At 35.3% G+C, this 60,948-nt stretch overlaps 2 protein-coding genes and 2 long non-coding RNA genes across 4 annotated transcripts in view; 1 reads left to right on the forward strand and 3 right to left on the reverse strand.

Annotated features, from left to right (window-relative positions):
- The window catches only part of LOC126979374 (protein draper), a 71,428-nt gene extending 62,498 nt beyond the window's left edge, over nucleotides 1-8,930 (reverse strand). Inside the window, exon 1 of the mRNA XM_050828628.1 lies at nucleotides 8,823-8,930. The gene's annotated coding sequence lies outside the window, so the exon portion shown is untranslated. The remainder of the gene's footprint in view (nucleotides 1-8,822) is intronic.
- A 17,405-nt stretch (nucleotides 8,931-26,335) lies between these two features.
- On the reverse strand, nucleotides 26,336-27,538 carry LOC126980077 (uncharacterized). The gene is made up of 2 exons (XR_007732954.1): nucleotides 27,023-27,538; nucleotides 26,336-26,726 (listed from the first exon to the last, which is right to left on the reverse strand). It is a non-coding gene; the product is annotated as an uncharacterized LOC126980077 (long non-coding RNA).
- Nucleotides 27,539-37,157: 9,619 nt separating this feature from the next.
- On the forward strand, nucleotides 37,158-38,821 carry LOC126980047 (uncharacterized). The gene is made up of 2 exons (XR_007732948.1): nucleotides 37,158-37,594; nucleotides 38,247-38,821. It is a non-coding gene; the product is annotated as an uncharacterized LOC126980047 (long non-coding RNA).
- A 14,182-nt stretch (nucleotides 38,822-53,003) lies between these two features.
- Nucleotides 53,004-57,277, reverse strand: LOC126980026 (complex III assembly factor LYRM7). The gene is made up of 4 exons (XM_050829659.1): nucleotides 57,075-57,277; nucleotides 56,009-56,152; nucleotides 53,458-53,539; nucleotides 53,004-53,279 (listed from the first exon to the last, which is right to left on the reverse strand). The coding sequence occupies exons 1-4, from the start codon at nucleotides 57,093-57,095 to the stop codon at nucleotides 53,158-53,160; spliced, it is 369 nt and encodes a 122-aa protein (XP_050685616.1). The 5' UTR covers nucleotides 57,096-57,277; the 3' UTR covers nucleotides 53,004-53,157.
- Nucleotides 57,278-60,948: the final 3,671 nt, after the last annotated feature.

A 60,948-nucleotide genomic window follows, 5' to 3' on the forward strand; every position in this document is an offset into this window, starting at 1 on the left:
CTGTTGTCCTTTTGAATTTCCCGGGTTTCGGCACCAAATTTTTGTAGAATACACTATCTACGTTCACAATGAAACACACACAAACACTTCTATTTATTTATTATCCACCGCCGTGGCACTAAGCCTTACACCCAATACACAAAGCACAATCATAGTCCGTTTTAATCTATAGCTAGCGCCATCTAGGCATCTAGGACGTAAACTTTATTGACAGACTCACAGAGTCTGTGAACTGTGTGGAGGTTTACCTGACATGAATTTCAACAATAGTTAATAAGCACGTGCAATACTCGAAATATGATGATTGGCAAAACAATCTAGAACGGGCTCGTCATGCGCAATGAAGTGAGCCACGTCAAAACATGATATTTAATTATTACTGAGCAGGCATTGAGTAATAAGTATTCAATAGTAGATTTTACAACGAGTGCACAAAATGAAACATTTTCATCCGAGACTTTTAGCAGGTTGATAGTTATGTCGAGGAAAGGTTTTGTGGACGAGTTATAAACTCTGCTTTTCATTTCGATTGCGAGGAAATAAAACAGCAGCATAACATGGACATTTTTAACAATTTTAGAAATAAATAAACGCACCAAAAAAAACTAGACCTGTTTCCCGCGCTTTTTTTTTAAATCTTACGACATTGATAATAGGCTTGGGCTCCAGACCCATACAGACTACTATTAAATCAATTTTGTCTCTTTTTATTGCTGTATGGCTCATTTTCTTTGCCTTAATATAGATACATTTATGAGTAGATACGTTAATGCACTTGTGCACAAAAATCGTGCAGCCTATACCGTGCACAAATAAGCAATTTCAGAGCATGAGAAGTGAAAAAAATATTGTTATACAAATGTAATTGCTGTATGTTTGTATAAAAATATTTTCTCAAAAAGCAAGGCTCGGCTACAGCTTGTGGTTCCTCTTATGTTGCAGGAGATTATGGGCATCGGTGATCACTTAACATTAGGTGACACCTACGTTCGTTTCTGGTCCTCTACAATAAAAAAATGGGTAAAAGCGGTTTATATCTTAATAATATATATAAATTACGTGACATGTTGTTTGTCCGCGATGGACTCCTAAACTAATGAACGGATTTTAATGGGGATTACTTCATGGAGTGCAGTTTGGTCCAACTTGAGAGATACAATAGTTTTTATTTCGATTTGGGACCTATAATTATTTTTATTTTCAATATTTGTTTTGTATAGACATTTTCTATGAGAGAATTTAGTGACGTACGGTTTAACAGTTACGCAGTGAAACAACTTCATCATAACAACAGGGAGCATTTTGTACGAAATAATTCTTGATGTTTAGAAATATTATTGGCAAATTCTTATAAAACAGTATATATTTTATTATCTACAGAACAACGTCTGTCGGGTCAGTTAGTAATATATATAAATTACGTGACACGTTGTTTGTCCGCGATGGACTCCTAAACTAATGAACTGATTTTAATGTGGATTACTTCATGGAGTGCAGTTTGGTCCAACTTGAGAGATAGGATAGTTTTTATTTCGATTTGGGACCTAAAATTATTTTTATTTTCAATATTTGTTTTGTATAGAACAATTTTAAAATAAACTTAAATAACTTATTGCCTTTATCTTATATCACTCGGAGATATTGGTCGTTTATAAATAAAACATTCTAGAACTACTACTAACTACGATTATGATTTAATTATTAGTACATAACCTAATATTATATGTATGTTTATCGTGAAAGCAGTTCAAACATGTCCAATATCCAATACAATTGCAGGGTTTCGTTGAAACAATACAGAATCATAATATTATAACTAAACAGTAAACACCATACTGTGATATACCTAGGTGCTGAATACGAGTTTATTTAAATAACGAACAATATCTGTGTCATAAACATTGGGCCAATTTCGCATTGTGAATGATACACAGCCATTTCAACGAACAATAAGAACATCTATATAATAGTGTAGGTATCTAAGACATTTCATTATGTTACATATTTATTTATGATTTTGGGCGGCGGTGATCACTTAACAACAGGTGACCCGTACGCTCGTTTGTTCTCCTATTCCGTAAATCGGCTTTACCGGAAGTCCTTCATCAGGGTGAGTGTAGTTAGCGGTCGCGCCCTGTCTAGCACTGGTTTCAAGGACCTCCGATGTTAGCTTACTAATACCTATCAATAGATGTTCGAGTCCCCCACATTACGTTATTAAAGTAAATGGTGCTATACCTCCCTCGCTAGCTTCTCGAAAAAGTGTCTGGGTGTAAAAACCAAGGGAATGTACTAAGACCACACGACTAGAAATTAAAACTTCAAGGTCCGTTTATTTGGATCATGAGAACGTTACCTGCCAGTAAAGTGGATTAAATTGTTTTAAAGGTAACTAAGATTGCACTTTATAGCAATAAATTTAACAACAGTTTTTAGTTACTGGATATTGCCAACATGATGCCAGACGTGAGCAAACTTAAAATTGTCAGTTGAAGGGAAAAGTTGCAAATTTTGTTTTTTAATGCAAAGGTTGTAACTTTTAGTGCAAAAACTAAAGAAAGGTGGATTTCGCGTGGATGGCAGCGCAACTCTAACTAGTCCATAAAACATACAAACTAAAACTAACTACGTCTTTAAGCTTTGCGAGTTTACTCAAAAGCTAGACATCCATTTAATGGATGGTAATAGACTTCTAAATTGTACCGCAATGAATTCAGTGGCATCAATCAGGTCAAATAGCTATTCGGAACACTCTACAATATGAGACTCGACGAGGCGACGACGACCACGCGATTGAATCTTTCACGGGGTCCTGACATTACTGGCAGCTCTAAATATGACTCATTCATATGATGCTAATGAGCAAACCAAGCCGAAATGTGATAATTATCTTTGACCTCACCAAAGAACCTAGACCTAATCTAACGCAACCAAAAATCAGAAAGTCTTTCCCACAGACTGTGTTTATTAAACAACTTGAACTGGCAAACATGCGACTGTACCAGGCACGCCGTATCCCGGATGTTTGCTGATAATGCATCATATTACACGGAATAAAGAAATGTAGGGGTCAGCTGAATTTGCGATACCGCTTTGTTTGTGTCATGGACATAGGTATATTGAATTGTTTTGGTATGTACAGCCTAATCCTTAATTAAATGCTGAGATTCGCACGTGGCAGATTTCTACAGCAGAGCTACTGTACATGAACTAAGCAATATTAACATTACATCATATCATTTGTATTGGACGGTACTTTTTTTTATAAAAATAAGGGACGAGATGAGCAGGACGATCAGCTTATTACATGGCTTTGAGGAAACTAAGTGTCAAGTAATAAGAGCTCGGCCGTAGTTCAAGCCTCCCCACTATGTAGGTATATGTAGTATTGTTGATATCCCACCAACTGGATGTGTGGCATTCGTCCTCACTGCAATTTTCATGGAACTTTCTTCTAAGTACAACCAAGCTATGGAATTTTCTTCCTTGTGCAGTTTTCCAAGGACGATCGGACATAGGTACCTTCAAAAACAGCGCGTACAACTTTCTAAGCTGCGGTATTGCAATAGAATGTGGATGGCGGTGCTCACTTAACATCAGGTGACCCGTACGCCCGTCAGTCCTCCCATTCCATAACAAAAAATAAACTAAATTTTAATAAGTTCCTAATTCCAGAACCAGATAGGAAACAACCTCGTCCTTCACTCTTGTACCACTAACCTAACACAGAACACTAATTATATTATATTACTAGTGGAAGGCTTTATTGCACATGATGCCGGCTAGATCACGGCGCATATTTATTGTCTTTCAGTCTGAAGGTCACTGTAGCTAGTGAAATTACTGGGCAAATGACCCTTAACACCTTCTGTATCAAGGTGACGAACGCAATTGATGCGCCGCTGAGAATTTTTGGATTTTTCAAGAATCCTGAGTGGCACTGCATTGTAATGGGCAGGATGTATCAATTACCATCAGCTGAACGTCCTGCTCATCTCGTCCCTTATTGTCATTTAAAAAAATTATATTGGTTCAATCTAAGCATTGCTGTTCCATGCGAAAACCTCAAGCATTTAATTGGAGAACCATCTCGGCAGGAGCCAAATATTCTAGACACATTATTTAAAGATTTACAGCTAGCACATGTTAACAAAAGACATCTTAGTCACATTCCAAGAAAGCATAGTATGTTACGTTATAATAATACAGCAAATGTTACTAGTTGATACTGTCTCAGTATATTCACACATGGGTATAACATGACTCATATATGTGTCCTACTAAGCAAAGTCCAGTTACTTATTATAAAGAGACTGATATGTTTATTTATGATATTTTTAGGGCTATATTTCATCGGGGCAACCACAGTGGCGCGACTGATTGCGGTAAGCTACCAAACTAGACACCAGAGTCATGACGCGTCCGAACGGACCGTGGTCGCGCCACCAAACGGGCACCAGGTGAGTAACTCGCAACAGGGCTGTATACATTTCGTTGGTAGCGGCGACTGGTTGCGCCGCCGTGGTGTCCTGTCCTATAGCCCTGTCAAACTCCCGTTATGTTGTTAGATAAATGTTTCACCTTCAATTACTTAGCTGTGAATTCCTTGGACTGCGTTTCGGACCGATGTTTCGATATTGGAAGAACTCAAGGTGAAGGAGAGATTATTGTCGGCTCTGCAAATACGAATCCTCAACTACTTTGGGCACGTTCCACGAAACCAAAACTCGATGGAACGACTCGTTGTCCAAGGACGAGCGGAAGGCAAGCGGTCACGAGGTTGGTCACCTTCGCATTGGACAGACCTGATAAAGGCTGCGACACAAACCACCATAGTCCAATGTTCCCAGATCGTGGCAAGTGGAGGCGCATTGCGAGGGCTGCATTATCCACCATAGATACATCTTGTGTGTACCTACAGTCTCATTATGCAACCACGACCACTCGACGCAATGACTAAGGAGGATGAGGAAGGATCTAACTAAAATATGGATGCAGTCAAAGTAATTGTGTACTGTTCGTCTAAATTTAAAACAATGGTCAAGGTTGGTGATAATATAACCATATTGCAGACACAGACATCCGCTAAAGCCACACTGATTCATTCCTGCATATTATGATCATTAAATATACTAAGTATTTGGATTTATCTTTATTTATACTGAGATATGATACCATTTTGAGGAAATAAATAGTTTAACCCATAGGTCCTGACAGTTTTATATGTGAGTGGGTGGGTATTTTAGCCTTTTTTGGTGATATTTCAATGAACAATAAATATAATTTTATGTTTTTTTACAGTATATAATCTAATGAAAATAGGATTTTTTTTATTTTTACTCTGTATACTCATTTACTGAGACATAACAAAACCGAACCGTTTTTCAAGAGATCAATCATGCTTCACAGGTATAAAAAGGTGATGCTGTGTGTAGGGTGGGATTGAAAGGGACGGCAACACTACTTCAATTTGTCTGGTGTTGCTAGAGAATATGGGGGAGGTGATCACATAACATGAGGAGACCTGTACACTCATTTGTACTCTCTTCCATACAAAAGGATAATTAATATAACCATATTACTAAAACTAACACCAAAGAAATGGACACAAAAACTAGAAAACAGCTCAGCAAAACAAAGACAAGTTTTATCCAACCAACAATGAAATTTTATAGAGAACTAGCAGAAAAGAAAATGACAAACTTTGGAATGAATATAATAACAAAATAATAGATCCACCACAGTTAATTCAAAGTCAAAGTCATATAAACTTTATTCAAATAAGGTTAAACTAAGCGCTTTTGAATCATCTCTATATATATATATATATATATTTTAAATTAAGTACTGAATTTACCATATGTTCACAAAAAGTTGAGCCTGTGTGAAGAACATACATGAAACTCAACCGCCACTCTTTTCAATGAAATAGAGTATTTTACAATGGCTGTAATATAAATAACAAATTAGTTTGTAAGGTGCTGGCATCTAATATATATGAGTCATGTATAACTAATACAAATGATTTCATGAAAAGTAATAAAGAATTAACTGTATAAATATAAATTATCCTATATTGAATGCATCAACCTTTAGAGCTTGAACTGACTCTTGGTTGGATGGTTGTGATTACTGTGACAGTTAGTACTTACATCCAAAAATACAACAGGTCGACTTGTCATACAGACAAGCACCACCCATTCACAAGTTGTCCAGCCATCATTCCCTTCACATATTTGAGGGAAAGAAATGATTAACAGAAGAAAAAGAAGTGTACTGACACATATATGATATAGAATGAAAAAAGTCCAGGACTCGTTGGCTTAAAGGCATAAATTTTCTCAAAATTGATTCCTTTAGAATTCTTATTGATGTCATTTCTAATAACTACTAGATACTACTACCGCTTCGGAAACAAATGGCGCTCTGAGAGAGAAGAAGCGGCGCAAGAAACTCTCCCAGCATTCTATTTTGCGCTCTTTTCAATAAAAATATACAATATTGTACAGTCATTGCTATCGCTATAAAGAAATCATAATCTAGTCCCAGGCTGTCCGATCATTTAGATATTCAGCAGTGGAGTAATAGGATTTACGACAGAGCCATTTTTTTATAAAACATTTAAATTTATTTATAGATAATGCCTGAACAGTGTCTGGGATTTTATTATAGAAGTGTATACATTTACCCTTAAAGCTATTATGTATCTTATGAAGCCTACTAGAATTAGTTACAAGCAATCCCTTATATCTTTGACACTAGAGTGTTATAATAATAATATAATATATATAAATAGCTTAACAAATAAATCTCATAAACAATGCAAACTTAATAATACCCTAATATTGTAAAACACACACTTAAACAGCTCCAGCACTTAGTTGAAAGAAAGAGATTAAACTTGAGAGAGGGCAAGCTGATTAAAATAGAAATGAGAGTTAGTGAGGGAATGGCAGATTAAAGAAAGTAAAAGCAACTAATCTTATTAGGACAGTTAGTATTTTCTTTAATTAATGTGAGTGTCATACATTTAAATTAAACACTTATTAAAGGATTAAAATGTGTGTAATTGTATATTTACATTAGATTTTGCATTGAAGTTACACAATATTTGATAATAATAAAAATGTAAGTTTTACATAAAATCAAATGTAAAAACACAGTTACAATTACATATGTTTTATAAAATGAAATGAAATGAAATTTTATTTGCAGGAAACATTGTACTTAAGATGTTAACAATATAATGGATAATCCAATGTTTTGTCAATTGACATGCAAAATATGTTACAAAATTGACTAAACACTACTTTACTGTTGTACCGAAATATGTCAGATTTCACAATGATATCACTAATATTTATAAAATAAAATTTGAAGATATTATAATATGTGATGTAAATAACTTAATAATTCATTTAGCACCTATGTATAATATTAAAAGTATATTAATTTACATATATTATTATCAAATAGACTAATTCATTTTGTATTGAAAAATTCATTTAAACTATAGAAGCACTTATTTGTTAACCACTGATACAGTGCATTTAATCAGTAGCATACTAAAATATAATAATATAAAGCAAACAAGATGGTATTTGGATTTGTTATATTATTTATATAACTTGTTCACCATAGTTTTCACAAAAAAAAATACTAGTAATAATATATTGTATTAAAATGACAGATCTATATTATTCTATTGTGGCGTTTATGGAACGGTTGACTTAGCCAATGTCAGGTTGAGGTAGGTCAATCAGTTTTAATGGTAATAGCTGGTGATTACACACATTAATTCTGAAAAATATACTTATTTTTTCTAATATAAATAATATATTATATGGGAAAAACACAAAATATTTACAAGTGGAGTATAAAACATGGGAGAGGAGACACATATGAGGTATAGTAAATCAAAAGAAAAGTGATCCATTATTCCTATATAAGAGGCCACTGAACTGAAATTTTAATGTTTCTGAATTTAAGGAAGGAACTTATTGAAAAAAAGAAAGAATTTGAAGAACCATGGTATTAAAATAAAATTTTATGAACAATGCGGGACTCAAACCCACAATCTCTGGCGTTCCGTGCCAGTACTGTGCCAACTGAGCTAACCATTCAAGTGACGTCATAAAATCTTGTATGCTTTTTCAACTCTCAAGTTCGAGTCCCCCATAGTTCATAAAATTTTGTTTTCAAATTTTATTTGTGTATTGATCCTAGAAGGGAGGGTTATCACTTTAAGAACATAACAAATTAACCATGGTATTATGAGAGATTTCAGGTTGGAAATTTACATAAAAATTTCCATTCCAAAACTTTCGATATTTGGACAGTTGAAAAACATACATCATGGGTTTCAGAGCAGTGTGCAAGTTGTGAGAGAATATTTGGGAATGTGGGATGTATCCTGTTATTAATATGTACAAGTTAAATGGCACTGCTTGGTAAATTACAAGATGATTTCTTACAGTTAATATTACCTAACTCTAATACAACCAATTGAGGTCGACCCGAATCTGCAGTGAAATTCAAATATTGTTGGACTTATGCTAAATATTTTATTTTATATTTAATATATAAAATTAAAGAAACAGGGTTACTTACAGCTTGTAAGTTATATCCACGGTAAATTTGCAAGCACATAAGAATTTTATCACGAAACTTGTAGGTCAACAAAATCACAATATTGCGTAGGAAGAAAACTGCACCAACTGACGAGTTATAGCGGTTTAGCAATTTTATGGAAGATCGTCATCAATTAATTCACACTTAACGTAATAATTTAATGAATGTAAACTCAAAAGTAAAGTACTTACGAATAATTGTCTGATCTTACGCACTACAATGATACAAATTAATAATTACAATCACCACTTCTTAGTTCTCACTTCTCACTTCAAGCTTCACAGACACAACCAAGACAGTATACACAACTGACTACTGAGTACTGACCACAGATGTAAAAATACACCGTAAGGACAACTGACATTGACAACTCAATACTTAGATTGTAAACTCTCAACCACCCACAGACCATTCTCCATATTAGACGTATAATATCTCTTTGGTCAATAAGTTGGACTTGATAGCTTTACGCTTGCAGGCAATGACGTTCTTATTTATATAGAATCGATTAATAAAATGGTCGTCAAAAATTTCCAATCTGCGTTGTATATATGTATACATTAACTTATACAGATAACATTAAAACATTCATTTAAATTAGTACCTTACTTGGTGGCAGTAATGTTCAAAGTATATTTATTGTTTACCCTTATAAGAAGCTCATTGTTACTGAACACTTAATCATTGAGTGGCGTTGTATTCCAAGGGCTGTCAAAACAACAGAACGAAAACTCTGCCTGATGGACGCGTAGGCTGAGTTTTGCTTCAGACAATTATTAGCGTAATTGTTGTTTGTTGTAAGTTAATGATAAAATATTATTAAAACTTAAACGTAGAGTACCGCCGGCAGCGATGGCAGGGCTGCAGATAAAGCTATCACTGTGTGTCTTTGAGCCAACCGCCTAGCGAGAACCGCTTCATATATTGATCGAGGCAAAGGCCTCGCCTTTCAGACCGTTCGCCGTAAAGCCTATCCGGACTATGCTCGTCGAGTCAACGTCTCTTACTCGTATGTCGGTTATTTCGTTAAGCAAGTCATTTTAGATGTCGTTTGGTGATACACATCATTGAAGGCTTGTGCCTTCTGATGTTGATGAAAGTATCTAAAAATAAAATATGAAATAAGTGCTGCAACAGGAACTTATAAAATGTAAATCAATAATGCCACCAAAAACATGACTTGCAAAACAATTAACCAAGTCTCGCAACTCAGTTCTTCCACTGTAGAAAGTTGCGAGATCCATGTAATGTCAAGTCGGTAAATTTATTCAGTCCTTATATACACTCCTTCTGTTCTAAGAGGCTGTCCGTCTTAAGTTCTCCATAAAAATCCATATTAATAAAAATATGTTAAAAATAATAAAATTAACTTGGCAATCGCATGAAAACACAATATTTCATGGGTACCTTCAAAAAAAGCACGTAAACCTTTCTTAAAGGCCGGCAACGCTCCTGTGATCCCTCTGGTGTTGCAAGAGAATGTGGGTGGCGGTGATCAATTAACACCAGGTACGTACGCTCGTTTTTCCTCCTTTTCCATAAAAAAAATATCAAACTTGGAGTGCCGCCGGCAGCGAAGTCATGCCCAAGGGCTGAGCTATCGGTGGCAGGGCCGCAGACGGAGAGGCATCTGTATTTGAACTTTGAGGCAACCGCCTAGTTTGAACCTTTCGATATATTGATCGAAGCTCTTCGCTATAAGACTTATAAGGACTATTCAGGCTATGATAATCGAGTCTACGTCTCGTCAGTTATCTCGTTAACCAAGTCAGAGTGCTTGCTGAACTTGTCCTTTTCAGTTTTCATGAGGTAGTCTTCATATGGGATAGTGAACACGACGAGGACAGCCTACCACCAGGATCATTTAAATACCACATTACCATGCTTATACAGGCGACAATAATCCTGCCCGTGATGATAGACCATTCCCAAGAACCGAATGCGATTAGTAAGAATTATTGGTATTACTAACCGCATTTTTAAGTCACTTCAGAAAAAAAGGATGTTCTCAATTCGACGGTATTTCTTTTTATGTTTGTTACCTCAGAACTTACGTCTGGGTGAAGCAATTTTGATGATACAACTAAGGCTGAGATAGAACGGGACAAAGCTATTGATCTTTCATCTCTATCGCGTAACCCATTTTTTTATTTGACCAGACGTCAACTTTTGGGACAAATCTGTCATTTCATCAAGCTTGCCAATAGTAGTTTTGTGATTTTATTGTTTTGAAATATATTTGGTTTGTTTTTGTATTTCTATAAAGTTATAAAGCTTAACAATATGGTTGGGTGTATTGTGTATTGCTGCCAAAGCCGCAGTTAATTTAAAAATCCAGGAATTCACCGCTGCCTACATTTGCAACACCAGAGGAATCACAGGAGCGTTGCCGGCCTTTAAGGAAGGTGAACGCGCTTCTTTTGAAGGTACCCATGTCGTATCGTCCTGGAAACACCGCACAAGGATATTTATACTGTACGGACGTTATCTTTATTACCCACTTCTAAAACTTGTTTGATTATTCTAATATTAATGTGAATAATTGTGCTAAACCTACAAATAAACAAAGTATCAATCATCGTATAATAATTAATTCCTACTTATTGGAGTGTACTTTAAAGTTTAAATTGTTTTTCAGTAAAGTGATTTTCAAATTATAATAAATCGTAACTTGTCTGTGAATTAGTAACTCGTGTCAGTGCATAGTGAAAAAACTCGTATTTGTGGAAACCAGTTCTTCAATTTGAGAGAATTACAGTACTGCCGCCTGAGTTACACCAACTACAACGTATTTTCAATTCAAACCACAATATCTCAATAGCACCACAGCTTTAACACTTAGAATTACTGCACACACTTATCGAGGACTACGGTTCGCATCTGGGAAAAAGTTGTTGATTTTAGTTTTGTAATTCTTTTTTTTTCTCTTAGATATTTTTTATTATATCTATTTTATAAAAATAATTTTTTCTTCAATAATTTGTTCTAATAGTGTATCAAAATCTGAATTTTTAAAATGCACTAATTGCTTGGTACCTTATGATTTGTTATGTGCAAATGTTTCATTAAAAACATTTCAATTTATAAAACAACAGAAGGAATCTTGGATTTGTCAATGCTGTCGAAGTAAACAGCCAAAAAGTATCAATGTAGATACACCGGTGCGATGTAACATCGACACCTATGCAACTTCATCGTCATCGTGTAATGTTACAATACGGCCAAAAAATAGAAAAGACAACAATACAACTAGGAAACATGGCCATCCCCAGGAAAATATACGTACTACTTACTATTATTCGTGAAGAATTAAACATAATTTTTAAAGAATTTCAGACATCCATGTTAAAAACGATAGATAATTATAACAAAGACCTATTGAACGAGATAGATTCCATAAAAACCTCAATACATTTTATGGAACAAAAATACGAGGAAGTCGTAAAGGAAGTTCAGGAAAAGTTTGATATAGTGAAAAAGATTGAACATGTAAATAAAGAGTTGAGTAATACTGTATCTGATCTTAAAACAAGGTTGGCTTCGATGGAACAATACTCACGCCCTAATAATTTAGAGCTTCACTGTATACCGGAACACAAGGCACAAGAAAATCTTTTAAAGATGGTCTTACACCTGGCTAAAACGGCGGGGTTTCAGTTAGTAGAGACAGATATACATATATGTACGAGAATATCAAAAATTGACAAAACTAACACACGTCCTCGTACTTTTCCAGTAAAATTTAGCTTTCTAGCTGCTATTATTAAATTTAATAAAAATAAAGCCAATAAATGTGATAGACTAAACACTAGTCATTTAGGCATTTCAGGTAATACTTCGTAATGGAACATCTTTCGCCATCTTTAAAAGCCCTTCACGCTGCCACTCGCCAGACAGCGAAACAAAAAAATTATAAATTTGTATGGGTAAAATCTGGAAGAATAAGTCCGTAAATCAGAAACATCGGAATATAAATAGTTAGTTACTGAGTTATTTGATGATCGCTACGTAGTTTATCGAAGAGATCGGTTAGGTAATAGGAATGGAGATGGAGTTTTAATAGCCGTTAAGAAAAAAATACATTCACTGCCGATGCCAGAATGGGAGTCTGAGTGTGAAGACTTGTGGGTGAAGGTAAAATTGAAAAATTCAGATAACCAATTTGAAGTAATTCATATCTGCGCCGTTTATTTACCACCTCCACTAAACATGACGGATCTTAAAAAAAATATTGAATGTACTAACAAAGTCAGTACTTTTAAAAGCAAATATACACTCATAGCAGGCGACTTCAATCTCAGAAATATAAACTGGCAAAAAAATCATGACATCAAATATCTATCTCATATTTTTAATATTAACAGTAGTATCCATAACCAGTTTTCGGATTTTCTTGCATTTAATGACTAAAAACAGTTTAATTACATTGTTAACTGTAAAACACGTGCTCTAGACCTTATTTTGTGTAATTCGGATATAATTACCCTCACAGAGTGTCATCAACCGATTCGAAACGTGGACGCCTATCATCCGCCTCTTGAAATAATGATCATGTTACCACCTTATTTGGTATCTACACAATATGTAATTTATCGGTTTAATTTCCACAAGACTGATTACTCACTAATCACCAAAGCATTGAATGAAGTACCATGGTTTGACGAACTGCTTATTTATGATGACGTGAATGATATGGTAAGAAAATATTATACAATACTTGACAAAATTTTAAAACAACATGTTCCGAAATGCAAGAAATTTAATAATAAATATCCTAATTGGTACACCACACAAATAAAAAAGTTATTGAAATTAAAATTAAAAAAACGGAAAAAATATAAAAACCCTCTTGACAAGATTGAATTTGACTATTTAAGACGTGACTGCAATGAACTAATTAAAAAAACGTATTCAAATTATATAATCAGCATTGAAAATGATATTTCAAAAAACCCTAAATATTTTTGGACTTATATTAAAAATACTCGTAAAAGCTATTCAAATTACACTGACACTTTAATTTATAAAGAGGTACAAGCAGATTCAAAAAGCAGTATTTGCAATTTGTTCGCTAAGCATTTCTGTAGCGTATTTGATAAACAAAACTTAGCGGCACCTACAGGCAGCTATGATAACAATTACAGTTACTTAAATGATATGCCCAACATTTACATATCTCAAAGAAGTATCATTCAAAAATTAAAAAGACTTGATATCAAACAAAGTGCTAGCCCTGATAACATTCCAGCAATATTTCTTAAGCATTGTGCATACTCACTAACAACACCACTGCACATCACCTACAATGCTTCTCTGGAAAAGGGCATATTTCCTGATAAGTGGAAAGAGGCAAGAAGAGTTGTGTGAGAGTTCCAATATATAAAAACGGCAACAAGAAATTGGCTTATAATTACCGTCCTATTTCTATTCTATCAACATGCTCTAAAGTCTTTGAAAGTCTAGTTCATGAGTCGATATTCCACCATGTTCGTGGCTCTTTATCCTCTTTCCAACATGGTTTTATAGATAAAAGATCTACCAATACTAACCTTCTAAGTTATTTGACTGGTCTAATTGATGCTGTGGACAAAACCCAACAAGTTGATGTTATCTACACGGATTTCTCAAAGGCGTTTGACAAGGTAGATCACCACATTCTTATTAATAAATTAAATAAATTTGGAATCTCAAATCCACACTTGGCATGGTGTCAGTCCTATTTGTACAATAGACCAGCAAAAGTTGTTTTGGATAGTTGTTGGATGGATGGCAGTCTGACCCTTACATTGCAACATCTGGCGTTCCTCAAGGCTCAAACCTAGGTCCGTTGTTTTTCAATTTATTTATTAATGATATTCCTAATGTTATCCAGAACTGCAAGATATTTCTATTTGCCGGTGATTTAAAAATATGCCGAACGATAGTTAGTGAAAATGATTGTAATTTACTACAAGATGACATTAATAACTTTACGAAATGGTGTAAGTATAATAAAATGTCTCTTAATACTGACAAATGCTTCTCAATAACATTTTCAAGAAAAAAAAATATCAACGGGCTTACCAATATAAGATTGACAATATAACTTTAAAAACTACTGATGAAATCAGAGATTTAGGTATCACAATTGACAAAGATTTACGGTTTGTCAGTCACATAGATAAAATTGCAAATTCTGCACTCAATACACTAGGGTTTGTGATGCGACAAGGAAAGCAATTCAAGAAACCAGCTACTCTTATCACACAATTTAATAGCCTTGTACGAAGCAAGCTCGAGTATTGTTGTCAAGTCTGGTCCCCGTGCTACAATATCCACATCAAAAGAATAGAAAGTATCCAAAAAAAAATCTTACGATATTTAACTTATAAATTTCATACACCCAGAATACTGGACAGCTACTGTAGCCGGCTTGAGTTCTCTAAAATACAGAGTTTGGAAGAGAGGTGTAAATTGTTAGACTTAAAGTTCTTACATAAACTGTTTCACAACTTAATTGATAGCCCAGACTTGCTGACGAAATTCTGTATTTATGTACCTCGAAGTGCCCCTCGAAGCCAACATCCTTTTTGCACTAATGAAAGTAAATACAAACCTGGGTAAAAATTCTCCAATCGAGCGAATGGCAAGAGAATATAATGAGTACCTAAAAAAAATACCAGACTTGGACATTGGTGCAGATGGGTTTACAACATTTATAAATAAATGTACTAGAATTTATAAGATTTAAATGCTGTTGTTTTGTATTAGACTTAATTTTAATTTTAACATAATATTTAGATAAACTGTAATTTTACTAACATAATATTTAACTTTAAACAAGTTGTATAGTATGGTCGGGAAGGTAACAGATAATGAAAGATGTGTAACCCTGTAAGTTATCTGTACACTTAGATATATATATATTTAATTTTTGTATGTCATTTATGTATTAGTGTGCGATTGTTGGGTTTCCGAATAAATAAATAAATAAATAAACTTGTGGTGGCGTGTCGTGCGAAGGTGGAATTCGGCGACAGGCATCAGATGAAACAGCTCTTCGGAACACTCCCCGTGATAAATGCGTAGAGGTCACACAATGAAGCGATGTCTCTACGCAGCACCAAGTGATCGAGCCGTTCACAGAGCACTGAGTCCCCGACAATTCGAGCTGCTCTGCGTACTGTTATACATACATGATGTATGGCATATTGCTTACTCTGTACATTGGCTAGACCTATGTCAGCTGGATATAATACTCGTGGATTCTGTTAATGCAACGGAGGGCCAGTCTATTTCCAACTCCTCTGCTGCTCAGTCGTGATCAGTACAGACTCAATTATTCTAAGTTCTTATTGTATTCTAATTCAATCATTATAAGTTGTATCAATTAAAGTGTTTTTAATAAATTAAGTTTTTTTTTAAAAAGCTAAAGTCAGTGTCCCGTATAACAATGGTGGCAGCGGTGGGATTTTTAAAAATCCTGGTATCGCCTCTTGTGTAATGTGAAAGTGCATTAAGTGATTACTGAAAATTACCCATTGCTGTTTCCAGAAAATCAGACAGTTTAGGAGAGTAACTATCACTGTTTCTAGTTATTTCCAATGTCTCCACTGTCTGTAATAATCTCTTCGAAACTTTTAATACACTACATCACTGAGATTCGTCATGCTTGTGCATATTATATACGTCATACCCAAATCAAAATCACCGGGAACCCGCTGTATCCTGTGCATCCAGAAAGAGAAAACGCAGATCATCGGACCTGAACCATCTTTAAGATAAAAAGAAATGCTCGTGAATTTACTGTAAGTCGAGAACTTTTTATAAACATTGTGTCAAAGTGCTATTTTATTTCGTTATTCTTTTATTATTGTGCTATTTGTGTTATTTTACAGAGTTTTTATGTTCTAAATTTAATTTATTTTTATTTTAATTTATATAAAATTGTCATAATACATTCAGAGTTAATAATTTATAGAGTAGGTTCTCATAATTTTAGATATCAATAGTTGTTATCTTTGAGCTCGAACCGTCGCCTGACGCCCACACAAAACGTATACATTACCTTTCTTAGAACTGATAAACCCCCCAAAACCACCGACAGCACCAACACCAACCGATACACTGCATTAATTCATCCGATCCCGAAGGATCCACATTAAATGATCACCTTAATTTAATCGGACAAGCTTTCCCGTCCAGTATCGTGCGGGAAAATTAAATAAGAAAAACGATACAATTCAAAAATCGCCAACCCGTACTAAGTGTACAAAAAATATCACCATATCGCAGCCTACTTACAAACCGGGTAACCAGCCCCAAACTTACAGTAGTGCTGTTACTACATCTGGGCGTGCAAGCAACCAGGGTAATCAGCCCCAAAATCAAAGCAGCCCATTCACTGTTTCTCTGCGCACTGACAAACCGGGTAACCAGCCCCAAACTTACAGTGTCGCTTCCACTGCATCCGGGCGTGTAAACAAACAGGGTAACCAGCCCCGAAATCAAAGCAGCCCATTCACTGTTTCTCAGCGCACTGACAAACCGGGTAACCAGCCCCAAACTTACAGTGTCGCTTCCACTGCATCAGGGTGTGTAAACAGACAGGGTAACCAGCCTCAAAATCAAAACAGCCCACTCACTGTATCACATAACTTACTAAATCCTCCTTGTATTCGTGGCGCCCTAACCGCTGTTTCTCATCCCCATACTATCTCGGGCAGCCAAGAAAAGCAAAAGAAACTACTAAATTCGACTACTGTTCAATCTACTAAATCCTGTTCCTCATGCTCTGCTTCTAAAACGAAAGGAAATATCTCACAAATTTATAACATTATTACTAATCCAATCGAAGAATTCCTTCCTTTCGTAGAAACCAAAACCTCTGTCTCCAGCAAACCCTTGAAGCTTCTAGTTGATAGCGGTGCGTCCATCAGTCTCCTGAAAGAAGATGCCGTAGAAGAAATGCCTGACATTGTAAAACACATCATAAGTTTCAGTGGCGTCACTAGCAACCCAATGAATTCACTCGGACATATCGAAGTCAATTTCAATTCTTTAACCAATAGTTTCCATGTTCCAAATTTAAATTTTCCATACGATGGCATAATTGGCAACGATTTTCTTTCCAGATATTACTGTAAGATTTATTATTCTCAAGAAATCCTCACAGTAGACAAAATCCAATTCGACCTCAACTTCACAGAGCCAAACTTTGTTATTCCCTCTCGGACTAAACGATAATTGAATGTTCCGTACTAAATCCTGAAGTCAGTGAAGGTGCTATTTTTGATCAAAACCCAAACGACTATCTACTCGTAGCAAAGTAAAGGTAAAACCAAACGGTCGAGTCAACGTATCTGTCGTAAATATCTCTGAATCTCCAATTCAAATAAATTCTGATTTTAAAATTAAAATCTCTCCCATAGATAAAATTGATAATAAAATGATTTTCCACACATCATGCTCTGACGTCCATGTGAACACTTCAGCTCGCACTGAAGAAGTTCTAAACCTCCTACGAGTTTCCCACCTAATCACCGAATGCAACGCACTATATGACCTCTGTTCTAGCTACTCTGATATTTTTCATCTTCCTGACGACAAGCTGACGTATACTGACGCTGTTAAACATGACATTACTACCTCTTCCCAAATTCCAATATCTACAAAATCCTATCGTTTCCCTGAAATTCATAAGCAAGAGGTTGAATCGCAAATCAATAAAATGTTAAATGATGGAATAATAAAACCCTCAACATCACCGTGGTCGTCTCCCATCTGGATTGTTCCTAAAAAAGCTGATGCATCAAGTCAGCGTAAATGGCGTGTAGTGATAGACTACCGCAAACTTAATGACATCACAATAGGAGATTCTTACCCCAATCCCAATATCTCAGAAATATTAGACCAGCTTGTAAAATCCAAATACTTCAGCACTCTCGATTTAGCCTCAGGATTCCATCAGATCAGAATTTCCGACATAGACGCTACTAAATCTGCTTTTTCAGTTCCGCAAGGATATTTCGAATTCACCCGTATGCCATTTGGTCTAAAGAATGCTCCAGCCACATTTCAAAGGCTAATGAATACAGCTCTATCCGGCCTTGAAGGACTCCAGTGTTTCGTTTATCTTGACGATATTGTCATTTATTCATACGACCTTGACACACACATGACAAATCTATCTAATGTTTTCCAGAGACTTCATAGTTTTAACCTCAAATTACAACCCGATAAATGCGAATTCCTCCGAAAGGAGGTGTCGTATTTTGGCCATATAATTACTGACCAAAGTGTCAGACCCAATCGGGAAAAAACAACTGTTCCCAAATGCCCGAAGGACATAAAATCATTCTTAGGGCTAATATCATATTATTACCGACGCCTTATTCCAGATCTATCCAAACAAGCTAAACCTCTGACACAATTGTTAAAAAAGGATACACCCTTCATTTGGAACAACGAACAAAAATTAGCTTTCGAGAATCTTAAAAATTCCCTTATTTCAGCACTTATTTGGCATACCCAGACTTCACCAAACCGTTTGTTCTAACATGCGATGCATCGAGCTATGCCATCTCTGCCATTCTATCTCAAGGGCCTATAGAAGCTGATCGCCCCATCGCATATGCATCCCGAAAAGGAATGCTTAGCGATTATTTTCGGCACAAAAACCTTTAGACCTTATTTATATGGCCACAAATTCACGATTATAACTGATCACCGGCCCCTAATATGGCTCTTTAATTGTAAAGAACCTGGTTCAAAATTAGTCAGATGGAGTCTGAAATTAGCGGAGTATGATTACGAAGTCATGTTTAAGAAAGAAAAAGTTAACAGCAACGCTGATACTTTGTCGCGTTATCCAGTCAACCCAATCATACAAGATGACACAGATCCACAACCTTCTACATCAGGGTTATCCAATAATTTACCCACTTCTAAATCAGGTATTCCTGATAATACCATCGAAGATTTAATTCAATTAAGTGACCTGGGTATTAGTCCACTAGATGAGCAAAATATTGACTTCTCTCCACTGAATCCTCCGTCTCCAAAGCTCACTCTTACTCCATCAGCCCAAGGTCCTTCTTTAAATCCACCTCCTCCAATGAGTTCTCCTATCGACATTCAAGACAGGCAAATTGACGAAACACCTTCTAACTCTAATAAAGAATACACCGAATTTCTGAAATCCTTCACAAACAGGACAGAAACTTATAATACCTACATAAAGAACATAATGAAAACGTATTAAAGAGCAATGCAAAAGCAATACTAGTACAATAATACTACTACAAATCTCAAAATTAAACAAATGTGGGCTCATTCCTATCACCCTCAAACGCAAGGAGCATTAGAACGCAGTCATTCAACTCTTAAAGAGTACCTAAAATCTTTCGTTAATGAAAACCAATCCGACTGGCATAAGTACGTCTACACGGCTATGTTAGCCTATAATACTATCATCCATACAACAACTAAGTTTCCCCCTTACAAGCTTCTCTTTGGTCATAAGCCTTTTATACCAGATTCAGTTTTTGAAGAACGATCCGATACTACTTACCCAGAATACTTAAAGATGCTTAACCACCGACTCAGACTATCTAGAGAAAAGGCATTACAGAATATAGAAAATTCTAAATTAAAATCTAAGGAATATTATGACCAAAGAACTCGAATAATTATATAAAAGATCGGAGATTATGTCTATCTTAAGAATCATCTCAGACTACGAAAGGCTCTTTCTCCGGTTTGGAAAGGTCCATATAAGATAATTATGGTTCATGACAATAACACACTTACTCTTTTAATAAATAGACGCCACGTAAACACCATTTTGATGAGGTGAGAGTAGCGAGTGACGTTAATTAAATATATAAATAGGTACACTTATCTTTTACATAATAATATACTTTTCCATAGTTATTAATCTATTACAGTTTGGCCGGCGTTTGCTGCGTCCTAGCCGTTAGAGATGATCAATACATCAATCACATCACCAAAAGTCCTGGTTTGCTCTTCGATCCTGCTGGTCCTTTAAAAGTTGTAAATGATCATCTTCACATAGTAATCACTGTAGACGTAGCCTCTTTGAAACATCATATCAAGGAGTATAATAATATATAGGGAACATCATATTGAATATATTCAAAGCGTGTTTACGATATTAAAATCTCAATGTCAGGAGAGCGAAGAAATAGATCATTCAGTCTGTCAAAACACAATTCAGCCACTGCAATCCCTATATAAAGACTAGCTGACCCAGCAAACGTTGTATTGCCGATATTAAAATCGCGATACAAAAGTAACTCTTGATCGTAGATAGGTGAAAATTTGAAGTTGTATGTATTTTTCAATGCTGACTGAAGTGAATCAACATGTTTGTTATTTGCTGATGACCTTAAACTTTCGCTGCAAATAAAAGACGAATTGGATCATATCAATTTACAAGATGATATTAATAGAATATTAAAATGGATTCGGGATAATAAATTATATTTTAACATTGACAAACGCTCGGTGACATCATTTAGTCGGTCTCGGTATCCACAGCATTACACATACCATCTAGACAACCAGCCTTTGCAGCGTGTCAACAAAATCAAAGATCTTGGAGTTCGTTTCAATGCGGATTGTAACTTCCGTGAACACATCGTTGATATTTGTAAGAAATCTTACAGAAACCTTGGATTTGTCATGAGACAAGTGAAAAATTTCACAAATATCAACGCTATACGAGTTCTATATGAGGCTTTGGTGAGAAGTCATTTAGAATATAATGCTATCATATGGGCTCCACGTGAAGCCAAATACAAGCTCATGTTGGAACGAATACAAAATAAATTTGTTAGGTTTATATATCTAAAACTCTACAAAGTATACCCAGCATATCCACTTCTATATCCTACATTCTCGGCATGGTTGGGTATAATAAACTAGAAACTAGGAGGGACGTACTCCTGGTTTATATATTTATGGAAAATTTTGCTTGGTGAGTCATCCAGCCTTACTGGAGCGAATAGGACTGTGGGTACCGGATGGACGCGCTACAAGGCGAAGGCAACAGCAGCTGCTCGTAAAAGCGAGAACCAATCTTATGCGAGACGCGCCTTTTACTGTCGCTTTACGAAATTTAAATGAACTTTCGCATAGGATTGACTTGTTTGCTTGCTCACTGAACGAGTTTAAAATGAGAGTAGTTGTTGTATGTTCTGATAATAGTAATAAGTATAGTAATAATCTAGTAGAGTAGGTATAGATTGTTAGTAGTAGCTCTAAGATTTATGTTTATATTAATTTAAATACTTAAATTTAAGTCAAGCCTCGATCGCAATAGGTCACTCTGTAAGGATAGGGGCTTTATTGGTTAAATAAATAAATAAATGAATTTGTGAAAAGTAATATCTTGCACCCTTCCATATTGACACCTAGACAACTCTATAAAGATTTGTTAAATAGCTATAGTCGATCCCTAAGTATAGAGACTTACCTATAAGTTTAGATATAAGCAATATTCATATTCTTATGAATTCAGCAGAAATGATCTGTTATTTTATAGTTCTATAGTTAGATTTAGTATTTGTTATAAAATTGCCATTAGTTAGTATGATACCTCATAATAACGATAACCCCAATTCATATTCGTATATCATACCTACGGATTCATATTTAGCCATTAGTTCGGACAGATCTACATTCTTATACTTAAAGGAATTGACTTTATGCAAGTCAATACTTTCTAGAACATACATCTGTGATGTTCCGACTATTTATTCTGTTCCTGGTAATCCATCATGTGAAATCGAAATACTTACAAAAACTTTATCTATTGTGCCAGACTCGTGCCAACATAAGTTTATGGATGGTTATGTGGACATTTGGCACCAATTAATTAATAACAATTGGGTTTTTGTTGAATCTAACCCCAACAAACTTTCAATAAAGTGTAACGACAGTACTTTATTCGAAACCATATTATCAGGTACCTACAGGTATACTTAATCTTCCATTAAACTGTATAGCTTATTTTAGAAATATAAAACTTGTAAGGCGATCCAATCCAGAAATCAATATTCCTGTTATGACCTCTGATTTTAATATTATAAATGATCAATGTTGTAATTTAAGTTATTTCAGTAAGGTGAAAGCTACCCTACCGGCTTTAAAATTAAGAAATGTAAACTTGCAGCAGCTAAAGAATTATAAAAGTATGTATGATAATATAAATAAAGATCTATATATTACAGAGCCGCAAAGCGAATTCTTTAATCAGATTAGTTTTGCTATTATAAGTACTATTTCTTTTGTTTTAATATTAAATGTCGTTTCTTTGTATATTTTTAATAAAATTAATCTTGTAAAATGTTTAAGAAAAGCAAAGGATTTGGAAACGGAAGATATAGAAATATCCTCTCCCCCAATTGCACCTCGCTTGAGGGTCGATTAGAGAAGTAAACTTACTTTTAGCCAGTAAGTTTCCACTTAACATGGGGGCTGTTATACATACATGATGTATGGCATATTTCTTACTCTGTACATTGGCTAGACCTATGTCAGCTGGATATAATACTCGTGGATTCTGTTAATGCAATGGAGAACCAGTCGATTTCCAACTCCTCTGCTGTTCAGTCGTGATTAGTTCAGTCTCAATTATTCTAAGTTTTTTATTGTATTCTAATTCAATCATTATAAATTTTATGAATTAAAGTAAAAATAAATAAAGTTTTTTTTTTAAAAGCTAAACTCAAGTGTCCCGTATAACAGTACGCCAGACCAGAGATGACAGTAATACTCCACATGTGGCCGGACCTGCGCTTTTATCAGCGCTAGAATGTGGGCCGCCTTGAAGTATTGCTGTGCTCTATTTATGACGCCCAGTTTCTTCGAAGCCACTTTGGTTTTGCTCTCCAGATGGCCACGGAATTGGCAATCGCTCGAGATTTCGAGACCTAGAATTCCGATACTAGGCGAGGCTTTAAGGGAAGTGTTGTCGAAGAGCGGTGATACGACAAATGGTTTTTTTTAGTGGTAAACGCGCAGACTCGAGTCTTCTGGGGGTTAAATTGGACAAGGTTCAATTCACCCCATTCCGCGACCTTCTCGAGAGAGGACTCGATAGAAGACACAATTTTCTCCTGGCACTGGTCAACGATTTCCCGAGAGAGACCTGCATGGCCCGTGTATATGTGCATCACCAGTGCTGTCGTAGTTGAACACCTTCAACATAATATCATTGATATGCAGAAGAAAGAGTGTCGGAGATAGACACACAGCCTTGGGGCACTCCAGCGTTCACGGGCTTGGGATTAATAACCATCGATAACTACCTGTATGCTGCACCCAGTGAGGAAGCTGGAGGTCCACTTGCAAAAGCTCTCGGGAAGCCCAAACGATGTTTAGTTTAAAAAAAACAATAAGATTGTAAACAAAAATAAAATTTCATGTGCAAAATTTTCTAAACTACTTATACCGGGAAAGAAATCAGCTGAAATTACAGACTGAAGAACTCTGTGTAGATTTGGAAAATATTAAAAGGGATTATAAGGAAAGTGTGAGCTCTCTTCAGTCTGAGTTATTAACCTTAAATAAAAATCTGGATCATGTGTCTCAGCAAAATGAGATATCTCAAAAAGACATACCTGAACACATATTGGCTATGGATGAATTGATTGAGTGAAGTACCTATAACACATAGTGTTTTAATTCGATCTCTAAAATGTATAATAATTGCAACTGTCAGTTATCTCCAGGCCCTTCTGGCAAAAAGAGTAACAGAAAATCTATTTCTCAGTCTGTGGGAGCTCACACTTCTGCGGGTATTGTAAACCAACCTGCACAAATACATTTTTCCCAGAAGAAACTTATAAAGATCTACAGTGATGATCTGGGAAGAAATATGGGGTTGATTTTTCATAAAATAAGTAATGGGCAGTCAGTCACCAATACTTGCATGCCAGGGGCAAATTATTATCAAATTATTAAACGAATTTTAAGTGATACTCACTGCTCCAATACTTCTATTATTGTAATGATTGGGAGAAGAGATAATTTAAATAAAAAAATCTACAAAAACTATACAGTGAATTAAATAGCTTAAAAATAGCTAATCTTATAATGTACACATTGCCATATATGCCTGAATTGCCACAGGAAAACAAAATAAGATACAATTTAAACAAATTGTTAACCCTATTTCCTAATTCTCATTATTTGACATGTAATGATAATATATTATCTAATAAAATACAGATAATAGACATTAATAATATAATTAATTATAAAAAATGTAAGGTTTTGACATCTGATAGGTTACACCTATCTTATTTCTATAAAAGACAGATAGCAAAATCGCTATCATATTATTTATATCATAACACAGCCAACTATTTGGCAACCCCTGCTTCTTTTGAGCAGTTTAGTTGTAGGTCGATAAGCACTGCTTATATTGAGCAGTGTGATAACTTTGTGGACTCCGCTTCTATTGAGCAGTGTACAAATTTAAGCAAAGTTTTGGAATATTTTCCAAAAAATTAAACAATAAGACAATAGGGGACTCCTCTAGCAGTGTAAAAACACAATGTAATATAACAAGTACTAGAATAAGTAATAATTGTAAAATTGCAAACCTGATGCACCAAAACATGCAAGGATTATTAGGTAAAGAACTTGAACTGGAGTTATTTATAAATCATAAAGATATACATATTTTATGTTTAACAGAGCACTGTCTCAGAAAATATGAGCTCATCTTTAACTTCAGTGGTCATCAGGTGGCAAGTGCGTTTAGCAGAGAAAAAGCTACATGTGGCGGCTCTCTTATTCTTGTAAGTAAATTCAAAGAACGAGAAGATATTGTGGGCCTCTCTGTTGAATGTACAATTGAAATAGCCTGTGCAGAGCTCGATCGCGCCATTGTTGTTAGTATATACAGACCCCCAGATGCAGTATATGAATTATTTGAAAGTGTATTGGAGGAGGTTTTATTAAAATTATCTGAGTCTAAGAAGTATATCATGATATGTGGTGATTTTAATATTTATTTATTAGAAAAATCCACGACCAGTATTAGATTCAGATCTTTATTCAAATCAAATGATTTAACCAATATTTTCTTAGAGCCTACTAGAGTAACTGGCACCTCCAAAAGCTATATTGATAACATATTTACCAATTATAAACCCATTTCTCAGGCAATAATTAACAAACTGAGTTCAGACCACTTTGCTCAGTTAGCCTCTTTTAATATTGAGGTCAATAAATGTACTAAAATTAATTTTACGTTTGTTCCTGTGAATAATAGGCGAATGGAGAAATATAGAGGCAATGTGTCAGTTAAACTCTCTAATTTGGATTTATTCAAATATAATATTAATCCCACTGAAATGTATGATAATATGTCATTTAAAATAATTAAAAGAGAGTTTGCTTCTATATTTACTTCTAAGACAGTTAAATTAGGTGGTCTCCTGTCATTTAATGATTGGGCAACAGCTGGCATTCATAGGAGCAGACAAAGGCTATATGAACTATATAGTGAGAGATCATTGTTTAATCATGATGCATCTTTTCTCGAGTTTGTTAAAAAATACTCTAAATTATTTAAATGTTCTATTGCAAAGTCTATGCATATCAGACAAATAATTAAAAATGCACCAAATAAAATAAATATGACTTGGAATGTTATTAACTGGGAATCTGGAAGATTGAAAGACCGCAACATTGAATATAATCTATAATAAACAATACAATAATTCAATCTCAGCAGGAAGTTGCTACTGCTTTTGAGATGTTTCTTCTAAGATTCCAGTTTCTATCACAAACTATCGTAGAGGTCTTACTAATAGAAGAAATTAGTGACTTTTGGTTACTATGACTACAAAGCAGTTATTACGTTGTCATGCTTATAAAAGGTTATAATTAATTTATAAAATTGTTTTCTTATATTAAATAATGGTGAATGCACTGATTTGCTCATAGTCTACTGCTGATACTCTGCTCTATCTCATATAACACAAACACTCTTGTCTCCTCCACCAGTGTTGTTGAGTCACTTCTTCTAGAAAATGTTATAGGATGTCAACAAAGTTTCAATTTTAGTTTTGTTAGCCCTGGAGAAATAATTAAAACTTTTAAATCTCTAGACATGAAAAAAACTGCTGATATATGGGGCATTTCTGTTAAAATAATAAGTTCAATAATTGATGTCATAGCACCATATCTTGCAATAGTCTTTAATAATTGTATTAATCATGGCGTGTTTCCTGACCTTCTGAAACATAGAAAAATTACACCAATATTTAAATCGGGAGGCTCTTCTGACCCGAATGACTATCGTCCTGTGCCGGTTTTGCCGACCCTTAGTAAAATTTTTGAAAAAATAATTTAAAGTCATATGCTTACTTACTTTAACTCTCATAAGTTACTTCATTTGAAACAATTTGGCGTTACTAGGGAATGTTCAACAACGGATGCAGGTGTTGAGCTTATCAAGAATATTTTTGATGCCTGGGAGGAATCGCAGAATGCTCTTAGCATATTCTGTGATTTATCTAAGGCTTTTGATTGTGTTCAACATTCAACGCTGGTCAGGAAGCTATGTCACTATGGCATAAAGGGAACTGCGCTCGATCTTCTGATTTCATATCTAAACAATAGAATTCAGAAGGTCGACGTGAAGGTACCACAAGGGTTTATTCTCGGACCGTTCCTCTTCCTTATCTATATAAATGATCTTCCCAATCTTATAGAGAAAAAACATAAGGTAGTATTGTTTGCGGACGGCACTTCACTGATTTTCAAAGTGAAAAGAAACCAAGCTATGTATGACGAAGTGAACGATATTCTATCTGACATCGTGTACTGGTTTATCGCTAATAACCTATTGTTAAATAGCAAGAAAACGAAATATATAAAATTTACCGTACCAAATGTCAAAAATGTTGATGCAAGTGTTTTGTTAAACGGAGAGGTGATAAAATCGGTGGAATCTGCTAAATTTCTTGGCATTACTCTGGATTACAAATTACAATGGAGCCCCCATATTGAAGAATTGGCGAACAGACTTAGTTCTGCAGCATAAAAAAAAAGAGTAGACAAAGGTTAAAAAGAGTAGACAATTAACTGACTAGATACGGCGCGACTTGTATACTTTAGTTACTTCCATAGTATTATGTCCTATGGTATATTGCTGTGGGGCAGCTCTGCCGATATTAATACAATATTTGTGCTGCAGAAGAGGGCTATTCGTATTTATATATGTACCTATACAAAAAATGCCACTAGGGCCGAACTTCACACGACTTTGATCCAACATTTCAACAATTTCAACCTACCTTCCAAACTTCATGTTAACAATAATTAAAACATTCCCATACATAATTTCATCCCTTATTTAACCACCTTTAAGGGGAGATTTTCCAAAATAACGTATTGGTACAGATTTTCATTATATAAAGCGAGTAACCTAAATTTACTTTTATATAATCTTCCAACTCCCATTTCACCCCGTTTGAGATGGGGGATTAGCATAGGATCCTTTCTTCTTACACTTGCTCCCTAGAATGAACCTACATTTCAAATTTCAAGTTGAAATAACGACAACTACAACTTTTCAATACAAACTTAGCCTCCCTATTTTACCACATTCAAAAGGAATGGCAATCAAATAATATCAAAACGAAGCAAACAATTAAAACTAGATTATCACTCGGATTTACTTTATTTCGTAAACATAATTATTATGAAGATTATAAGTAACACGATTGAAATTGGTTTTATTATTTTGCAACATTCTTTGAAATAATATTATATTAAACATTTCAATTGAAGAAATTGTAGCCCGAGTAAATATTACACAGGCTAGCGAAACTAAGAAAAAAGTGATTCACTCGAATAAATGAAACGTGCAGTCACTGACAGATTGAAAGATGAGACGGCTATGTAACTGTTCGCTTTCAAATTTAGCCGGTTAGTAGGTACTTCGTGACCAATCGCGATATTGTATTACTACTATTAAAACTTATGTCAAATGACCGCACGTTTCAAAATAAAAAAAAGGATTGTGTAGTTTTAAGAAACCACGGTAAAAGTGAAACTTTTTTTCACATTATTGACATGAGACAAAAATTTTTGGAATAATATAAAAATAATAAAAAATAAAATAAAAATAAAAAAGCCTTTTATTTCTTACAGCTTATAAAACATGAAGTTATATTAGATTAAGTTAGTTTACCTACATACGATAATTAGTTTTGTTAGTAATTAACTTTGGTTCCTAAAATTTACTTGTGTTAGTTTTTCCTTAATCCTATATTATTATTCTTCATTCTGTAAGAACTCCTCTGTAGGTGAAGGCCTCCTCCAAAGATAGCCAGTCCTCTCTAGATTGGGCTACTTGAATCCAGTTGGGGCCAGCTGTTTTTGGATGTCATCTTCCCAACTAGCTACAGGTTTACCTCTCTTTCTTTTTCCCTGTCGACCCGCCCATGTGGTCACCGTTTTCGTCCATCGTCTACGTGAGACGCGCCACATGTCCGGCCCACCTCCATTTTAGTGACCGAGCGTGTTCTAATCCATCTCTTGCCTTGGTTATGTTTCTAATTTTGGTGTGCCTTATTTTTTCCATTTTCTAATATTTAGCATACTGCGTTCTATACCTACCCCGCTGACATGCAATTATTTTGTCCTTTGTTTTTTTGTTGACTTTCCATGTTTGGCAAGCATACGTGAGCCATGGTATTAGGCACGTGTTTAGTACTTTGGTTTTAATTTTGATCGGCATGCTGCTTTTGAATAAGGCCCTCAGAGCCCAGTATTTGTTCCAGCTAAGCTTTGTCCTGCGTTCAACTTCTTGATCGTTACTACTGTGGTGTAAGCTAATTTGTTTACCCAGGTATATGTAGCTATCTGTATATTTAAGAGGCTCGGTACCAACCTATACTGCTCTCTTTTCACTGTTAGTCATCAGCATTGTTTTGGACAAGTTCATTTCCAAAACTACTAGTTTACTGGCATTATTAAGTGAGTTTATCATATATTCGATTTCTTGTCCTGTTTCAGATAATAGAACTAAGTCATCTGCAAACCTTAGGTGACTTCTCTCTATCTTTAATCTTAATACCTCGGCCTTTCCAATTGAGTTGACTAACTATTGATTCCAGTGTTGCTAGAAACAGCAATGGTGGCCCTGTCTTACTCCTCTTTTTATCGGGAACCAAGGCCCAGCTGTCTCTAGTTTGATTCTGCTCTTGCTGTTATTATATAGCCTTGATTACAGAAATGTATTCTTTTTCTATCCCTTGTGTTGTTAGGCTTTCCCATATGCTTTTATATAACACGCAATCAAATGCTTTACTGTAATCAATGTATGCAATGTAGAGTGGTCTTTTTTCTCTCGATATTTCTCAATCAGAAGTTCCAATGTGTGTATGTGGTCGATCGTTGAGTATCCTTTTCTAAACCCAGCTTGCTCGACAGGTTGACGCGCTTCTAATGTTGAGTATATTCTCTTATTTACTATTGATGAGAAGAGCTTGTAGATGCTAGGTAGCAGGATTATTGGTCTGTAGTTACCTATATCAATGGGGTCACCTTTTTTGTAGATAAGGATAATGTCAGATTCTGACCACTGGATGGGTGTTTCTCCAGTTTCAAGAATGAGGTTAAACAGGTCGGTCAGGTGAATTATAAGAGTTGCTGAATCGGTTTTTAGTATCTCATTCGTGATGCCATCAGAGCCTGGGCTTTTCTCTTGTTTAAGATTTTTGTTGCTGTTAGGACTTCGCTTATTTCAATCAGAGGTATAAGTGGATTTCTATTGTTACGAATACGGTATTGATCTCTTCCAACCATGCTTGTTGTTTCTCTGGTGCTGTATAATTTTTTATAAAATTGTGTTGCTACAGTGATGATGTCTTTACGGTTGTTGTGTATACGTGTTATTTTTCCTTTTCAATATATTCCCCCTTAACACGAATACATTTTTGGGATCTGGCATATAACTTATTAATACCGTCGAAAAAATAGGTTTTGTCTTGGGCGTCAAAATACGCCGAAATCGCCGACTTGACTTCATCATCGTCTCTAAATTTTTTTCCACGCAGCTCTTTCTTCATCTTTGGGAATAAATAAAAATCGCTAGGGGCCAGGTCTGGACTGTAGGGTGGATGGCGTAGTTGTTCAAAACCGCATCGATGAATGGCAGCCGTCGCAACATGACTCGTGTGAACGGGCGCGTTGTCGTGCAAAAGGAGTACACCTTTTGTCAGTTTTCCTCTTCTTTTTTCTTTAATAGCTTCTTTTAATCGGTCCAATAGGGAAGCGTAGTACTCTCCCGTTATAGAAACACCACGTTCTTTATAATCGATCAAAAGAATACCTTCAGTATCCCAAAAAATAGTCGCCATGATCTTTCCGGCCGATTGCGACACTTTAAATTTTTTTGGGGGTGGTGTGCCTTTTTTGTGCCACTGCATCGACTCCTGCTTTGACTCAGGCTCATAGTGGTGAACCCAAGTTTCATCACCGGTTACAATTCGGGCCATAATTTCTTCCCTAACTTCTCCACAGCGGTCCAAATACTCGCGGGAACAGTTGACGCGCTCACGTTTTTGCAGCGGCGTGAGCATTCTCGGGACCCACCTTGAACACACTTTACTCATGCCAAGATGTTGATGAAGAATATTTAAAATTGTGGTTTCTGATACTCCAACTGATGCTGCAAGTTGTTTCTTCTTCAACCTTCCGTCTTCCAATACAAGTTTTTCAACTTTTTCAATGATTTCCGGCGTAGTGGCCTCAATGGGCCGTCCAGGTCGAGGATCATCTTCAATTGACTCCCTTCCTTGCTTGAAAAGGCCGTGCCATTTGTAAATCATGGTTTTACCAGGAGCAGAGTCTCCGTAAACAGCTAACATCTCTTGCAAAATAGTTTGAGGCGTTTTTCCTTGTTTGGTGAGGAACTTTACGACGGCGCGATGTTCAATTTTCTCCATAGTGGCTAGTTTGTTCCCGATTTACTTGTTCACTCGTTTGTAACTCGAAAGCTAATGACCCAATTAGGCTAGAAATTGGCATATATAGTAATTATGAGTTACTCAAGTAGCGGCTACCTGGAGGAGCGACCTCACCCCCGCCAACCCCGCCATTCCGCGAACTTTTTGACCGCCCCTCGTATTTTTGCCCTGCTTCAAACCTTCGATCCATGTTTTATGTGTTCGCAGCTCTTTATAAGCTTTCTTTGTGCCTCCGGTTTCAATTATGTGTTTTTCCATAGTGTTATATCTGTGGTTTGAGTAATCATTCCTAATATACTTATAAGCTTGGAAAGGGCAGAGATCTCATTTTTAGTTGCTTGTGATTTGGGTTTTGTCTTCTGACATTCCTTCCGTCTCTCCATAATCTGTAACGTGCGCTTTGACCGAATTTTATGTTCTTTTTTGAATTGCTTGTAGGCTTCTTTGATGATGATGATGGCTTTGACAATATAGTCATAATAGCTTTGGACTGTTTTATTTAACGGTGCTTTCAGTGTCTTATTTATGCATTCGTTGAATTTAGAGGTATCTTCTTCTCATTGTATTTTGTTCGGCTTTTCTTTGACTGTACATGTAATATCGTTACTCTGACGGGCCTATGGTCTGAGGGGAAGTTTATATTCAGTACTTCTATATTTTGAAATAACTGGGGACGGTTTGATAGAACAAGATCGATTTTATTTTTGTATTTTTTATCAGGTGAAAGCCATGTCCATCAGCGTTTTAATTTTTTCTTATAAAATGTATTTACTATTGACAGCTTGTTTTCCATAGTAAATTCTATCAATCGCTGTCCCCTTTTATTCCTCTCGCCATATCCGTTCGGTTGCGTCACTAGATATTCTTCCTTTTTTGGTTTACCAATTTTCGCGTTCCAGTCTCCCATCAGTATGAAATCTTTATCTGATATTTCAATCGCTTTGTTTAGTGTACAGTAGAAATTGTCAATCTCGTCTTTGTTAGCTTTTTCAGTAGGGGCATAAACGTGTATAATTGACAATCGCGTATCTTCGAATACCAAGTTTAAAATAGCAACTCTTTCTGATAGGCCAATGTAGCTCCCTATTTTGTTTTTGTGGCATTTTTTATTATATAGCCTACACCATACAAGCCAGGCGTTTGTCCCGTGTAGCATAATATAAAATTGTAATACTCTTCTATTCTGTCTCCCATGCGTCTAGTGTCAGACAGTCCTATTATGTCATATTTGATGTTTGATAAGGATTCATTTAATTCAATTAAGCGTTCGTATGTTGAGAGTGTTTTAACATTATATGTTAAAATGTAGAATTTTCCAGATGTTCTAGTCTTAGTTGTGGTGCTGTAGGCAGTTTAGGTATTTTGGTTGCTAATTTAATTTTGTTTTTTTTCTTTAATTTTGTTTGATCCTTTGGAGGGTTTTGGTCATAGTCTTCCACGGTGACCAGCCGGCTTGGAAGATGTGTATTATTTTTTGATATTATTTCCTTTATATTTTCCGTCTGAGAGGGGTGCTGTAGTTGCTAATATTTTTCATTGTTATTGTCCCTTTTTCCGGGTGCGCTATTTGGGGTTTTGGTAGTCAGAAAGATCAGGATCCCTGGTTTTCCGACTTCCTCTGACAGACTAGACGATCTTTTATATTTCGTCTGGGAATCGGTATTTTGAGTCTTGTTCTTCTTGCTAGTCAACGTTCTAATTTCGTTATGCCCGGTGAGGTTGGTTTCAGGAGACGTTGAAAGCATTCTTTTATTTTTGGCTGTTGAGTTATTTTTGTCTCGTATTTTTAGTTTCTCATATATATGCGTAGCGTAGCGTTTTGCTTCTTTAGTTAATTATTGGTGGCAGGAGAGGTAGAATAGTCTCTTATGCGTTTTTCACTTCCAGTCATACTTTTCTTGACTATAAGTTTGTCATAGCTTAGGTCGGCGTAGTTGCCATTATTCCTTTCCTCCTAAAGCTTTGGGTGTAATTCTCTTCTCTTATCTAAGACTTCTTTTGGATAATCTTCGGAAATATGTATGTCTTTCAACTTTTTCTTGTCTTTCAGAATATCACGTTTCTGCCAATTGTTTACAAATGAAACTAATACTGGCTTTTCCTTCTTATTTTTACTATTTGGTTTCCCTATCCTTCGTGCTAAATTAAAGTCTTTGAGGTTGGGAGAAATATCGAGATCACTACTTATTTTTTCTTTCAAATTTTTTACAGGTTCAGACAAAGATTATTCGATTTCTTTTAGACCATATCTGATTAAAGTGTTTGGTCTATTGCCTCTTTCCAATGAACAAATTTTATCTTTTAAGTATTTATAGTAGGTGTGGAATGACTGGTTTTTGAATGGTCGTGTGTAGAATCCTTAAGATAGGTTCTTTTGTCTATGATTTCTGTAAGTCAAATGTCAAGTGTCAAGCAAACTGTCGCATAAATGACAATATGCTGTGACTGTACTACAAAAAACACAATAATTGTAGTAATAATTGGCAGATTAACTTACGAGTTCAATTATTTATTTCACTAATTCAGTGTGCAGTCATTGACCGATTGAAAGATAACGGCTATGTAACTGTTCGCTTTCAAATTTAGCCGGATAGTACTTCGTGGCCTATCGTATTACTACTATTTACAACTCATGTCAAATGACCGCACGTTTGATATTAAAAAAAAGGATTGTGTAGTTTTATGAAACCACGGTAAAAGTGAAACGTTTTTTCACATTATAGACATGGGACAAAAAATTTTGGAATAATATTCCATTAAGGGTAGGTATATAAATCGCTTTATTAATCTTAATTTTATACTTGTAAAATTGGAATGAAAATAATAAAAGTAGACTATGTCTCCAACTAACATTTATATTTTATTTAGATTACTAGCAGACCCAGACTTCGTACTGCTTCAATCGATAAATAAAATACTTAAACTTTTGCATAAAATAAACTTAAAACAAACAAAAGGTTTTCTAACGAATGAAATTTTATTATTATTTTCGATTTATTACACACGATATTCCTAAGTTACATAGACACACACAGTTATGATACAGTCTGTTAATCAATTCAAAGCTTACTGATACATTGTCGCGCTGAAAAGCACGTTTTTATTAAGTATTGTTTTATTTTCCTCGCTAGAGAGCTCCGATAATAAACGTGTCCGATCTCTGCTGAATTCAAAGTACTATAGTGTATAGAGAGAACCGCGGCCTCCGACGCGCTATTTATAGGCACGCTCCCGCCACCCCGGCTGGCCGGAACCCCCGCAAACGCTACGTCCCACAATTTTTAAATCTGAAATATCTTCGAAAATATTCATTTAAATCATATGCTGTAAAGTGCCATATAGATCTATATTAAATCAACAATGTATTTAATTAAATATAATAAGATAAGGATTAATGCTGTATGGGTTAAAATCGCTTTGAAAATCAGCCATTATTTGTCGTAAGAAGTAAATGACAAAAAAATGTAATTGTGGGGATATCCTTAAGAGATAGACATATACCATAGCGGAGTTTTCTGTAGACCTTTTGTGTACAATACTTTTTATATTATTTTGATATATCTCGTAGGGTTCAGCCTGCGTTTGCAATGTAAGCGGAAACAATGTAATTATTTACGACATCACATTAGAAACCTCAAAAATAACAGTATTTCTCCACTATTTAATGGATGTTATTATACATATAAACCTTCCTCTTCAATCACTCTATCTATTTAAAAAAAACGCATCAAATTCCGTTGCGTAGTTTTAAAGATTTAAGCATACATAATATAGGGACAGAGAAAGCGACTTTGTTTTATACGATGTAGTGATATTCACATATTAAAACAATATTTGGTAAGGTAAGGTAGTCTATACACTAACGGTCAGCTGCTTTGAACTATAGGCGCCGCCCAACCGTCACGCGACATGCAACACACAGACGAAAAAGTATGAGACGATGTAATAAAAGTGTCACTTTAATAAATTTAAATTTATGCTTAGGCAGTCTCGCCTCTTATTACGTAGTATTTACATCCTCTTTGATATTATATTCTTTGAGCTGTATGGTCTATGACCTTTGCCCGGACGAAAGTCGGAACATAATATTATAAAAAAACATTAGTTCTAATTCTAGTTTCTACCTATTGTTTCAAAATTTTCTTCGACTACAAATTTTCTCGAATTTGAATTGCACAAACAAGATGATAACTCGATCTCTTGTCCAGCGAGCCATATTGTTAAAAAACCTGAGAAATGTTTCGCAAAATTTAAAACAGATACGAAATTCAGGGCATGGGTAAGAAACTACATGATCGTTATGTCACAAATAAAATTTCTTTAGTTGAAATTTCTAATTAACTATATTGCTTGCTATTTATTCATGAACCTGGTAAATTATTTATTAGGTTCTGTTGATATTTTCTTAGTTTTGAATTTTTTTCAGTGTTTGGTCCTACAGAGTGCCACCTCCTTTACCGTCAAAAAAATCTCTAGTTGTGACCGAGGTTCTAGGTGGACTTGTGTGGTTTTGGATATTTTATCATCTTGCTACTGAACCAGAGCATGTATATGTAAGTAATCATCAAACGTTTATTATTAATTCTAGAAAATTATGCTTAAAATCATAAACAAAGTGCTCAAATGCATATTAGTGCATATTCCAGAATGAGTCTTAATACGTATTACACAAGCATAATATTAAAACTTGCAGGGGATAGCATTAATTGAAAAAGGTTGACAATTTTTTTCATATAATTTAGAAATTTTATCTAAGATCATATGAAAATGTGTCTGAAGAAGGGCTATACCATCCCTGAAGAAATCTATGCCTTATTTTAAAGAAAAGTGCAGGGTTCTAAGGATTATCGAAATAAATGCACAGTAGGAAGATAAAAGGCATAACTGAATGATATTTTTATTTTAAAACATCTATTTTCACATTTTGAGAAGGGTATAAGGGAGTCGGCCAATTATATTATGATTTGTTTTTTAATACATAAAAATAAAAAAAGCTCCATCCACTTATGATATTTCTCTGATGACATAATTTAGCTAAAATATATGAATAAATCTTTAAATATTTTTTTAAATACTGGTTGTGTGCATGACACATACACAACTGTGGCGGAAGACCAAAAATAATGCTGGCCAGATTCCTGTTGAAGGACTAAAATTCCTGGCAAATCAGGTGAAAGCCTGGCATATTATAGTAAAACTAGTCTGAAGCTACAAATTCTTGCTGATTGTGTATTGCATATATGCAATATTCATATTATACTTGCAAATGTCAATTTATTGTGTAGATGTGAATGAAATTCTCTGTATACCTTATACCACATAAAATTAGTAAAACACTTTTATCACTAGAACATTATAATGATGTGGCATCAGTTATAGTCATAGAGATCTAAACCACTAGCAAGTAAGTAATGATTTATTATTAATCTTTATAAATATTAATAATTATTATATTATGTTAGTATCAGTAAAACCTTACATTTTTTTGTAACTTTATTGAGTAAGAAAAATGTGCAAAGGTTGTTTAACACATTCAATGCCACCACGATTTTCTAATACTTCCCAGCGATGCCGCCCTATAAAAAACGCAAACATGCTAGGTGTGCTCGCGGCACTGCAGGATGGAATTACGTAGCACGCTAGGCGTGTTCACCGGCACTGTTAAGAGGTAAAATCAAAGAAAGCGTTATTTCGGCTTCAACCGTGTTTATTGATCAGTCTTTCTCGAGTTACTGAAGAGATATTTTGTTTTTAGCAGTGTTTGTGCTTTTGAAAGTTAAATTATGGCAGTTAGTAGATTCCAAGGTAAGTATTTATCGTAATTTGATCAGTGAATTTCAACCTTTGGTTACTTATTTATGATTTTTTAGGGAAAACAAAATATGTGCAAGAAACAGTGGAATATGATGATGATGCGACGCAAGCAGATAGCCCACCCTCACAAAAACGCCCAAAAGTAGGAGGTGAGCCAATAACATATTTCTCTTATCTTGTCTTAAAACTTTTAGTGCACTTATTGTGACGTAGTGGATTAGTGTTAAATTGTAAATCATTCGGTCGGTACCTGGTACCTACTTTATGATATGCAGGTACCTATAGATAGCACATTATATTGTAAATATTAACGTATTTCATAAGGTTTTTGAAGCAGCACCGCAAGTAATTAACCGCATCAATTTTACACAAAAGAATTAAGGAACAAAAAGATTCTTAAAAAACCGACGATTGTGTTTGAAAACATTATTTGCACTGTTATATATTATCGCTAATAACACAATAAACAAGCCGTGCTGACTGCTGACGCATCTATTGTTTTACAAATAGGCTGATAACATTTCAACTCCAGATGTTTAAAACGTTACAGGAATCTGTCTACAATTCTAAGAAGTTTAGATTTTAATTTGGAGACAGTAAATGTTTTGAACTTATTGTTTATTAAATACTAGCTTTTGCCTGCGACTTCGTCCGCATAGAATAGTTAATGTCGTTACGTTACGTTAGTATATTTTTGGTTTTTTCGCCTAATTGTTTTTTTTTTAATAAAAATGACATTTATTAAAAGTTATAGCCACTTTATACGACTTTAAATAATTGTTGATCATTATTTGCTTTCAGAATACATCGCGAACGCATCAAGCTCACCGAACTCATCGCAAGATATATTTACAGAACTACAAGATGTACCTTACTCCCAAAAATGGACATATTCGCAACAAATGGATGAATATGACAAAAAGGATGTAAACACCATGACTGACGGAAGACCAACAATTACTAAATATAAAGAAATTGGTACCATGACTGAACCAGGGTTGACTTGTAACAACAATACTAATATTGAAATTCGATGCAATGAATATTTCGGAAGTGTTGTAGCATGCGAGCTAGCAAATAATCACGGTCGCGTTCGTTACGATAAAATGAAAGCTATCATTGATATTTTTAAAGAAAAGTGAGAAATTAGTTGCCTTGATTGTTTAAAAGGTTTCTATGATTCTCTTGAGGAAAGAAATTGAGTTCCTAAGGGTTGTGATTTCAATTGAAATAATAATAGTGATTTGAGAAATCAACGTCTTTATTAAAGCACTTATTGTGTGTACAATATTATAGTTACTACTTATGTTAAAGATAAATGTTAAAAAATCAACGTAATTAGACCAACAATATTATACAATAATTATCAATAGAAATTGTCCTTTTCTTTGATCAAATGCACATTGGAAAAATTTTTTTTTTGATAAGTGGAGTACAACTCTTACTTAATCAGTAGGTATCTATGAATAAGTTTAGTACCACTTAATATTTGTGATACGGTCTGAAACATTCCATGCACAAGCCTGGCTGTTGCGGACAGGTGTCGCAACCAAATAGCGACATTACTCTTCCTTTTTTTGTTCTCCAGCAATGTACGCATCTTTTTCGTTTGGTTTTTCCGTGATAATTTTTTTCCAATTTCATCAAGCAATGTACCTGTCTATGTAATGGGATTTGTTGTTCCCGTTCTATGTAGGGTTCCACGATGGATTTTATGACGCTTAATCGGAAATCATATAAGCTTAATTTTCGAGTTGAATACTCATTGTACAGGAAATAAGAGTTGATCATGACGATCTGCATGATGTGAATGATAACTTTTTTATACCACCGCAACCAATCACAAAAGTAACACTAGTCGGGGTCTTTGCAAGAGTAATCACAAGGTCCAATAACACAAGCGGGGGTCTATGCAAGAGAAATCACAAGGTCCAATAACACTAGCCGGGGTCTTTGCAAAAGCAATCACAGGGTCCAATAACACAAGCCGGGGTCTTCGTAAGTATAAACGTAAATCCAGTGAAAGGAAGAGATCGTAGGAAACATCCGATGTCGAACACTTCGAACACTGATGTAAGGAGCTATACTAATGTTAAAGACTTGCTGCCCGTGGTGCAATAAAACGTGGGAATAGGACGCCGCCTGTTGCGCTCTCTGTTACAGACCTTACGGCAGGCATGGTAACGTCCCAATGTGCGGCTCACCTAATCTTTTTATGACACTCGGGTTTGTTTTATTACCAAAAAAATAATTGGCAAGCAACTGAAGTAAATGGTATTCCTACTAGGGACTTTATTTATAAACGATCGCCAAACGTATCTAATATTAGCAGTGCCCCGCGGTTTTACCCACGTCTTACGGGAACCATTTACTTTTTAGGGATAAAAAGTAGCCTATAGCCTTCCTCAATAAATGTGCTATCAAACACCGAAAGATTTTTTCAAATGGGCCCAGTTATTCCTGAGATTAGCGCGTTCAACCAAACAAACAAACTCTTCAGCTTTATAACATTGGAATAGATCCTGGGCAGGGTTTTGTCTTCTTCCGATGAATGAAAAGATATTGGTGAAAGAGAGAGAAGGAAACAGATCCGAGTTACACAACAGCTGATAAGCGTTTATAATTAGGTACCTAAAGGGGTACATTATAGGTAAATATTTTATGCAATTTATTTTATCTTTTTTGTTCAACCTAAGTGCCAAGGAATAAAATAAATGATAACTTATAAAAAATATTTTATTATTGGCATTATAAATGTAGTAAATTGACCTAATAATATAAAAGATTGAGAACTGCTGGAGATGAACACGCCTGGTATGTTCGCGGCATTACATAATAGATTATTTTTGATGAACCTTAAAAAAATATCAGATCCTGGAACCACTTCAGAATACTTTAGCTTACGGCAGAAAGTTTATGCTCAGAGTCTTTCGGACAATAATATTGTCTAATCTTTGAGATATAGATGAAAAACGGTGAGCACGCCCGGCGTGCTGGCGGCATGCAGATAAGAATTAGTGTGGACACGCTAGGCGTGTCAATGGCACTGAATGTGTTAAACATAACTGTAGGAGACAGTCCTCCCGAAAGAAATAATAAGCACTTATAACATTTCTACCTTATATTATACCTTCTTGTTTAGATTTCTATAGTCATGGCAGAGAAGTTGTGCTTTATGAAACCTTTGAGCAAAGTACATAAAGATACCACTATCTGGATGTCTTCCGCAGTGCAGTTTTAAAAGGAGCTTTCTTCTGTGTACTATAAAGCTGTGGAATGAGATTTGTGCCGATTGTTGTGTACCAGCAAGATATGACATGGGTACCTTCAAAAACAGCTCATACACCTTCCTTACAGGCCAGCAACACTCCTGTGATTCCCATGATGTGATACCATGTGACCCATATAATACCCATTTGTCCTCCTTTTCCTCAAAAAAAAAAGAAGATACCTAATAATTATTAAAAGACACACATTATCGATTTGGCAATTGATATTAATTATGTTTTTAGGGTGAATGGCCATATGTAGACCCCAGCACTTGGACTGATAAAGAACTGGGTATCCCGGATGATTCTTATGGGCCTTTGAAGAAAGTTTAATGCTGTTGGTGTTATAAATTATTAATAGTTAGTAGTGTATAAATGTAATTAAATTTGCTTTGTTTCACATTTTTGTATTATAAATTTTTTACAAAAACCAATAGACCAAATTCTGTTGTAAATTGGTCAACATCTCCATTTAATAATTTAAATGAAAATCTAGTGTTGCTGTCTTCAGTGCCGACTTCAGCCACCAAAACCATGACTGATACTCCTGTATCATGATCCTTCATGACCACTTTACAACACCGAGAACTTGATCACTTGGCTACTTGTCTTATTTTGAGCTACATATTATAAGTGTACACTTTGTCGTTTTGCTTGTTTGTAGCACTCTTCAGTATCAGTGGAAGACACCGATTCACATCCAAAATACCAAGATTTTAGGAACATGGTAAGATGTTAGCATACCATCAATGTTCACTGTATGCATCAAATTAGATAAAAAATGGATCATTCATTGTTTAACCTTAGATCATTTTAATGTCTACTGTAGACTGTGATAGCTGTGAAAACATCAAAAAAAATTGAGGTTAACAGTAAACCTTTATTGTGGTATATATCACAACTTCTTCCAGTCTTCAAATGCAATATCATTCGGATGGGAATCAGGATTGATGGAGTAATTTTTCTTTATAAGCGTCTAATAATTTATGTTTATCGTTCGAATGTTATCGACTTTCATTGAATAGCTAAGAAGTTTCGGAAGAGGCAGTGGCTTTAGAGTTCAAAAATGTTTTGAACACGCTTGAATAAAACATTATATTTAGCTTCTAAGATTATCAATTCTTTTTCTTCCGAAACTTTCGGTTTCTTTTATTGCGGCATGCTAATGTAGGTATATTATTATTGAGTAGGTATAGTTAACCTACTAAGAAACGCACAGAAACTATTAAGTAGGTAACTACGTAAAAGTATTCCTACTTATGAGGGCGGGTATAATTATTTAACAGTAGGTTCTCACATATAGTGTATGACCTAATGAAATTGCGAAAAGTAGGTTAATATACATAGTCTTGCCATAAATACCTACTGAAACAAAGAAAAATAAAATTTTCTATTGCAAATAATACTTACCTAATAGGTACAGTACAATAATACTTACCTAATCGGTACGGCTTACAGTATGTTATTGTAATACATAAATATAAAACAGTTTAAAATATAAACAGCTTATTCGAAGTGGTCTCCATTGGCTGTAATATAGTCCTTTAAACGTTGAGGCCAGTAATTATCAATAGAAGCACGCAATCCTCCCATGGGAGAATTCTTCACTGCCAATCGTACGAATTGTTTTAGGGACTCCAAATTATCATGGCGTTTAGAGCAAGCCGTACTCTCTAAAACTGACCATAAATCATGATCCAGCGGATTAAGATCGGGACTAGACGACGGCCAGTCTTCAGCTCTGATGAAGGCCGAAACGTTCGTTGCCAACCAAGACTGCGTAGACCGAGCTTTATAACCCGGGCGCCGAGTCTTGCTGGAAGGACCATTCTTGGTTATCGAACATGGTGTTTATAAGGGGCTTCATTTCCTTCTCAAGAATGGTATCTAGATATACTTGTGCCGATGTTTTGATACTTTTTTTTACAAATGTATGGCTCAGTCACTTCTTCATAGCCAAAAATCACCAAACCATCACTGAAGTCGATTAGTGCCCACGTTGCACTCTGTCGACTAATTGGGAATTTTTCCGTGACCTCCCTTTGCGTACCGCTAAAGTAGTTGGTTCGATTTTACCACCCTATTCTTATTTAAATTAACAGTTATGAAATGACTAGTACGTCACTTATAGGCTGCAAGTCCTAAGTCATCTTTAAAAATACGCGACGTGGTTCTCGGTGCTTCCGAGATAAAATCTTTTGCATTCGGACAGGATTTCTTCGAATTCTTTCACTTACTGCTTTTATTTATTTATTATATAAACCTGTAAACTAACAGTTTTACCCAAAGCGTTTACAAGCTAGTCCCAAAAATACAATTAATATAATAAAATTAGATTTTAAATTAAAGATAAAATAAATAATGATAAAATAATACAAAAAATGTCAAGTTATATAAAATCAAATAATGTCCATAGCGCCAAATAATCAAATAAAATAAGTCCAAAGTTTTAAGTCAATAAATTAAATAAAAAGTTATTAATATATACTTCAAGTACTATCTAACATAATATGCATGTCATTAACAATCGCTTGAAATTTGTCCGCAAATAAATCAATGTCACACTGAGTGAGCAAGTCGCCGATCAGACGTAATGCTCGAATAGTAGGAGCGTTCTCCGCATGTCGGGTGCGCGTGACGGGCCGCTCCAGTAGACGCGGCCGACGCCGCGGAGCCATCGCCCCCGCCGTATCACGGGAGATACGATTTGGTACCAATAAACCAACTTGAGCAAGGATTTGCGGACACTCTAATTTATTTCGTATTATGGAGAGATAATGCACCACTTACAGCATCTTTCTCCTGAACGAAAGCCTCTCAAGCTCTACCATCCCATACACAAATATGGAAGGGTATATATATATGGGTAATATCCGAAGGTCCTCTTATAGAGCCAGCGGGCAAATTTACGCTGCGTTTTCTCAATCATGAGGGTGTATTTATCCTCATAGGGATCCCAGATAGTAGCGCAATACTCAAGTTTGCTCCGCACGTAAGCATTATAATATCTTCGCTACCTTGATATCGCTAAATTGAGAAGCATTCCTCGTAATGCATCCTAGTACTCTATTCAGTTTTACAGGTCGTTATAATATGCAGATGAAAATTTAATTTATTATCTAATGTCAGTCCTAGATCGCAAATGTCATAAACTCTTTCCATAGGGGCGTCAAATAAATTATAAGCTACTGTGATCGGCAGTCGTTTCCTTGAAAATGTTAAAACCAAATAAATAAAATTACACTTATCAGAGTTGAAAGGGAGGCGATTAGCCTGGCTCCACAGAGATACGGCATCGATATCCGCTTGTAGAGCTTGGGTATCACTGTTATCTGCAATACTCTGAAATAGTTTCAGGTCGTCAGCAAACAATAAGCACTTGAAGGTTTGGACCGTTTCCGGAAGGTCATTTATCATCATTAAAAATAACGTTGGTCCAAGGGTACTTCCCTGACTTACGCCAGACCTCGTGTAAAAATATTCAGATTCGTATCCATTCACCTTTACAAATTGCCGCCTATTGCTAAGATATGATGCAAATAATCTGAGTAGATTGTCAGTAAACCCCATCACAGCTAGTTTACGTAGTAAGATGTCATTGTCAACAAGATCGAAAGTCAAAATAGACAGCATCTACTTGTCGACCTGCATCCATTTCCGCATAAACATAGTCTACTAGTGCGGTGAGATTTGTACTCATTGACCGAGCTTTCCGAAACCCATGCTGAGCATTGCTAAGTTCCCTACCAACCTGGCTGATAATTTTATTGTTAAGAATAATTTCAAAATATTTTGCGAAAACTGATAATACTGCTATCGGTCTATATGACGCAACATCTTCTGTTGGTTTGCTCTTTGGAACCGGCGTCACCCTAGATATCTTCCAGCAATCTGGATATTTGGATTGTTTTAATGAAAGATTGTAGAGGTACAAGAGCGGGTGACTGAAAACAGACATACAATCCTTGGCAAGGAACACGGGTATACCATCCGGACCAGCAGAAGATCGCGCCTTCAAGCGTTTTGTAGCCAGTTCAAGGTCTGTATCTCAAATCACATTGACAACAACAGAAGAACCTGAACGGACACCACACATGTTGGACACTTGAGTAGATTTTTGCGGATTCAGTAACGGTATTTCATCCTGGAACACTGAACTAAAATATTGAGCAAATGCTTCAGCTGCTGCTTGGCCTGCCACCTCAGTGTCATAATATGTGTATGTGTCAATACGTTGTCTGTCACTTTTTTTGTCTCTTATATATTCCCAGAATTTAACTGGTTCATCAACAATATATTTTGGATCAATTTTATATGCTGCTTATATGCGTTGTCGATTAAAATCTTAACGTACCATCTATAGTATTTATATAATTCCCTATTGTATACCTTACCGTACGATTTAAACAGTTTTAGATGATGGTACTTATGTTTAAGGTTAGTAATTATATCACCTGTATACCACTTAGGATATTCTATACTTACTATTGATGGGGGATGGATTCTTCATTGGAACAATCCCCGTAATACAATTCAACAAAGTAGAGTAAACATTATCAACGGCTGTATCAATGTCGGTAATTTTAAACAAATCATTCCAATTTAAGTTGCAAAGAGCCGGAGTATAATGCCGTATAGTCCGTTTTACGCCAACTTAAATTGTTAAATGTAAACGGCCGCGATGTCGGGGCTTGTGACACTGGTGGTGGCACAGCACCATGATTGATACTTAGCCTGACTTCCAAAGCAGGGTGGTAATGGTCGATTGAAACGAACGGGTCCAGACATTCAGACACGACAACCTTATCGGCATCAAGATCACTCAGTACTAAGTCAAGTATGCTACCACAGCTATTCAATACATTATTGCCTTGTATAAGGCAACAAAACTCACAAAAAATTAGACCACCTTTTTCGTACGAACAGTATGTGGGCGGCCAGATCTTTTAAAGTCGTAAACAGAGGTCTCATTGTACCTGTTAATAGCCCCGGTACACAAACATTTTAGTAATATCAAGCGTTTGTAGTTTTAAAAATTGCATTTGGATCCATACCTACTTTGTGTAATGCAATCACAGCGATTTGATTCTCTTTATCACCCCACTCTATTTTAATATCGCAAAATCTTGTACAATGTATTCGCGCCAAAACTCAATCAACAATCATAATATAAAAATGACAGATTCCAAATTTAAATATATTTTGTTTATTTTTTTATTGTAACAGTATATATGACCAGGTTAAGCATATTCGAATTTAAGTGAACTGTATATAATATGAGGCTGGTAATTTGCCTGTAGAACCATACAGATAGATGCGATCAGTGATCGAGGAATTAGGAAGACATGCCTTACCTTTACTGACGTGCACGCAGCCTGGCGCCATTATCTATTAGATTAGAAAATGTATGAAAAGTTCTAAAAACAATGGCGGCAAACGCTGTCTGGCTCTAACATATGTTAGACTCTTGTTTGTTTTGGTTTGAGTGTCATGTCATTCATTCAAAATAAACTGTGACTGTTAACAATTTTTGGTACGAATTGTCGTTTTCTTTTATATTATTCGTGTATTAATCAAGGTATATACTTAATTAGTTGTAGAGAAAATGAAAACAAGGTAAAAAAAAACTTGTAATATTTTACAAGTTTTTTGTGGTTTAAAATCTGGCCGGTCAGATTAAGAGAATTTTCATGGCTAAATTACTTTTGGAATAAAGAAAGGTAAGCACTAAACACTAAAGAACAGATAATAAGCTAATAAAGAATACTTAAGGTGATTTAAAGTGAGTATTGATTTAATTCATCTAGAGTAAAAATTATAATATTATAATGTATCTGTAGTGCTTGACACTTTTTTATCGATTGTCGATATTTTATTTTTAATTATTATTAAATTTATTTCTATTTTCATTTTCAGTTTAAACTAGTTAAACTTTGCTTAGGGCCATTTTAAATTAACGAAAGGAACCTTAAAAATTAGATCACATTTATATTAATGTAACTGACGATATAAGAATATACAATATGAAATCGATAGAAATTATGGATTCATTATGTGATTATGTTGGTATCAAGACATAGTACGCGTTTCATACAAGCGACATTTCTCATCATTTTATATGGCACTCCCGTCTCTTGAACGTTGTGTTTAAATTCTCTTTGATGCACGTCGAGGTTAAGATAGCCGCCTGCTGTTCTGGCTCGATGATGACGAAACAGTGTTAATCACAAGCGTTGCACCAATTATGTCACTCACTGGTGGTTCAATTGTCTTAATAATTAAGTAGAAAATAAGCGGATAGGCACAATGCGTTTGTGCAATTAGCCGGTTTGATTCGACCTTCATTTGCTGTGACCCTCAGACGATTACTGTAGGCATGTCGAAGGACGCGGGGAAAGGTGGGGGAATCGGGAATATAAAGAGGTGTGATCGCATTTATACTTTTTAAATTAAGTATACGAAAAGGAACAGATGGCGTTACCAACTGAACTGAGTTATTTTTTCACGTAGGTCAACAAAATTACACTAATTATAAATGTGAATCCTACATTTTGCCATTTACCATCACTTCATCACTCAGAAAAGTTGAGCTTCCAAAAGTATCACGAAATTAATTAAAATTTTTAGCTTTAATACCTACTAGATAAGAAGTGACAGATAAATTCAAATATTTTTATTCAAAATAGGATGTGACATCATTTATTGAAAGTCAAAAACTACCACTCATTCCAAAATGAATGCCTCAGACGTGAGTAGAACGGGCGCAAAAAACTCAGCGGGCTTTTTTTTTCATCGAAAAAATATGTTTACAAAGTAATATTGTACAATTAAACTTATTATTTAATAGCCTGAGGGTGGTCGCTCCATTCCCAATCTGTGGTATCATTAAGAAAGTCATTTATGTTATAGTAACCTTTACCACACAAACGTTTTTTAACAATTCTTTTGTATAACGTAATACTTTTGTTTTGAACATTTTGATAGAGCTCGCCATACCCCATTTCACCAATCTAATACAAGGGTGCGCTGGAAACGTACTCCTGTGATCAACTACAAAATCGCAATAGTTAACATTCCACTAGAAATATAGTTACAAATTTATCGTGAACCGAAGATTTACATTTTGTTTGAAGACATGAAACCGCTTAGATAATAAAAAGTCGGGGGTAAGATTTATCTAAGAAAGATTATCTTTATCGAAAATCCTTTGCCTTTTTATCCACAGTCTTCATCACATTGTTTCGAATAAAATACTTTTTATAATTTTAAAAAGTAGGGGGAGTCCGGGAGAGTACCTATACCAGGTAAGAGACAATAGCTACTACTTATAGAATATTAGTGGAGCAACTCCTTCCTTCTTAGATCCACACTTTAATTATAACATTGGAACTTTAGGTACAAACAATGAGATCCATGAAATAAAGTTATTTATGCAACTGTTGTGTTATAAGGGGTATTTAAACACGAATGTGGGTTTATCAATTTAGGGCCGATTTTTCAATCCTCAGATAAATCACCAGATAACTACCGAGAGAATAAAATTAACTTGCTGTTTATCTAACGATTAAAAGTTTTGAATTTTTCAATCGCTTTTTATCCAAAGAATAGTTGCCTGTGGTATTGTCGAAGCAACTTCACACTTCATACGTGCAAGCGAGATGGACATATATATTATTTAACGCATAAGACAGAGAAAGGTCAAAGGATGCTTCTTTGACATAAGACATTTATCACAACAATAAAAACAAACCTCTAATTCACTCGTTTATTTGTTCAGTTTATTTCAATTTAAAATTGTTTTCGTTGTTGTTGAGGAAATGGATTTCTTCTTCAATCGCGAAGTCGTCCATTGTCTCAAAAATATCCATTATATTAGAATTTCTACTATATTAGATAGTTATAACATAAATTACGTGTGTAGTCGTCAAAAGACGATAGTTATTAGATCTTTTGACATGAGCATAGATTTATAACTAGGGAATGACTTATCTACAAATATATAGTTATAGCCTAAAAAACTTAAAAACACGTCCAAATTATTACACCGATAGCTCTTAACCAGCTCCCAAAGGGGCCGATAAATATAATCACACGATATAGTCTTAATTCGTTCGATAACTTCTATCTGCCTGTTGAAAAATTCGAAATTACGCTATACGTCGAATTTCTCTTATCTAGTTGTTTAACTGAGGATTGAAAATCGGCCCTTAATGTGATAATAGTATCACATTAGTTTATTTTTATAATTTATTTAGTTTTAGTGAACTCATTCTCGATGCTTTGGATGATATAGGTAGACGCTGTGTAGACTGATTTTGCTAAGGCTTTTGACAAAATACGCCATAAGACCTTATTACATAAGCTTTATCGACTTGGTATACACGGCGATCTTTTTCGTTGGATACAATCCTACATAGAGAATCGTTCTCAAGCTGTTGTCTTAGGTGGTTATACATCGCGTTACAAATCTATTCGTTCTGGAGTTCCACAAGGGTTCCATTTGGAACCATTATTATTTATATATATTAACGATATTAGTGACTATCTAAAAAAATCTAACTTACTTTTATATGCTGACGACACAAAATTTTTTAGAGTTATTAGAAATGTAGAAGACTGTAATTCTCTTCAAGTTGATTTGACTAGCTTTGAATCTTTTTGTTATAGCAACCATCTTTTTTGGACTCCGATAAGTGTTTTGTCACCACTTTTAATAGAAAGCAATTACCAGTAATATTCAATTACAAATTGTGTAATAAAAAATTGACTAGAGTTACTCAAATTCGTGACTTAGGAGTTATCATGGATTAAAAGCTAAGTTTTTTGCCTCACATAGATAAAGGCCTTCCACGTATAAAATCGTATATAATAGTTACGTTCGGAGTCACATCGAGTATGCCTGTAGTGTTTGGAAAACGAATCGAAAGACTCCAAAAAAAATTTGTTAAGTCACTAGATTGTAACAGTAATTTTAGGTACTCCAGCTACGCTGAATCTTCTAATAATCACAATGTTGTCAAATTAAGTGATCGCGGAAACTCTTTTGATGCAATGCTACTTTATAAAATCATAAATAACCACATTGATGTTCCTTTATTACTATGTGCACTTAGTTTTCAAGTCCCCAAAAGGAACATACGTACTTGTCGAAGTAAACCCTTGTTCATAGTTAAAGAAAGTAAGGACGTGCCATGCTGGAAATAGTTATATAAGGCGGACATGTCGACTTATTAATGGAAAACTTGCTGATTTAGAAATTTTTAAAGAAACCTTGTCCAGTTTTAAAAGAATGTTCTCATTGTGCTAAGAAAAAGTAATATTTGAACGATTATAACTACCTAACAATAACATTTTTATTATTTAGTAAATTAAGTAATTTAGTAAATCCTAGTTTATTATTAACATTTTTTTTACTAGTACCTCTTTTTATTTTTATTTTGTATAATTTATTTTTCTCTGCTGTAGGTACTTTAGTCTTAATTGTCATAAAATATTAATTTTAAGGAAACTGTAGGTCTAATTTAGTACTAACATCTCTTTGTTAACCTGAATATGTATGTGACTGTTTGTTTCAAAATATATAAATAAAAAAAAAGTTTCTGAAACAGTTCATTTAAACAGGATTTAAAGCATGGGTGTAGATAAAGCTATAAAGCCGCGTATCGTATAACACTCGCGCGCCGGGAATGAGCGTGCCTGCTGTGCGCAGACATCTAAACTGTGAGCTCTTGGCACGCGAGGCAGCTCTTCCACTTCGTTCCGTCATTCAGTGATCCGTTACCATTCAGAGCCTGTAGTTTGGCTTTTAGTTATCCTCCATTATTCTCTTCTGTAAGATGATAAGAGCACGGTAATTTTTTTCTTTAATACTTCTTGCACAGGTACATTTATTTCATCGCTTATTTCCCTCCACGCATCATCTCTAGAGTGGTGTATTATGATAGAAACTACCTTTGCTATTTCATAGCAGTTCTTTAGTACCATATAACTGAATCAATTTACGGCAGCTTTAGTTAGCCATAGCTTGAAACGCAATGAAAACACGAGTATTTAAAACATCCGTCCCCACTGGCGGGCGCGCCAGGACTGAACTTCCTTCGCAACGCGATAACAAACCAACCAACGCTCCACATTCGCGCGTCTAACGAACATTTTGGCACGCGCGCCTTTGCGGTATCCACTTCCCGCGGATGGAACGTGCACCAATGTTCAAGGTGTTGGCGCGCGAAGTCGATACGCGGCTTAAAGGAAGAGTTACAATGAACGTCTTTTGATTTGATTTGTGTGCGTGACAAGCTAAGTCTTAGAGTCTTGATTTGCCACTTTGTGGCATGCATAGGTCAAAATAGAGGCTAACTATCAACCTGAATTTTTAATGACGATTTCACAAAGTCTATCTAGACCTATAAACGTAACATAATATTCCTGCATTTTAAAAGTTGAGGAAAAGCAGAGAGAGATTGATTATTAAAAATTGAACAAAAAACGATTTGGTTTCACTAGGGGCTTATCAATTAATGCGGGTACCACACTCAGTGAACAAAAGTCACAGGATGCATTGACATTTTTAGTCATTTGTCCAAAGAATTTCGTCCACCATGAAACTACTCCTAAAACTAAAGCATTATGGAGTAAAAAATTTTTAACAATAAAACAACCGACTTCAAAAACAGTATTCCAATACAATAGATATAATATGCACTCATATGGAACTTGTGAACACTACTGTCTTCTTGGGTATCACGTTACATAAAAAGCTTCAGTGGGGTCCACATATTGCCCAACTAGCAGATAGCTCTGCGGCATACGCGCGCCGTTAGAAAGTTAGAGAGTACACGAATGTTGCTAGATAAGTGTACTTCAGTTATTTTCACAGCATAATGACGTACGTTACTTAACAGTGGGGTCATGCTGCTGACATTGATATAGTATTTGGTCTGCAAAAAGAGCTGTTCGTGCTATATATCAGCTTGGTCTCTCTAAGAAAATATTATGACTGTTCATTGTCAGTACATTTATGAAAATTTAATAAACGTTCACAAAAATCTTCACCTTTTTGCTCTTAATAGTGATAAAGTTAGTTTTCCAATTACAGAGCATAATGCGACTCAGTGCCGCACAATGCCGAATTGAGCTGATGCTTACTTGGAACATGAATTAGTTTTAAAATGCACCAGCAGAGTGCGTGTGTACCTACTAAGGTCACTGTTGAAAAAATATTCATAGAGTTAGCAATCTAATAAGAAAATAAGATGTTTTCTTCTTCATTTCGATAAATATGTTCATTTTCACGAAAACATTTATGATGTTTGCTTCATTAAATTATTCGATCAAGCCGTTGAAATGTTGACAAAAGTATAATTCTGTTCAATAAATTTGTGTACACTTTAGAATTCTAAAATGAAATTGTATTCACATTTTAAATGTGGTATATAAAATTAAATAGTCAATGTTTGTACCTTCATTCGTTTTAGTTTTATTTATTTAGAGCATTGGCAACAAGTCCATCAGCTCAAACCAAAATACAAAAAACGAAGAATATTTAAATCATTTTTCGGTAAATTTGTACCTTTATCCATACTCACATTTTTTAACACAGTCTGAATTGTTTTATTTTTAAAAAACTACGACGAAAAATTTCAAATTTTTTTCAACATTAAACAATATTAGTTACTAGGTACCGATAGGTAGTAAATAAAATTGGGATCAATGCCAACTTATATAAAAACCACACGTTAATTTTCTGCCACTGAGTTTTCTATATCTGAGGTTCTATTCTACGCATCACGCGAAAGCTTAGTTGGAACACTCAACGTTGAGCATTATGCCGCATAATGAGCTGTAGTGCTGTAATTGGAAAACAGTATTTCATTATAAACAATAAAGAACATTAAAAAAATAAGAGATTGCTTGTAACTAATTCTAGTAGGCTTCATAAGATACTTAGTAACTTTAAGGGTAAATGTATACACTTTTAAAGTCCCAGCCACTGTTCGGGTATTATCTATAAATAATGTCTTATTATAAAATGAATCTGTCATAAATCCTAGTACTCCACAGATGAATATCTAAGTGATCCGACAGCCTGGGACTAGATTAAGATTATTTTATAGCAATAGCAATGACAGTAAAATATTGTGCATTTCATTAAAAAGAGCGCAAAAAAGAAGTCTGGGAGAGTTTTGTTTTGTTGAGAGCCATTTGTTTCCAAAACGGTAGTAGTATCTAGTTTATTAGAAATTACATCAAAAAGAATACTATAGGAATCAATTTTGAAAAAATAGATGCCTTTTATAAAAGCATTTATTCTTAACCTATTATTCTAAACTGTACATAACAAATTTCTAAATTATATACCTATTCTATTGACAGACTGCATGTTTTCAAATTATAACCAGAATCGACAGATTAAAAATACATACATACATACAATACTACATAACCTATTTGTTGATTGCCTCGTCTTGGCAACAAGATTTACGTTTTCCCTTTTTAGTTGGCAGTACTGCATGTTCATCAAAAGGAACATTCTCTAACTTAACAGTGTCATCTGTTATCCTTGCCTCTGAAACAACAATTAAGTATCTTATTTTAATAATTGAAAAATACATATTTCAAATCTTTCTTAAAGTTCACCTTACAGAGGTTATATTTTAAGAAATACTATGATAAATATCTTGCAGTTCATCCAATGGTATAAAATGACCTCCAAAACAACAATAATTATAATTAAATTAGCTCACCAAAAACACCTGGTTTCACTTCTTTAGCTTGAATAACTTGAGTCCTCAATTCATTCTCTACGTCTGTACTAAATTTTATCATCTACAATAATTCAAAGTATCCACTGTAAGTTGATTTGCACGAATAAATTTGAAAGCAAAATGTATGAAAGCTGCGGGACTAGAACCCGCAACCTCTCGCGTTCCGTGCGAGATTTAAATTTTATTTATGTAATTAATCCCTGAAGTACTTAAAAAAAAATGTTTAGATTTGAAAGAGCGAATATTGGTGTTGAGTGGGTTATCAACTGTAAAGTAGATCCTGTAGACGAAGCAACAACCTGAGAGTTGAACAAGTCAGACAGGATTTATCAACATGATACATTACTCACGGCCGATCAAAATTCAAAATTACTTTCATCATGTAGGTCACGGAAATGACACTTATGAATGTCAAAAAATAAATATATATTTTCTTATTGAATTTACCGCATTCCCAATATACTATCTACAGATTGAGATAAATCTCACCTTCTACTGTCAGTAATTAGCTGTCAATAATCTGAAGCTGTCCCAATATACCCGATAAGTCGTTCTTATCGCCTTATATTGGGACGCGAGAATTACAATTTCTATACAAACTTCTATCGCTGGTAAGCTTTACGTCCTCCCATTGACAGGCAGCGTGGACGGATAAGGTGAGTTACCGTCGATAAGTTTATTGGGACAGAAAAGTCAATGATAGTTACGATTTTTATCTCAAGTCACAACCAGACTTGACCGGACAACGGAGTGAATATTGGGAATGGCCGTTGGTGGAAGGGATATCCTAGCACTGAATATTTCAAATTTAATTTATGTAATTAATCCCAGAAGAGAGGGTTATCACTTTTAAAAATAGCAAATTGTATAGTTGACTTGAATGGAAATTAGAAGATTTATAGGTCTATACTTTTTTCTCAGTAGCCAAGCACTTTTTGTACTGGAGTATGATTAGAAGGCAACATTTACCATTTGTGTTTTTAACCCTTCACATATTCTTTTGATATAAACACAAAATATATTCAGCATTAAATCAGTGACAGCTCAGATCTGGCTAACTACAGGCCCAAAGCTATAACTACCCAGTCTGATCTCCAAAATTACAGAAAGCATTGCAATTGACCACCAAGACTTGGTACACTTACCAATTGACCAATGACTGACAATACAGATTTCAACAAGATTCATAAGCTGGCAATCTTCTGATATACCTAACAAAAAGATGAGCAGTCACTACAATCTTTCAATACAAAATAACCATTGTATAAATAATTTGTTATTTTTTTTTAAAATGAGAACGCTCACTTATGGGATTAATTACACAAATTAAATTTGAAAACAAAATTTATGAATTATGTGGGACTCAAAGCCGCAACCTCTGGATATCCACCTGAGTGCTCTTCCACTGAGCCAACTCTTTGAATGACATATTGTTCATAAATCTTGGTATGTCTTATTCAACTCTCAGGTTGTGGCTTCATCTACGGGACCTACTCTACAGTTGATAACCTGCTCAACCCCAATATTTGCATATTAGGAAATTGACTTGAGATGTTGCTCTTTCAAATATAAACAATTTGTTATTTTTTTAAGTTCAGGCATAAGATACTAAGGCCTTGTGCAACATTTTTTTTAAATTTTCTCAATTCATAAGGGTCTAGGTTATAAATAGCAAAAATAGACCTGTTTTGCAGCACAAAGATGGTGTTAATATTGGCTGCATTGTCCCAAAACATGAAGGTAATGATTAAATCAAACAAGGTGTGCTATATCTTTGTGACTTAATTGTCTATACTGCAGAACTAAGTCTTACCGCCACACTCACAAGTTCCTTATCTAAGTGCTAATTAATTAAGTGCTTTTGATTAATTTTCATTTTATATAACATCCAAATTTATTGAATAGCAGCACTCTACATAATTGTCTGATAACAACAATTAAATAAACTGACTGGTTTTTTTTTTACTGTGACAATATCCCAAGTGCATTCAGTCAATGTCATGTCTTCGACTGTGAATGTTGTGATTTTGTGTTTTGGGAATAAGTTTTCTGTGAAATTCATTACAAAACATAACTTATAAAGCACAAGCAAATTAATGTGGTAGCCTTTTTAAAACAGGAGGTGAACCTTCTTCTGTACCTCCACAGATAGTGATGGAAGCCTTCTCACTTTAGTTGAGGACATATCTACCATACAGATCAATAAAAAATAAAAAATGAGGGCACTATTAATAATCTAAATCTAATCACAGAATAATTATTTAAATTAAATTAATATATATTATTGCATTTATTATTACAGAAATAGACATGTTAATCTAAATTTTTACACATCAAAACCATTCCTTAACCATTTATGTTTGGTCTGACAATACTTAAAGTTAAGTTTTCCTTAGGCCTATTAAGGAATTATTGGTAATTTAATTGATATAGGAGTGAACATTTTTAATGCTATAGTATGGCGGTATGAGCCAATCCCTCAACATTGGCTTAGTGAACATAAATAAAGTTACCATAATTACATACATACAGCTTGTATTGCTGCTGTGTCAGTTACATGTTTGTTCTTCTTGTACTCCTCATTGATTTTAACTCTAGCTGCATTTAAAGCTTTGACATCACCTTTAAACACATTATTTCTTGTTCTGTGCAGTTTTTTAAAACTCATTAACACCTGCAATACATGAGGTATTCATTATTTACAAATATTTATACTTTTAGCAGATACATGCTGAAGAATGCAATTTGTATATAATATATTAAAAGGCAAGTCACTCTATAATTTTCAATTTCATTCAATAGACCTTTAGATAGTTTCCTTGTTGAAATAAATATAATTAAGGTACATAATACCATCTGTAGTTGATTACATGTAGGTATTAGTATGTAAGTAATGTACATACAGCTGATTGTGACTGTTTATAGATATTAGTATTTGTCTGTAGGTATAGAATTTATTTTATATTGTAAAAAATATTAATTAATTATTTTATTTTATAAAAAAATAACATAAGACATAGACTAAGATAACTAATTGAGGTCAAACCTCTGTGGTTTTTACAATGTGTATTATTTGTAAGATAAGTATTTGGATAAATATTTAAAAAAAAGTACCTTGTCAGTGTTTCTCAAATATTAAAGGGAATGGCGATAATGGCTAATTCCTGAGTCAAAATTGGAAAGGTGCTACTTGTGGTGAGTGCATGACCTTTTATGGTCATTGAACTGTTTAATATTCTTCTTCTTTCGTTTTATTATTCTTATTAATATAATCGCTTATTTTAGGAAAAATACACACCAACTATGTTTACTAAGCATTTTTAAACAAACAGTAATGCTGCAAGATCGATGCAGCCACTATTCAATCACTTAGGTGTATTTTTATTTTCATGATGAATTTTATAAAATTAAATATTACAAATTAAATTTGTAAAGTAGGTACCTACACTACTTTTCGTTCTATTGATTTCTCTTACTTTTCCGGAATATATATAACAACTATTTTAAAAATGTGATCACAATTTAAAGCGTTTAGTTGCAATTTACTGCAATTAGTAGATTATTATTTAATATTTGAATTTAAATGACGTTCTCACCGATTTTCGTATGGAATCCATTTGTTTCAATTCAATGAAAGTAATCACAATCGTGAAACGTCCTACAAAAACGTAACTTTTATAAAATGTCAATTCGTAATCCCCCTGTATCCCTGTAAATTAAAATTTGCTAATATTATCTTGATAATTAAAGCTATTTTTTTAATTATTTATCATTGAGATAAAATGTTATGACCTACCCCGAACTCCTTAAAAGAAATCTTGACAATTGACAGATGACAGCTGACAATTATAATTGTCACCATGCCATGACGACCATGGCGAAAGCCGTACTGACGGCCGTTGATCAACTGGTGACCCTCTAGGTATACCAAGAGCTGGCGGTTAATTATGCTCTCCATGATTTTGGAAAGCAGGGAGGTAATAGCAATAGGCATGTAGTTTGCCGGATCCGAACTGTCTCCTTTTTTTTGGATCGGATGGACAAGGGCTGACTTCCATGAGTCAGGGACGACGCCTTTTGAATAAGAGTGCCGGAATAAACGCGTTAGCACCGGCGTCACACCGCGAGATGGTTGGCGGTATTTTTCCGTTGTCGTCAAGAGTCGAGTTGGAGGCGAAAAGAGCGCAGAGTAGATCGGCTTTCTCTTTTGCTGGCAGGGACGGCTGGTTGAAGTTACCAAGAGCAGCTTTCGACAACGACTAGTACTTGCGTGTTCTAGCCGGGTAACTGGAAAGCTGCTCGCCGATTTTGACAACGTGCTTCGATTTCACACGGGCGATTTGCCGCTTAAAGAATCTGGAGGCACGGTTATATTTGTTAGAGCAAAGAAGTACAATTGTTCATTGACTGGCTGGTATGAATCATGACGTATGTTTGGATTTTTTAGAGTGACTGCTGGTTTTTCTATGTCAAAAGAAAAACAAAAACTATCTTCTTATCTTTTGTGTCAGCTGAGGCTGAACGCTGTGTTTTTCTATTATTCATGTGCTATTTTTATCAAATATACTATATGACTGTATCTGCTATGTTATTATCAAACTCTTAATAGGTTATGGGCCCAGCACGTTCCTTAAAGAGTGCAGATGCAGTAAAAGCGCTAGAGTGTGCGTGAGTATATGTGAGCCGTGATGGCAAATAAATAGAAGAACAGTAATACCTACGAGCTTCCTACACAGAGTACACACAGAGATATGACGGCTTCTACGAGTGCGGCCGGTTCAGGTCTTCCAGCGATAGAGAAATTAAGTGGAAACAGCAACTACGACAGTTGGAAATTCGATGTTGAGTGCATACTAGTACACGATGACTTATGGAAGTACGTGGAAATTGTTCCAGCTGATGGAGACGCGGTTGCTAAACGGGGTGATCAACGGGCACGCACCAAGATCTGCCTACTGATAGAGAACCAGTGTAAAGTACACGTTCGCAAAGCTACGACGGCGTATGCAACCTGGAACAATTTAAAAATCGCTTACGAGGACCCTGTCCTCGTAAGCGATGAAAAGGAAATGAGAAAGGTTAAGGACGAACTTAAATCAAAATTTGAGATGAAGGATTTAGGTAAGGTAGAGCTTTTTCTTGGAATGAGAATAAAACAAGAGAACGGTACTATTAAAATCGATCAGGAGGAGTATATCGAGAAAATTCTTCGCAGATTTAAAATGGAGAACTGTAAACCAGTTAGTACACCAGGAGTTACAGGGCAGCGTTTCGAAAAACCAAAAGAGTCATCTGTACCTGACGACAGCATACCCTACAGAGAGCTGATAGGATCATTGATGTATGTTGCTGTCTGTACAAGGCCTGACATTGCCCACGCAACAAACTTCATTAGTCAAATTTGTAATAATTATGAAGAAATTCACTGGGTTGCAACGAAAAGGATTCTGAGATACCTTAAAGGATCAAAGAGTATGAGACTAGTATACTCTGAGGACACATGTCAAGAAATTGAAGGCTTTGCTGATGCAGATCATGGAGGTAATCTTGTTGACAGAAAGTCATATTCAGGAAATGTGTTCAAGATGGCTAATGGAGCCATTTCATGGCAAAGCTCCAAACAGATGAGTATAGCACTATCGACAACAGAAGCTGAATACATAAGCTTATCCGAGGCTGCGAAAGAGGCCATATTCCTCCGAAGATTTTTTTTAAAGAAATCACAGATAAGGAGCCACCCATTGTGACAGACAGCCAGTCTGCTATGGTTATTGCACAAAACCCAGTGCACCATCAGCAGACTAAACATGTTGATGTGCGCTATCACTTCGTTCGGGAAACTATAGAAAATGGAGCAATCACGCTGAGGTATTTGGAGACACAGCAAATGGTTGCTGATGTTTTGACAAAGGCAGTAATTAGAGGAAAGCATGAGTTTTGCAGAAGTGAGATGGGAGTGCATTGAGGATTGTCCGCGAGTGAGTGAGTGAAAGGATTAGAGGAGTCTGAATCTTGATAGGAAGTCTGATAGAAACAATTGAGGAGGAGTGTTAGAGCAAAGAAGTACAATTGTTCATTGACTGGCTGGTATGAATCATGACGTATGTTTGGATTTTTCAGAGTGACTGCTGGTTTTTCTATGTCAAAAGAAAAACAAAAACTATCTTCATATCTGTTGTGTCAGCTGAGGCTGAACGCTGTGTTTTTCTATTATTAGTGTGCTATTTTTATCAAATATACTATATAACTGTATCTGCTATGTTATTATCAAACTCCTAATAATATTTCCTCTTTAGAACTTTGCATGTCGGCTCCTTTGAGCCCAGTGCCGCAACCTAAGTTTGATTCGCTTGTTTTTTGCAGTCAGATGCTGCTTTGATTGACGCATAAAACCAGGGCTGGGTATAAAATATCCATGTCCTGCAGTTTCACATCGGCTACTGCAACGGCGCAGGCACTGGGATCATTCGAAGGGAAACAAACCATGCCCCAAGGGTAGGATGCAAAAAAGAAACGCATCTTATCCCAATCTGCTGACTTGTAGTGCCAAACGCGGCGGGCTCCTTACCAGGCAATGGTCAGACGTTCCCCAATGGGACAGACCATACGCCAATGCAAAACTAGGCACAGACCGCCCTGCGTAGTCTGTGGTACGTGACCCAAGCCATTCGGTATTGTAGTGCCCGTTGAAATCACCCAAGACTACGATTTCAGCGTAGGGAATCTGTGCAAGCACGTCGCCAATTGCCACTTGAACGCCGCCCATGAGATGATCGGTTTCTGCGTTACCACTATGGGACCTGTAAACACACGCATAGATGCGGACTCGGTCCTCTAAATCTACGCGGAGCCAGAGAGTAGACAGGTCCCTACCCTCAAAATTGGCGACAGCAGATATCCTCCCTAACCCGAACTCCCGGCAAAAAATTATGCTCAATTTTGTACCCGGGGTACGTTAAATATGACGTATCGCTAGGTCGAGATATCTGCGTCTCCGTAAGGAAAGACAAGGCCAGCTGCGCCGTCTCAAGGTAGTGGTGGACGGCGTTTAAATTGGAGTGAATCCCCCTGATGTTACAAAAGTCCACATGAAGCGTGGAGCGGGGTGCCGTGGTGTTACTGCCCTGTTCGTCCATCACATGCGCGGTACTGTGCCCTTCCCAGAATACGAGGGGCAGCCCGAGCGAGACTGCTCGGGGAGGGATTCTCCGGCTCTGGTAGAGCCGGTACCCTCCTGGGGTAATATCGCTTGTAGGACCGCTGTCATAATCAGTTGGGGGGTTTCTCCGGTCCTTGATTTATAATACATTGCCGATTTTAGTAGTAAGCAATACCGACTATAATTGATGTACTGAAAACGTCAACTAATGATGAGGTGAGTGACTAAACTTTAGGCTAGATGCACTGGCATTTTAAACGACGTCACAGTAGGTACAAAAAAAGGGCACGCTTGGTTTTCCTACAGACGGA

This window comes from Leptidea sinapis, chromosome 1 (assembly GCF_905404315.1).
Source record: "Leptidea sinapis chromosome 1, ilLepSina1.1, whole genome shotgun sequence".
NCBI classification, from domain to species: Eukaryota; Metazoa; Arthropoda; class Insecta; order Lepidoptera; family Pieridae; genus Leptidea; species Leptidea sinapis.

Coding starts and splice junctions, on each gene's coding strand:
- LOC126980026 (XM_050829659.1), bottom strand. CDS start 57,095: ATGGATTCCATACGAAAATCG. Junction 56,153..57,074: donor TGGATTCCATACGAAAATCG/GTGAGAACGTCA, acceptor CATGTATTGCAG/GTGTTAATGAGTTTTAAAAA. Junction 53,540..56,008: donor ACACAGCAGCAATACAAGCT/GTATGTATGTAA, acceptor GAATTATTGTAG/ATGATAAAATTTAGTACAGA.